This window comes from Gossypium raimondii, chromosome 6 (assembly GCF_025698545.1).
Source record: "Gossypium raimondii isolate GPD5lz chromosome 6, ASM2569854v1, whole genome shotgun sequence".
In the NCBI taxonomy this organism is placed as follows: Eukaryota; Viridiplantae; Streptophyta; class Magnoliopsida; order Malvales; family Malvaceae; genus Gossypium; species Gossypium raimondii.
In genome coordinates this window covers 45032165-45104253 of record NC_068570.1, presented here as the reverse complement: position 1 = coordinate 45104253, position 72089 = coordinate 45032165, and the positions used below count along the sequence as shown (strand labels likewise).

The 72089-nt window shown below is 34.8% G+C and overlaps 1 protein-coding gene and 1 pseudogene across 1 annotated transcript; one reads left to right on the top strand and one right to left on the bottom strand.

The window, feature by feature from the left end:
* The first annotated feature begins 29111 nt into the window (after nucleotides 1-29111).
* On the top strand, nucleotides 29112-38516 carry LOC128041745 (uncharacterized). Its single transcript, XM_052632054.1, has 5 exons — nucleotides 29112-29343; nucleotides 31755-31987; nucleotides 32234-32365; nucleotides 34933-34993; nucleotides 38401-38516. Exons 1-5 carry the CDS (start codon nucleotides 29112-29114, stop codon nucleotides 38514-38516), a joined length of 774 nt encoding a protein of 257 aa, XP_052488014.1.
* A 13018-nt stretch (nucleotides 38517-51534) lies between these two features.
* Nucleotides 51535-52465, bottom strand: LOC105772011 (uncharacterized; annotated as a pseudogene).
* Between the last annotated feature and the right edge of the window lie 19624 nt (nucleotides 52466-72089).

Here is a 72089-nt window from a genome sequence, read left to right as displayed (position 1 = left end):
TTATTTTCTGATCTTATCAACTGGTGGCCTTTCCCTGATAACTATACTTGCAGCTAGAGAAGCTATATGGGGAATCTGTGAATCATGAGGGCGTGGAGGTCTAACAGCCAGATTCGTACGAACGAACTCGACAAACCATTCATTCATAGCTTGGAAGAAGGCTTTTCGAGCCCTTCCTCCTTGACTAACTGTAACGGGCCTTTCACTACCATCTGGTGGCACCGTCTCTTCTGCGGGAGCGGGCGCATTACTTTCTACATCATCTGTACCAGCTCTTTCGGGATCAATAACTATAAACAAAAAATATTTTAAAATCGTCAGGAGTTGTCACACTATCAAAATACAAGTATGGCATGTATAGCTAGACTCTTTTTCATACTGAATATTTCGAGAACCGACTAAACCTGCTCTGATACAAAAAATGTAACACTCCTTACCCGAGACCGTTTCCGGAGTCGAGCATGAGGCGTTACTTGACTTAACTTAAAAGTTCGGGCCATAAAAATTTACTTTTAAAAGTTATTTCAGTGTTTATAATAAGGCTGCCCACCTGCACAACAATTACTTAATTAATTATAACTCGAGCTAAGAAACTTAAAATTTAGATCCGTAAATTTTACCTGAAACTAAACTAATATATCTTTTTACCATAAAATTTTCAGAATTTTTGGTTTAGCCAATTAGTACATTTTATTAGTTAAAGTCTCCCCTGTTTCACTGATCAACTGTCCTGACCTCTCAATATTTTTCTATGAAAGTAGACTCGATAAGATTTAATTCTATATATCATTCACTCTCTAATTCATTTTATACTATCCTTGGTGATTTTTCAAAGTCACGTCACTGCTGCTGTCCCAAAACTGTTTCATTGTAAAATTTTACTCTTTCATAATTTCTAGGTATAAACTATCACCTAGACATTCATAATGCCAAACATATTCTTACTTAGCCATTTGAATAGCTAAACATTATCACATGTTTACACAGCATCCTTTATCAATATTATAAGGACATACATTCAAAATGACTAAGTCCCTATACATGCCATAGCTTAAACATTGATCATCATAAAATACCGAGTTGTTGTTGTTGATAGTGTGAGCGTTCTCCGACGTCTTTAAGATCCCCGGATTAGCTTTGCAATACTATAAAAGAAGGAAAATAAAGGAAGTAAGCATAAAACTTAGTAAGTTTACAAGCAAATAAATAACAACATTTAACACAAATAAATATACTCAAGTGTCATGATCTCTAATTTCCTCTTTACTTAATCTCTTACTCGTTCACTTACTTGTTTACTTAGATAACTCATGATTATAACTTACTCTTCTCTTGCTGAAATGTTGGTTCTCAATTGATAACATAATATGTCCTTAACTTTTATAACTCACCTAAATTTTCTATTTATGCTTTTACTTGAACTTTCATGGAACATAATTTGTTTACTAGCCCGTTGAACCACATTGGAATAATAAGGATACTTGGGTCTCTTTTCTGATAATAACATGCCAAAGCCATATCCTAGACATGGTCTTACATGGGATGTTTCTTGTACTGCCAATGCCATATCCCAGGTATGGTCTTACATGGGAGTTCTCATATCGGTGCCGATGCCATGTCCCAGACATGGTCTTACGGGGGACCTCTCATCTCAGTGCCAACGCCATGTCCCAGACATGGTCTTACATGGGACCTCTCATAATCTCAATGATGCCAATGCCATGTCCTAAACATGGTCTTACATGGGATCTCTTTACCCAAATGTCATGACATTTGTATCCGATACATTCCTAATGTTTCAACGAGATTTTATCACTGATTCTCTATCATCTCATACTTAAGTCAACATTAGATATTTTCATGAAATAAATAAATAAATGCTGAAAAATAACAACATTAATGATAATTATCAAAATATTTCATTTATTTACATCAAACTTACCTCAGTACATAAATGTGATCAAATCTAACACTTTAGTCCTCAATCTTTTTCTTTCCCCGGTCTAGCTCCACATTTCGTTCTTCATGATATATAATTGCAAATTTAGCTTATTTAATACCCACATTCATTAAAACAGTCCTCGACTCTAACTTTGACAAAATTATGATTTTGCCCCTAAACTTTTAAATAATTACACTTTGCCCCAAAGCTCAAATACTAAACTTCATCTCTTATTCTTATGTTTTATAACATGCTGAACATTTTTCCCTTCTATGACAACATCAAATTCTTACTCTAAGACTTACTTATGAACATTAGGTATTTTTGCCAATTATGTCAATATACTCGTTTTCACTTAAAATCGACTAGCAAAAGTTGTTTAACATAATTTGTAGCTTCATATTCTACCATAAAAAATCAAAATAAACATATTTCACCTATGGGTATTTTTCCAAATATGAGCCCTAGGTTAAATAATTACTAGAATAAGCTCGATATTCCAAAAATGTAAAGAACATTAAAAACGGGGCTAAAACAGACTTACAATCGAGCGTGGAAGCTTGAAAAACCCAAGCCATGATTTCCCCTTGTGAAATTCAGCCATGGGGTTGAAGATGGACAAAAATTGGCTTTTAATTTTGTTTTTAATTTATTTTAATAACTAAATGACCAAAATACCCTTAATGAAAAACTTTGGAAACATGCCTAACCATGTCCATTTTTGTCTACCACATTAACCAATGGTCTAATTACCATATAAAGACCTCCAATTTAAAATTTGATAACAATTGGACACCTCTAACATGTAGAACTCAACTTTTACACTTTTTACAATTTAGTCCTTTTGACTAAAGTGAGTGCCCAAACATCGAAATTTTCGAACGAAATTTTCACGAAATCATTTTGTGAAATTGTAGACCATAAAAATATAATAAAATAAGTTTTTTCCTCATCGGATTTGTGGTCCCGAAACCACTGTTCCGACTAGACAAAAAATCAGGATGTTACAGTTTTATTTGACTTGGATTTGATTTCGTTTCAGGTTGTGTCAAAATCCAAGTTTCTTTCCGAATGTCTAGAGCCCTAAGTCAAATCTGTGACTTGAACAAACTTTACGATACTCTTTCACAATCACCCGCCTCATTCTTTATCATTTAACACTTAATCTATTCTTGTGAGGAGCTTTACTCTATTAGTGCATTTTGATAGTAAAACCTTTTATGTTGTGGTTTTACTTGTTAAGTTCATAGGGGTGAATTTAGTGATGAGAGTATCAGCCTTCAAGGTGAAAAAGTGAGGAAATTGTCATGTGGGTGTGATAGGTTTAGGATCACTTGTAAGTTTTGAAGATGATTAATGTTTCTCACTGAGCTAGGTTTCGAAAATGTAAGGAAACTGAAATGTGTAAACAAATCTTATGTCCCTTATTTTTGTATTTGTTATCATTGTAACCTCCCTAACCTGACCTAGACGTTATAACTAGATTGAGAAGGCTATATTAGCCACCAAAATGACTAAGCTAACTTACGTTACTTTTGAAGACTTTAAATAAACTCATTTTAGAGAAAAATCGTATTTGCACTTTGAGTTAGTTTAAAAGAGTTCATTTATTAGATAATCTATACTTAAGACTCATTTTATCATTGATAGTATTTTTTAAGAAAAAAATCGTTTGCTTGTCACTCTTCTTTGTAAAAACTTGATGTAAAACTAATGCAGCGAAAAAACCATTTTTCAAGTCATTTTGGAAACGTAGTTGCCTTATCAATTTGTTTTTCAAAATCTGTTCATTTGCAATGCAGCGAAAATTAGGGAAAAATTTCAAATTTTACTTAAGTCCAATATCATGCATTTTTCGGTTATTATGCTGGAGTAATCCATGTATGCAAAATACTCCCAAAGAATAGTTACCAAGCCACAGACTAAAAATAATTATAAATTACAAACCAAAACCGATAAAGACCTAATAATACTTATTAAGAATAGTTCGAGGTCCAAGGTGATTCTCCGAATGTCGAGATTGGTCCAAATTTTGAGGTTTACCTGAAAAGTTAAACACTATAAGAGGTGTGAGCTAATGAAAACTCAGTGTGAGTCGAATAGTTATTTAAACAGACACAAATATCGAATTTAGTTAAACATATTAGCATTAACAGAAGAACACAGAACCATCATTGGAATTTCATATCATTACATAGTCATTATCAAATCGATATCAAACGGTGTAAGAGCATGGGCCATCATTCATTCGAGTAACAATCATTAATTTTGATACTATTAAATATAACATAATACAATACGTAGCATAAAAAAATAACATTCGAGCATGCCTTTGAACATGGTGCAATGCAAAAAGGTTCCTACCTATACCATCCGCTACACACCACAAGCTCCCCAGAACCCGTCTGCCAAACTCCAACAAATATGAGCATAGCTTGATGTGGTAAAACCACCGAATAATCAATAATGTTAAAAATATGTCAGATATCAAATAGTGCGATAAAATCGCCAATAACATATAATATGTGATAAAATCGACAACCCCCTCAATACTCCATGTGTAGTGCACTAACCACATATAAATACAGACTTAATATGCCGTCAGTACTCCTCAAAACTCCTCCATCAACCACAAGATATCCCATCCCAAAACAAATGCAATATGTCAAACAAACTCATACATAATCATATCTCAATACGTTTTACATTTATTTGACATGTTCAACATGCCCTCAATAATCACATACTTTCAGTAAATAGAAACAGTGTTCCAACTTTCAAATTACCATTAAGATGATATCATTCAACATTACACAATTTCACATACTTTTACGATTTTCCAATGTGCATGTATAACAACCTTTCCAATATAACATAGCAAACTATCCATGCAATTATATGATGCATAAACTAATATATCAACAAATCATGCTATATATACAATCAATCTCATACTAAATAACACAATCATGCTTCACAATACCATTCACACAGTCACACTGTCAAACTAGCAACTTTGCTAACATATCAAACTTTTAGGACTTGAAACGTACCTAGTTCGGCCACTTACAAAATTAATTATTTGGATATTAAGCAAATCCAATCAGAAAGATAAATCATCAAATGTATCAAAAAGTTCATCATTTTTAATTAAGTTTTTGAGTTTAGGGTCCACACCTTATTTTTCGCTTTCTCATAGCACACTAGCGAATCTTCCAATTTTCCTTAATAAATCTTAAAACGAACCTAAGTAAAAAATCAGTATAAATTCCATCAATTCATCTCTTAACCATCCCTTAAACACCCACTTATGGGTTCCAACCAATCGTCAAAATTACTACTATTCTATGGATCCAAACTAGTTAGGTTTCTTACACTATTTTGTTGCGAATTGTGCGAGCGAACGTCTTTCAGCTTTACGGTTGATTTGGGGTGTTCCGGTCAGAACCTAACACAATTAAATAATGAAAAATCAGTAGCTAATATTGATTAATATCTCTCATTTAATTAATCCATAACCTTTTCCCAACAACTTTGTCGAAACAACAAACTAGTTTACAATTAATCACACTTACACTTCTCGAATTGTGAGATCCGAATGGCTAATTGATCAAGAAAATCTTTCCCTAATTAACATATGATCAAAGGCTGATTATGAGGGTTAAATAACTCAAATTAATTCTAGAAAAAGATGAGCAAGAACTAAAAAATAAAACAATCCCCTTTCTTGCACATAGGCGTACGTACCACTACCCGCGGTGGCCAAATTCGGGGCTAATTTAAAAATGATTTAAAGATCCATTAAAAATCTGGAAAGATACCTTTAAAATATTTAAAATTCCCCTAAATTTAAGATCTAGAAATTTAAGTTTTTAATTGACAACATTAATCAACAAATTCAAGAAAGAAGAGATCTTACATAAGCTAGTTGAGAGAAATGACAATGACACTTTCTTGGCAATATTCGGGATCGATCTTGGAGTTCAAGATTTTAAATTTGGGGCTGATTTTAATGAGGAAAAATACCAGCAAGATGGTGGAGAAGATGTTAACAAATCTTGAGACAAAAAGAAAAAGAAAGAGATGGTCAAATTAGGTGTAGGCGACAACAATAATCGAGGAAGAAAGAAAAGAAAAGAAAATGAAGATCAATGAGGAGAGGAGAGGGAAGGAACGACTAGGGTGAGTAAAAATAGAATAAAGGCTGATTATTTTGTGTAAAATTAATATTTATACCTAGGGTTACAAGGGTATGGATGGCACACACATTAAAAACAAGGGATTTTGTAAAAAAAAAATAGTTATTTTGTATGAGAAAGGATTTAAACTTGAGACCTCAATTTAATTTTCATACTTTTAAAAATATCAATTAAACGCTAAGCTATTTCCTTATTTTTGAAATGATTTTGCAATATTTATTCTAAAAATAAGGCGTGTCACATATTACGGTTTGAGACAAAATCAGTAAAATAATAAAAATAGTGAGAGAGAAGGGATTTGAACTTGTGTTTCAAGGAACATTTTACTAACACTTATCCAACAAACCAATACCTCATTTATTCCTAAAAACACATAGATAATGTCAAAAATTAGGGCATGACCACTCTCTCTAGATTCGCAAACCTGATTCTACTAGCCCCCGATTTTTGGGATGTTACAATCATAGTGCTTAAAGGAGTGCCCACTCCCTTAGCCACTCATTCCAAGCACATAGCTTGTATCTCAGCAACTACTTTGAATAAGCATTTGATAGTAGAGCCTACCACTTAAGGTAGCTAGTGTAGATCCCTAGTGTTGCTAGTTTCAAGCTATGGAAGATTCATCTACTTTTCGTCCTCCCATGCTAGAGGTTGGAAATTATGCATACTATAAAGCACGCATGAAACCGTACATTAAGTCCATTGATGAGAAGGCATGACAAGTTGTGCTAACTGGATGGGAGCCACCTTAAACGAATATTGAAAATTGGGGGGGGGGTTGTTAAGCTAGAGGTTCAGTGGACCATTGAGGAAAAAAATGGCCCATGCATGTTGGAAAATCTGGTTTATGAAACAGTTTTCAATTACAACAAAAGTTTAAAATGGTTGACAACCAAGTCGATTTATAATATTTATAGCAATAAAATTTTTCTAGAAAAGTATCCATGCTTTGTGCAAGACGGATTTAAATCATTCACGACTTCCAACCCAACGTCTTTCTCGACTATCCTCGTACCCCAAATTGCATTGAGTATCGGCTCGAGCAACACGAACCAAACACAAAGCAAGAAATGATTTAATTACTTTCAGTAGGAAAGTAATTCTCTGGTATAGAAATCAGTAGAGATTGTAATTCCTAAAAAATAGAATTTATTCCTAAAAAGTAAATCTCATTATTTTCTAGCAGAATAACAATATATGAAATTTGTATGTAAATAGCTTTACCAGTGACATTTATTTATAGGAAGAGATAGGTGAACCTTGGTTGAATAAGAATAATGCAACCTCCCCAACACGACCTAGACGGTAAACCCGAGCTACTTTCAGTAGGAAAGTAATTCTCTGGTATAGAAATCAGTAGAAATTGTAATTCCTAAAAATAGAATTTATTCCTAAAAAGTAAATCTCATTATTTTCTAGCAGAATAACAATATATGAAATTTGTATGTAAATAGCTTTACCAGTGACATTTATTTATAGGAAGAGATAGGTGAACCTTGGTTGAATAAGAATAATGCAACCTCCCCAACACGATCTAGACGGTAGACTCGAGCTAGAGAGATTAAATTCACCATGAGGTGGCTTGATCTTTTTACAAATCAATTTTCAATACTAAACATGTTTTATACAAGTGATTACTTCGATTTTATAAATTTAAAACTAACATTAATTTCGGCTGTAGAAAATATATCAATTAATCTTTTGTATAATAAATTAACCCATTTAAAACACTTAATAATTAAACAACACTATAAAATCACCGCATTAACAAATATTAAGTACAAACTATTGCATCTATATAAATTTTCTATTCATAATAATTAATGAAATGCATCCTAAATGATGTAATTAAAATATTATCACATACCACAGTTTACAATAAGATTAATAGAATAATAATAACTAATAACAATCCATTTGTGAGAACAAGCCGAGACCCTCAACATGTCAAGTCTATGTCATAGTCCGTTGGGTTAACTGAAAAGAAGGAAACTAAAGGGAGCTTAGTGTGAGTCCCTTTACAATAAACCAATTCAATATTTGAATATGTAAAACAACATCAAACAATTTCTCATATCAATCAATTCAGTAAAATGACAAATAGTTTCACATATCAATCAATTTAACATGATAACAAACAGTCTCGCATATCAACCATTTCAATACGATAAAATGGGTTTGCTACTTCAAGCAAACAACCATTAATGATAAATCATAATCAGTCAGACATATTCAATTATCAAATAAATATGTTTTTCACAATTGACATATGCACTTATAACAGTTCAGTCGATTTGTTATGCACCTTTCATGAGTATGCATAATATGTCATGCAACTATCAATTCGTTTATCAGTCAATAGTCCCACCCCAATCGCTACACACCATTATAGGGGTTCCTTAGAACTCCCTTCTCCAATCATATCTGGTTGTGGACTTAATACCACCAATAATTTGCAGTTTTCATTGCCACTAGTTGTGGACACATAACAAACGGACATAGTTGGGATCTGCTTTAGCTGTGGGTACATAGTGTACAAATAGAATATAGATAAAACCTACCAATGGTCGAGGAAGCATAACATACTCGCAAATAAAAACTATCAGAAGGTTGTGCTTGCACGGTAAAACAGACGCAGTTGAAATCTGCTTTTGCTGTGGATACACAACGCACAATTAAATGTAGTCATATTGCCATATACTTCCTCATTTCAAATCGCCCCCATGGAAATGCAAATGCAATGCCATCAATCATAATGCAATCAATCAATATAATTATCAACATTCTATCCCATTACAAGAATAGGCAATTCATAAATCAATCATTAAAACATGTGAGACACTTATTCGACATGTATAACATTACTAAATATATATAATCATTCAAGAATTTGAACAAACAATCATAAGCAATTTATCATAACTATAACTATAAAATCATTCACAAATTTATGCCATCAATCGTAAGCAATTAAATCATAAATTCACTCATTCTATTCCGAATTCGGGACTTAATTGTATAAACTAGTTCCCTAGATGCCATTAAAAATCTATTCAGGGACTGAATAATGGAAAAAATATAAAATCTGGAAAACCAATGGTAAAATTGTAAAATCTAGAAAATAGTGGCAGAACTGTAAAATTTAAAAATACAGTGGCAAAATTGTAAAATCTTTAAAATGGTGGTGCATGGTCATGGGGGCCTAAACTTAGACACGATTTGACTTAGTTTTTCATAAAAGAACACACACCTAATTTTTTCGAGGTCTCGGGTGATTACCCTTTGTTCAAGCTCGATCCAATCACCTACAAGGGTTGATCTTTGATAAAAACTCAAAGATCTACTAACTTGGAATTCAATAATGAGGAGAAAAATAATTGATGAGGACTTGATTGAATTTTCAAAAACTTAAAGAATATTTTTAAGCAAAATTTAAGGATTAAAAGTTTTGAAATAGAGAATTTTGAGAGAAAACTAGGATATATATAGAGAGAGAGTTTAGGGTTTTAATCTAATAAAATTACAAATGGGGAATAATAAATAATAATTAGAAATAAGAAAGATAAATTCTATTAGGATTTGAAAAGGAGTAATTTGAATTTGAAATAAAGATAAGTAGTTAAAAGATAATGGAATTTTAATTCTATTTGAATTTTGAAAAAAAGAAGATAAGATATTATTTCAAATTAGGATAAGAAGATAAGAAGATAAAAGATATAGACTTTTAATTTTATAAAATGGTTTGAATAAAAGATAATATTTGAATTTTGTTAGGATATTAAAAATCCTAACCCTTAACTTTTGAGATGATACGATAACACAAATAATATTTGTTTGATAGAAAACACTAATCACTTATTTGTACAAGGAACTAAAAAGAAGTAAAAACATGACAAGAACATATAAATTGTTTGAAAACAAGCTCTTTAAGCATACTAAGGAGCCTAATTTGACATATCAAATTACAATAAATCAAAAGACAACTTATGTTTGTAGATGAACCTAAACATATCCTTAGTCTAATCTGAAATGAGCAAACCGATTGCTAATATGCCATCTACCAAGTCCAATTGGAGAAATACTTTGTCTTGGGCATCGCAATGGATGCCTCCTAGAAGATAAAGACATAGATGTGATTGATTGAACTGATAGTACATCAGACAAGACTCAAGAAGAATAGATCTTGAATCCGTTTATGGATTTATTCATTTTTGATGTTCATAGTGTGACATACTTAAATCCTGAGTGGATGATGGACTATGTATGTGTGACTCATACACTTTGATGTAAGTAAAAGCCTGAGTTCGAATAGGTAAGGAACATAAAGTTGGTGTGTTAGGTGTACGACTTCTGCAATTTGTTGTGTCATTCACAATAGTGGAATTCATAGCTTGAGACATGGGTAAATGATATCCTCTCATTGACATTACATGGTTGATGAAAAGTAAACGTGGCCACGCTTCTTTTGTCTTTGTGATGGATGGCTTGATCACTATTCAATAGTGTTTGACGTTTCAAGAAAGAAGATGCAATGATTACCATGAGATAAAATAGGATCATATTGGGAGAGCGAATATTATCCCAAAGATATTAAGGATATCCTATAAGAGTAACACACTTATGATAAGGTAATTAGATGAGCACTAATCAAGTTGCTTTCGTAATGGTACGCCATTGAGGAGAGCTCGGTCACACTACTATAGTGGAATAACTTCGTGACTAAATGAATTTATAATTAATAGACGAAAAGTTGGAACTTAATTATAAATCATTTGAGCCTCAATTGCATATGTCCAATTGATCCCCCCTCTAGCTCGTTGAAATAAAAAATGAATTGCATGTTTAATCAAATGAGTACAAATGAATAGAAGTGATGAAATGGATAAATAGAAAATATTGGAAAATGATCAAAGTTTTCTCCAAAATGAAAATGATAATAGAGAAATAAAATCATTTGGAAATGAATGTGGTTTTTTTCCAAAATGAAACAAAAAAATGAATATTAAAAATGAATTTATGCTTTTCAAATAAATGAAGTTCGAAAATTGAAATAAATCATTTGGTCTGTAATGCCCCAAAATTTTAATTTTGGGTATTTTGAATGTGTGACACAAAATATCTGTCTGCTTTAGTGGTTATGTGTTCTGGGTGTGATTGGGAGGTCCCAAGTTCAAGCCATGACTTGGGCAAATTTTGGTATTTTTATGAATAAGCCCTATCTTTGGTCAGTAGTCTTTTAAGTATAAGTTGGCAAATAATTAACAGAATGAGCCTGTTGGTTTGGTGGATAAGGGAAGTGTTGGTGTGAAGGAGGTCTTGTGTTCAAATCTTAGCGTGCGCATTATTTTTGCTCATACGTCTAGGAGAGTTGGAGATGGACTAAAAATTTGAGTAGTGGATTTAGTGGGGAGTTTGATGGAGAGAAATAAGAGATTGGGGTGGTTATCAAATATTCTATTCATCTTTTTTTTCCTTTTTTATTTTGCCCAAAATCCCTCCACCCTATTGTCGTTTTTCTCTTCATTGCTGTCGAATTTCTGCTCGCTTTCACCCTTCATCTTCTTGATTTTTCTTTTCCCACTCTGCCTCGGGTTGCTCCACGTTTGTCTGCGATCGTTTGGTAAGTTTTACATAAGTGATTTGTCTCTATTTGTTAACTTTCTTCTGAAGTGTTTTGTTTATGCCAATTAGGGGAGGATTCAAGGGCTTGTAATCACCAATCGGAGTCTTAGTTTGTGTGGGAATTATTGTTCATCGGTTGAAGGTAAGGTTTAGTCGTTTATGGGTTAAAACCTCGATACGAGTTCGATTTGGGATCACGTTATGTGAGATTAAATTAGTGTTATTTGTTAAATTATATGCTTTGGAGTGTTCGGGGACTGTGTTAGCATCAAACAAAACCAGGTGTGTAAACGAAACACAAAAAATGGGATTCGACGAAAAATCGAAATTACTTGTTGTTTGGACAGCAATAGTAGGATAACTTTGAAAAATCACCATTAGTTGTGGAAATCGAATTAGTGGATGAATAAAATATGGAATTAAAGCTTATTGAGTCTAGTTTCTCATAGAAGAAACGGTGTAAGTAATGGAATTATAAATCTGAAATATAATAAGTTTTGTGAGACAAGGGCAGAATGAATTCGGTTCCCCTATTCTAACTTTGGAAAATCATAAAAAAATTGGAGAAAAATAATTAGGGGTTAAAATTTACATGTTTAAATTATTAATGAGTATATTTTCAATAGAAACAAATGGTAACATCATCCAAATTTTGTACTAAGAGACAAATGGAAAAATAGGGGTAAGATTGAAGATTTTACTGAACTTATTGGCTGAACCGAAAATCCTGAAAATTTTATGGTAGAAAGGTATTTGAGCCTAGTTTCAAAGACATCAAGCAGGCCTTAATTTGGAATTCTGTAGCTCAAGATATAAATAATTTAGTAACAGTGACTCTAGTAGACAGCTTTGAAGGAACACATATAAGTAAATAGTGAAAACATATATGAATATTTAGCTAGCATATGTTACATTAAAAATGGACCATGAGGCCAAGGTCAGTTTGGGCCGAGTGGGCCACACGGGCAGACCACATGGGCGTGTGAGCCCATTTTCACTAAATTGATTGCTAAGGTTGCACGGGTCTCCCAAGTCAACTGTGAACCTACTGTAGGGTCGGTAAGCATCTCTTAGACCTCTAATTGTACGAACTGACTGTTTGATTTATATATGTATTGAGCATGATGATAGTATGCCTGTATACTAAATTGGTTATATGCACTGATGTCCTGATATAGCATGTCATGACTTGTATGTTGCATTGCATGGGGTTGGGTTAATTATATTTGGAGGAAGTGTACTGAATGACTCTTAAGCCTAACATACTGGCAGCTCAGCTGCAAATTACTATTTTGTGCTGCATTCGGTACTACTTGGAGTGTAGGGATGGGTGGGTTGATTTGATCCCCACATGGAGTGTAAGGTTGGACGGAGATGGAGTGTAGAGGCTGGTTGGGTAGGACTTTGTTACTAAATACTACGTGACTGCTACTGATACTTTGATGGCTAAGGCCCTACTACATATTTGATAATGTACTGAGATGGGCTAAGGCCCAAACTGTTACTGATACTGGAAAAGGGCTTAAGCCCAGGTCTGCTTTAACTATGCACTGTGATTTGCTATTGGTTGTTTTCTGTGGGATTACACATTGAGTTTTCGTAAACTCACCCCTTTTGTTTAATTGTGCATAGGTAATCCCCAGATCTAGACGAATTGATGTGGCAGAGGACTCAGCGGTGACCACGATTTTGGACTTTCATGGTTTTTAACCCATATTTACGATAATTGGTTTTATTTCTATTCTATTTTTACTGGCTAAGTTTTTGGGCTGTAATTGACTTTTGGACTTTGGTTTTGGGTTTTAATTATCTTTACCTTATGGATTACAAATGCTAGTAGTAGGAAACCTCGGTTTTCAAAAGTACCAAATGTTTTTCCTAAACGCACGATTGTTTAATCTGTTTTAAAAGCTTCCGCAAACGAATAACATTTTGATATTAAGATAATAATTCAATGGAAATGGTTTTAACGTGTCGACACGAATTTCAAACACCCTATCATGTGACATCACTTGGTCCGACCATAACGTCTAGGCCGGGTTTAGGGTGTTACATAGTCATAGTGAACCGTTGAATGCATAAATATTAAAATATTTTTTCATAGATTCTTTTACGATAAAGTTGTCATTATTTTAACAAAATTAAATTTAGGTTGAGAAAATGTAAGACCCGTTACCCGATTCGGTCACCGAACCTGAGCAATAGTGAGTTATGAACAAATACAACATAATTACGACCAATTTATAATCCAAATCACAATTAATTATTAAGTGATAACATACGTTCATGCATAATTACATTATTTAAATCCATTTTAGGTAAATATTGACTATACGAAAGCTTAACAATAACTTGGGACTGAACAGGGTTAAATTTGAATTAAAAACAAAAAGTTGTGAAAATTTTGAAACAGGGGTCACACAGTCGTGTCGCCAGGCCGCGTGACAGCCTGCTGCCATGTGGAAAAACCTGCACTAAAAAATCAATAAGACATACGACCGTGTGAGGAGGTCATGTAAAGTACACGACTGTGTGACAGCCCGAGCCCAGGCCGTGTGCACCTAAAATGGCTTTTTAAACAAGGCAAATATTGATACATTTCTTGAGTACCAAGCCAAACCAAAATCAACCATATACAAAGCTTAAAAAAAACTCATTCTAACAATTCAAATTGTAACACCCCAAACCCGACCTAGAAGTTTAAGCCGAATATGGACGAGTTACACCAACGTATTAAAAAATGATTTTAGCAATTATCCTCAAAACATTCAAAACTTTACTTGATTCATTGTAGAAAATATTTTCGGAGTTTAATGTTGGAAACTGAAATTTGTTTTGTCGACTTGAGAGGTTTTATAGTTTCGCGTTAGAAATTATCAACTACTGATAAATTTAACAAAAGTCAAGATGAGCTTAGAAACATACTACAAACCTATAAGATGAAAAGCACTTTTCCATTTTTACAAAACAATCCGAGCTCTAACACATCGCCTGATCCTAAGTTAGAGACTTACTTGAACACACAAAGATAAAACCAAAAGGTGAGCTATAAGGCCTAGTGTATAACCAACATCAATTACATTAACAAAACATAAGATATAAATCAGAGTAACACAGAGAACTTAATAACGAGTATAAAACCAAAACGGAATAGACCAAAGTATCACAGTGGTTGCCATCATGCTAATATAATAGAACAACACAAATGCACCAGAATAGGAAAGAGTAGAACGGAGCAGAGCAAAACTGAATAGAATAGAACAGAGTAGAGCAGAGTGGAACAGAGCTACGCAGAGGATGTATGTTTATGCAAATACGGTATTTTTCAAAACCAGTCAGATTACAAATTTATCAGAAAACATCCTACCCAACTCTACTACACTCCAAAATAGAGTTCCCCTAGAACTCGTCTAGCCAAATCACACCAACAAATAACTGTGGAGTGTGCCACTAGAATTTTGTAGTTAAAATTGGCAGATAAGATAAATTATGTCAAGCCACTATATTGCAGCTAAGCTGCCTGTACAGAAACGTGGATAAACCACTAGATAATGTGAATAATCAAATTGCTAGAAACTTTCTCCTTTCACATCATCCCAGGTCCCATGCAATGTGTCATGGCATGCATATACAGAAGCAGAGTGATAAGCGTGTAAGTCATGCTATCGTACAATAATAGAGTCAGTAGGCATGAGAGTCTATTCATTATAAAGTAGATTTATTAAAACCTAGCAAAATAATATCAGATTTTCCATGAAGTCGCATGTATGGTTATAAATCAGAACTAGTACCAATCAATTCAACATATTCAAATATCACATGTTCTTAAGCAATAGAGTCACGTAAAGGCGTACTAACAAACTTAACAAAATACATATCGTATCTGGATAATTCACACACATTAGACAACATCACATTATGTTCTGGTAGATTCTACTTACTTAGGTTCAAACATAGCAGACATACGTATAGATCACAAGTTGTTCATCATCAGATCATCAGATATCAAGTTATATAGCCTAATTCATATCTTATGGACCCTACAGAAGGTCTGCATTAGTTTTGAACAACGCTTGTAGCCTGAGGGAAATGTTCCAATTATTGCTTCACATGCTCGTGTGGTTTCTCATGGCCTAGATAATTGGCCCATGTGACTCCACACGATTTGGTACACGCCCGTGTGCTTCCCACGTGTCCCATACGGTCTAGCACACATTTGTGTCACTTGCTCGTGTGGTCCTAACTCGCAAACAGTGAGTTACACAACCTGGATACGTGTTTCCAATTTTTGTGAACAGTAAGTTGCATGGCCTGCCACATGGCCTAGAACCCAGCTATGTGGCTCACACGGCCTGGTACATGGCTATGTGGTGTTGACAGTCCCATTTTTTTACGACTAAAATTTGAAGAATAAGGGGTTTTCGAGACCCACTTGATACAAATTTGATGTAGGAGCAAAAAAGGATGAATTCTCATCCCTAAACGACAAAAAATTGCCCAACATCCGATCAATTCACAGTGAAATCGCTAAAAACCAACATTCCAGAATCAAAGTTACGTTGAAGAACTTTCGACACCAAAACTTTAAATCCACTTACCGGTCAATGAATTGAACTAGAAAGGAGAAGTTAGACCCCGTACAAAATCTGTTCGGCATAACATAGCAAAAAGAAATATAGTTTGAAGAGAAGAATCAAACGAAGAAAAATAAAGAAAGAATGAATGAATGGTAGAAACAAAAATGGAAAGTAAAGCGAAAGTAAAGGAAATCATCAACTCAGGAGGTTTTTGGGAAGTTTACTTAAACACCTGAAACTAATTACCACACAAAGAATTTAAAAAATAAAATATTCCCTATTTCTTCCCTAGAGATTCGAACACTAGACCGAAGAGTACGCGGAAGCTTAACCATTGAACCAGCATGCTCATTCTTTGTCATCAATTAGATGAATTTAACTTATAACTCACATGTCTAAAGATAGGGATTTAATCAAAAGTAGAAAAATTTCAAGAAATAGGATTCGAACCTAGAACCTCACACATATAATCAGAACACTTAACCACTAAACCAGATCAAATAACTTGTAAAAAATTTCCAAAATCTAAACTCAAAATCGAGGGATGACCACTTTTGGTTTCAAAACCCAATTTCTTCTAACCCAATTTTTGGGATGTTACACAAATTCAAATATAGATTCATATCAGCAAGTCCAATATGCCTTCCAAGCACCTCAAAGCAATTAACATAGTAACCTCTTTTGACCATTCAACCTAGCAATTACATATCATTTTCTTACCAAATCATTTCAAGCATATTACCTTATTAATTTATAAGCAAAACACCAACCAAATCCAACAAGATAACATTTCCATCATTTATATATATAAGCATATAAATAAAGTTCTCAAAATACCAACAAGATCAAAGTTAAGCATTGTTAAATCAATGACACCTTAGGTACACGCCATGACCCAAATTAGACTATCACAGACTCTTAAGTTTGGGATTGTCGTTGGATGCTGAGTCGATGATTGAGATGTAAAGTACCTAACTTGTGCACGAAAAAAAATCGTACGCTGTATAATTTAGTGGTATTACAATAATCCAAAGAACTTGACATAAGACATTTTAGCAACACAAGTTAAAAATGCATGATGTTATGCAATTTAATGTCATCTAACCATTTCTCATATTCTTGAATCAAAACAAATATAAATTAGCAAAATCTAAACATTATTAATAACTTCACTTATCATTTGACATTTAAATTTATAAGATGACACATTTCATCTCATTTTCCAATTACTAACCATATGCCATATCAATATCAATTTCATATCTCTTGTAGCTCATTCAATCAGTTGAACTTTAAGGACTAATCCAACATCATGTAAATTTCTTATTTATATAAATATACACATAAATAAATTCAAATCAATCCAGTTCATCTCAAAATCATAAAGTGTCTCACCTTGTGTTCTTACCATGCACAAACAATTCAATATGCAACAATTATGAGTATTTCGGGTTATAGAAACACAAACAATATACTTTGAGCTATTCGTCGACGACTTTATCTTTCCCTTACTTGCATAAAAATACACTATATTCCATTCTATACTATTCAGTCCTCCATCATGAGAATCAACATTTCACCAAAAACTTAATTCCATCAATTAAAATATATATAGTTACTTCATCCCATTAATCAATTTCTACCTAGTCAATATCTATTTCACATATAGATATCTCATATTTTTCAATTTGATCTTTTTTTATGTCAAAACATTATGTAATAACAATTCAATTATGAAACATAACATTATAACACAAATACACCATCAATTAATAAAGTAAGTCTCATATGAACTTACATGAAAAATGACAACCACAGAGTATCAAGGACTAATCTGTAATTTCTCCTATTTTTCGATTAACTTCCAATTGATTCAATTCCAAATTTTAATAATTCATTACATTTTATCAATTCAAAAACCTTATAACACTTTATTATATGCATATAAAAACTTAATTTCATTTTACATAATTTCCTAAAGTTTTGCATTTTATTTAATTAAGTCCTTTAAGCTTTACATTATTGTATCTTTGAAAATGAAGCTTTGATTTTCAATCCCATTACAATTTCATCACTATACAGCCCTTTAAAACATAATTTTCAGAAATTTCATGACAAATTTTACATTATTGCAATTTAGTCCTTATAAACAAAATTAATAAAATGTACTTAACAAATTAGTCTATTTCATTTCTAAGGTTCAAAATATACCATAAACATTCAAAAACTTCAACTATTTAACAATGGAGACATCTTAAATTTTGAACAATACTAAAAAATACTATATGGGTTAGCTAGCTTGTATTACCGGGACTCTGAAAACATAAAAATTACAAAAAGGGACTAAATTGACTAACTAATTAAAACTTGAAACCCCTAAAATTGTAACGCCCTAAAAATCTCTTATATATTTATTTTTGTATGTTTGTGACACAAATATCTGTTAGCTTTAGTGGTTATGTGTTCTGGGAGTGTTTGAGATGTCCCAAGTTCAAGCCTTAGCTTGGGGAAATTTTTGTTTTTAAATGAATAAACTCCTATCTCTAATTAGTAGGCTTATAAATAAATGTTGGTAAATTATGTCAGAAAGAGCCTGTTGGTCTGGTGGTTAAGTGGAGTGTGAATAAGCTGGAGGTCTGGATTTTGAGTATCTACGCAAACAAAGTACTTATTTTATTGCTTGTGCCGTGTAGGTATTTTGCTCCAGCCGAAATACTGAAAAGGTTGACTGAGTGTTGGTTTTAGTTGTTGAGAGGATTATGGTGGGTTAGTAGTGAGGTTTTTAAGGAGAGATTCTAGGGATATGATGAGAGAGTTAGTGTTGAATTGAATTTCTTTTGTTTCTCAAACTTCGGCTGGGGATTGGTTTTTTTCTTTTAATTTTATTTTTGTCGACTGTTTTCCACTCTTGAGGGCCGAATATTGCTGAGGGTTCCTACTAGTTTTTTTCTCATCTCTTTTCTCTTTCGACTTTGTTCTTTGCTTCGGCGAAGTGCTCTCCCCCAAACTATTGCTGCCATCTACTTTCTTTTTTTCTCCCTTACTGTTTTCCTTGCCAAATTTTGGGCTCTGTATGCTTTTATTCTAAAGTCGATTTACCACATTTATACCGAAATATTATTGTTTTCTCTCATTGATTTTTTTTGGTTCATCCTTGCTACCGAAAGTGTGGTTGCCTTTTTTTTTTGGTTTCGTTTGTTATCATTTGCTACACGTTCTTTGACACTCTTTCAGTAAGTATTTGTTTCTTCACCGCTCCGTTACTTGACGTTAGTTTGTTAAAGAGTTGTGTATTGTTTTGATGAAGAGTCGACCAAGGGACTGGGGACTATCGTTGACGCATTAGGGGAGTGGAATTTTTCTGTTATTGGATTGACGGTATGGATTGTCCCACTGGAAGTTGGATAACTTGTTTTGGTTTAAGATTTAATTGACTATGTAGTGAATAATTGAATGGTATTTTGATCAAATATTAGGTGATTCGAGTGTTGCGTGGGGTTAGGCGACAAAAAACAAGCCAGGTGTGCAAACACAACACTGAAAATCGGTAATCGGTGAAAAGACAAAAAGTGGGACTGTCGACGCCACACGGGCGTATGGTCGCTCGTGTGGTAGGCCGTGTGACTAAACACGGGCGTGTGATTAATGAGACTGGTAGTGTGCGATACACAGGTCAGACCAAATTAGGTCGTGTGGGCCACACGAGCCTGTGGGCCTACATGAGTGAACCACACGGGCGTGTGGGATTATTGGGCCAGGCTGTGTGATCCATACAGCCAAGGTCATTTTTAGGCTATGTGGGCTACACATGCATGTAAGCTTACAAAGGCAAATGTCATGGGCTTGTGGGCCCATTTTCATTGTTTGATGGCTAAGGTTGCATGGGTCGCCCGAGTCGATTGTGGACCTACTAAAGGGTCGGTAAGCTTACATAGACCCCTAATTGACCGATATGACTGTATACTGATACAATTATGCATGTTAATAAGCATGATGATGTTTCACTGATTGATACTGTATGCCATGATTTTATGCATGATATTATGTTTTAGCATCTCCTATATGTATATTGTATTGCACTTGGGTCGGGGTTTATAATGTTCGGAGGAAGTGCACTGAAAGACCTTGAGCCTAATTTATTGTGTAGCACTCCAAACCCAGGCTAGGAGTTATGGCCGAATCATGCGGTGTCACATTGAGGTGTTTAGTGAAAATTGAACTCGTTGGTAAAAAATTGTTTCTAGGTTTAAAAACCTCTTTATTATTATTTAACAATCATCTAGTTAAAAAGTTTGCCTTCTTATCTGCTACTGTTATAATAGTTGTTTTTACAACGCGGAAGCATTCGAAAACTCCAATCGTTCAAACTTCGTGACTTTGAAAACAGTTATTATTTTGAAAATTCGTCTTCCCTAAACTAGCAATTTAAATTAAATAAGCAAAACCCCAATTAAAAACTTAAACCAACTTAAAAAGCCCTTATTACATGAACAAACCTAACACAAATTTTAAATTTAAATAAAACTAGTAATAAACAGCTGCAGTAGTGTGGCCACCTCCGAGTACAGCACCAAATTACCTATGGCTGAGGATTTCCTGTAAGTAAATAAAAGTAATGGTGAGTTTACGAAAACTCAGTGCATAATCCCCAACCAAACAGTTAGCATACAACATGCAGTAACAGTCTAGGCCTGAGCCCTATTCAGTAACAGTACAGTGTGGGCCTTAGCCCGATACAGTAACAGTGTAGGCCTTAGCCCAATACATAAACAGTGTGGGCCCTAGCCCAAAATAGTAACAGTACAATGAAGTAATGAAACCCATCTCAATCCAGCCAACAGACCACTCCGTACCACCAACATACCATGTGGGGAAAAAACCGACCCACCCGTCCAACACACTAATATCGCAACAAAGTTTCCAGTAATAGTAATGCAGCAAAGCTACCAGTAACAGTATATGTGGCAAAGCCACCAGTACAGTATACTTCCTCTATATCAGAATCCCAACCCCATGCAGTATGTCATGTCATAAATCATACATGTATGCAATATGTCATACTCGGTATCAGTCATATATAAATCATAGAGCAAATCGATCATACATACATTTCAACTCTTTGGGGTATAACAATCATTTTACCCTTAAAGAGTAATTCAGTCATTTTACCCTTCGGGGTAATTTGGTCATTTTAACCTTTGGGGGTAATTCAGTCATTTTACCTTTCGAGGGTAATTCGGTCATTTTACCCTTTCGGGGGTAATTCGGTTATTTTTTGACCTCTCGGAAGGTTTGCAGTCGGCTCGAGCTGATTAGGTAATCTAAATGGTTATAACAGTGTAAATGGGCCCAAGTGGGCCCACACACTTGTGCAGTCCATAAGCCCATTGAGCCCACACGGCCCATTTCGGCCCAACGTGGCCCATTACGGCCTGAAACCCATGGAAATGCTCATGAAGGCCTCTACAGTTTATCGCCCATGATTTGCAGGTTTGGCTTTCCACACGAGCGATCGCACACTTGTGTGGTCTCAATGTCGTATTTCAGCTTTTTGACTTTTTCCGTTCTATAGTTACACTGGGGTCGTTACACACCTAATACAATTTGCAAATTCCCTTTGTTTCGAACATTTTTTGTTCCAAAAATCAATGATCATCGCACCCTTGGTTCCCAGGCAATGTGCTAATCAACCTCGACCACCACCAGTTAGGAATGGAAGCAATGCAGGTTGGAGAAAGCAACGAAAACCTTGAAAACCTCGCCAATCTCCCATCGAGAGTAAGGAACAAATGAGATGGATATATATAACTCTCCACAACAACAGCCTCCCCAAATCCCAATATTCTCTCCTCAAATCTCTCCAAATATCCCTCTTCAATTCTTTCTATGACCAGTTCAAACTCCATTTAGCAGTATTTTAATCCAACTCCACTACCTACACAGCTCAAGCAGCAAAATAAATACTCCATTGCGCAACCCAGGACTTGAACCTCAGACCTCACAGTTACACAACACGCCACCTTGCCACTAGACCACAAGATATTTTTGAGTCATATTTAGCCACAATAATTTAAGAACCTACTATCTAGATCCAAGGATTTTATTCACTTCAAATAAAAATTTTGCATAAGCCAATGCGACTTCTTGGACACTTCCAAACACTCCGAAATCACTTAACCACTGAAGCAGACATTCATTTATGTCACTCCTTGCACAATAAATATTTATGTGCAGTCTCCTAACAGTTCCCTTGTTCAAAACCTATTTCTTCTATGCCTAAAATTCGGGGTGTGACAATTTACCCCTCATTAAGGAAATTTCGTTCTCGAAATTTCCAATTATCAGATCAGTCGCAAAACACAGACTCCACCACTACGCTTCCGCTGCGCACTCTAGTTACAAATTAGGTATATGGCCAAACGACGAGGACCCAACCCGAACACCTCTACGGCCTCAACCATGGCCTCTTGTACCTTGTCCGTGTGTACCTCTTGTGCTCATATCAAATAATGTATTATTAGTTTAAAAAGTTCTATGCATTAGTTTGTAATTCTAGTAATTATTAACAAATGTCTTATAAAAAGCAGTAATCAGAGTTTTGTTTTCACAAATCAAGGTCTCCTTACAATTTCTAGTTTCCTACGGTCTCAGTTTATTTTAACTAATGAGTTTCAGTACAATCCTACTATCTATAGTAGTCTCTTAGTGTATTTTAGTTCAAGCTATCTATAGTATAAAGAAAACTTACAGATTCGGCGCTGGAGACTCGGTGTGCACACTTGTAAACCTTCCAAAACCCTTCAAGAACAGTTTTCCAGAAATTCCAAATATTTTCAAAACCTATTCCACAGTCGAGTTTTGTAACTTTGCTCTGATACCACTAAATATAGCACCCTAAACGCGGCCTAAGAGTTATGGCTAAATCTGGCAGTGTCACATTGAGGTGTTTAGCGAAAATTGAACTCGTTGGTAAAAATTCGTTTCCAAATTTAAAAACCTCTTTGAAAGTGTTTAACAATCATCTTGATAAAACGTTTGCCTTATTAGCTGCTACTGTTATAATAGTTTTTTTTAAAACGCAGAAGCATTTGAAAACTCCAATAATTTAAACTTCATGACTTTGAAAACAATTATTAAATTGAAAATTCATCTTCCCTAAACTAGAAATTTAAAGTAAATAAGCAAAAGCCCAATTAAATACTTAAACAAACTTAAAAGGCCCTTATTACATGAATAAACCCAGCACAAACTTTAAATTTAAATAAAAACTAGTAATAAACAGCTGCAGTAGTGTGGCCACCTCCAAGTACAGCACCAAATCGCCTATGGCCGAGGATTTCTTGTAAGTAAATAAAAGAAATGGTGAGTTTACGAAAACTCAGTGTAATCCCCTATCAAATAGTTAGCATACAACATGCAGTAACAACCTGGGCCTGAGCCCTATTCAGTAACAGTACAATGTGGGCCTTAGCCCGATACAGTAACAGTGTGGGCCTTAGCCCAATACATAAACAGTGTGGGCCCTAGCCCAAAACAGTAATAGTACAATGTCGTAATGCAACCCGTCCCAATCCAGCCAACACACCACTCCGTACCACCAACACACCATGTGGGGATAAAATCGACCCACCCAGGCAACACACCAATATTGCAACAAAGCTGCCAGTAATAGTAATGCAGCAAAGTTGTAAGTAACAGTAAATATTTACGAGTCTAATTTACGAAAACGAGGTCTCGATACCTTAATTTCCAACACCATTGACTTTAAAACTGATACACTTGTACCTTGTCTAACTTTCCAAATAACCAAAATTATTAGACCAAACTTTAATATAATACTGTAATACCCTCGTAAATAATATTTATTGACTTTTTCATCGAAAAACAAAATTTTGAAACCACCGTTTCCGACATCACTGACTTTCAGGTCGTTATAGAAAATTATTTAATTTGGAATATATTGTGTTTTATTTGTGGGAAATAGAAAACTAAATATTGAGTTGAATCAAATTATAAAGTATTGGGTTAAAAGTTAAAAAAGTACTTGTAACTGAACCTGATATGAAAGATGCCCAAAAGACTTTTATGTAATATGGGGCGACAAGCACTACTATAATTAACTAGGGTTGCCGCTTCCTACATCCTAATTGAACTAGAATTTTGTTTTTCTAGTTGAAATAAACTGCACTAATTTAACAAGGGTTCTACCTTCTCTCCCTATAAATAGATGGCACTAATAGGCTATACACACAACTTTCAAATATCGTTATTCTCCCCGAAAATAGAAAGACTTTTATTCTCTAGGAATTAAATATATTTTCTGGAATAGCGAATTTGCTGGTTTCTATTCAAGAACTGAATTTTTGTTTTCACCCCAAAGAAAAGAAAACTATTTCTAGTTCTGTGTTTGATTCGAATCGTTCAAGCCCACACTTTAAGTAATCCATGGTATGAGAATAGCGGAGAAGATCATTTGGTTGAAAGCCGAGAATGGAAAGGATCTATTTATCTGAAAACACATGTATGATTTAAGTCTGGGTTTATTGCTATAAGTATCACAAACCAGGTCAGTTTTGAAAATTTTTATTTTCCGTTGTGTAGAAAAATAATTTTCAAACCACTTTTTCCAACAATAACCAAGAAATTTAATGAAATAAGGGAATAATGGATCAAAGTAATAGTAATTTATTCCCTACAATTGAGTTTATTGGTAGTATCATAATGAAGAACCAAAATAAAGTAGTAGAAGCAAATTAATACATTCACCACAACTAGAATTAAAAAAGGGTTCCAATATAACTAGTTACCAAAAATAATAAACTCCCCTTCAGTTGTAGGTTCCTCATATATTTACTTTCTCCCCCTTTTTTGATAAAAAAATGCCAAACTAATCATCATAAAGAATGGAAAGAAGATCTGCTTGCAATGCCTTTTGCTTGTTGATTATCTTCTTTAGAACTTTGGCTTCAGCTCGCAGCTGATCACAAGGTAACAACCTGTTTTTCAATGGTGACAGAATAATGGTTTTGGGACCACAAATTTCAGTCGTGTCGGCTCATTAATGTTATTTATAGAATACTTATAAGGCCATTAGAGTCGTATTAACATTTGGTTAAGAAATTTTATTGTTTAGATAACTAATTAAAGAAAAAGAACTAAATTGTAAAAGGTTCAAAACTTAGTAGTTATTGCATTTAAGTGATTAAATAGTTTAGTTACTAAATGAGGAAGAACCTATGTAGCAATTAGCCCCTAGTCATTAAGTTTGGAGGGCATAAAGAATGAAAAATGATAAAAATAATGTTTCATTAATGGAAAATTATCAATAAAGTAAAATTAAGTAAAAACCAATTGAAAAGTGAGATTTTCTTCTACATTTCTTCGTCTTTGTGCCAAAAAGCATGATTGAAGACCTAGGAGAGCTTCGGTCATCTCTTTGCCTTGCATGGTATGGAAATTGACCTGTTTTCTTGTAATTTTATGTTTTTGAGATCATTGCACTAGGTATAGCTAGCCCGAACCTTCCTTTTTGAATCTATTAAAATTTTTGGAAGTTACCATTGATGAATCTTTGTTTTTTTTGTGATGATAATTATATATTTGAAGCTTTTATTGAGATATTTAGTTGTTTGTGAAGTGATTTTTGTTAGATTTTGATGTAAGGATCAAAAATTCAAGGTTTGATGGTGAATTTGATGTCTAAGAGGGACTATTAAAGGGCCTAGAATAATTAGGTATAATTTGATTCTTAGAAAATGGTCAATTTGATAATATTCGAGTTCGAGGACTAAGTTGTAAAAGCTATAAATTTTTAGAGAAAATGTGTAATTAGGAAAAGTTAAGGGTCATATACATTGAATGGAATGTGGAATGTGTATGAGATTAATATATTATGTTTAGTTATTAAATAGATCAAGATTTGAATCAGAGAGACAAGAACCGAGGAAGAAGGAAATTAATGGAATAGTCCCTGTGTGTTGATTGGAATTGAATAGTAGGTAAGTCCATAGTATTTCAATATGTAAATAAAGTTTTAATTGTATTCTTATATTATTTTTCTTTAATTAAAATGTTTATAAATAATTATTGATGACTGTATATACGTTCCCTTGTTTGTACTTTGGTACCCCTGGTTGCACATACGTGCCCCTATTTGTACTTCGGTACCCTTGATTGCACATACATGCTCCTGTTTGTACTTCAGTACCTTTGAATGCAGTTACGTGCCCTTGTTTATACTCTGTAACCCTGAATCAAATAGTATGTGAATTGTGTCTAGTTGTATTTAGATTAAATGTTATATTATGTCCTTACTAAGTTATGTAAGCTTACTGGTTCTTGTGGATTGTTTTGTAGATAATTGTTGCTAATAGTTTAGAAGGATCAATCAACCAGTTCACACTATCCATCTATGTTGGTAGTTTTTTTTTCTCCTAGGGTATTTGCATGTATGTATAGATGAATATGTGGTTGAATTGTATAGGATGTTTTGTAATGGTGTCTTGGTATGTTTATGCTTTGAAGGTTATGTTTGGGTTGGTGTACTTTAATGTTTCACCAAGTATTGTCAGTTTGGGTGCTCTCAAGTGCTTGTGTATAAGGTTCCTTTTTTTCATTTTATGATGACTTCGAAATAGTTATTTGAGATAAGTTTTTGCAAGTGTTTGAACTAGGTTATATGCATGACCTAAAGTATTGTTGGCTTGTTTCGATATGTAATGTTTTGATATTTGTGGTGCCTTTAAATGAAATATTTGTTAGGTGAATTAAGTTGTTTGAAATGACATGATTATGTGTATTTGAATGATGCCTAGGTCCCTTGAAAGTGTGCATAATTGAATGGGTTAGTTATGTATGAATTGGTTATGAAATGGCTTAATTGTAGGTATAATTAGGTCCACGCAGCCTGGGACACAGGCTGTCACACGACCATGTGAGAAACATGGCCTGGAGACACGACCGTGTGTCATATGAGAATTTCTTAGTGATTCAAGTTAGTGAGTTACAAGACTTAGCACACGGCCTGACACACGAGTGTGTGTGACAATTTAGAGAGTTACACGGCCTAGCACACAGCTTGGCAAAATGGGGTGTGGGGATACTCAGTGAGTTACACGGGCGGGGACACGGCCATGTGTGTCGCTTGTTCGAAAGTTAGATGGCTTTGGGTGATTTCATACGGCCTGGCCACACGGTCATGTGACCCCTATTTTGCAATTTTTATAACTTTTTGTTAAAACTTCTGTTTTGTTTGAAACTGAATTGCCCCAAAGCTATTTTTAGGGCATTGAAGTCTCGATTTATGGATGAAATGCCTATATTTGATATATTTTGAATGTCATGTATTTATTTTAATGTTGTATAGATAAATGATTGAAGATTGTTTGGTAATGCTCCGTAACCCTAATACGACGACGGAGACGGGCTAGGGGTGTTACATTTAGTGGTATTAGAGCTACAGTTTAGATGGTTCTAGGGCTAACGAAGTAGAGTATAGTTTAGTGTGATAGTGTGATGCTTTTGATCCGCCCTAATATTGTATTTTCTTATAAATTCAAGTTGTCATCTGAGTCGAATCGGGTTATAGTTAACGAAGTTGAAAGTAATGTTAAAGCTTCGAACCCTGAAGCAAGTAATAGTGCATCGATTCCATAGTCCTTTGGTGATGAAATGAAAAATGTGTTTCTCAAAATGATGAACCAGTGGTTCATTGAATTCAAGCAAGCAAATCTTGCAACACTGCCACCTCTACCCTCGACTGTGCCTCCTCCAGCACCCTTGGGTCCTCAAAATCCTGTACCTATGATAGTTACTCGAGTATTCGTAGATAAAATTTAGAAATGTGGAGCGGAAGCGTTTAGAGGAAAGGTTGATGATGTTTCTAAAACAACTGAGTACTTATTAATGAATACGGAGAGAGTCTTCACAGAATTGATGTGCACTCCTGAAGATTGTTTGAGATGTGTTGTATCATTGTTAAAAGATGCAGTGTACTTATAGTGGGATACTTTGAGCACGATGACATCCAATGATCACAATAATTAGGACTTATTTTAGATGGAATTCAAGAAGTATGTAATTCGGTTGTTTATTGACAAGAAAAAGAAAGAATTTCTTGAATTAAAATAGGGGAATCAGTTTCTAGTTGAGTATGAACAAGAATTTGTATAGTTAAACAAGTGTGCCCGTAATATAGTGCCAAATGAAGAAGAAATGTGTATTAGATTTGAAGATGGGTTGAATGATGATATTCGTATGTCTATGGTAGTATTCAAGTTACGGGAATTTGTAGAACTTTCAGAACAAGCCCAGAAAATTGAAGAAATTTACAAAAGTAAACGATAATCAGATTCAAACTTTCGAGATTTTAACAAAAAAGGGTTGTTCAAGCTTGCTCAAATGTCTCCTTTGGAGAAATTTAGAAATGACATAAGTCGATCGGCTGCCTTTTCAGAGTTCACTAGTAGAGAGAAATCGAGGCAAAGCAATTTCAAGTCTATTAATTCTCTAGCGGTTAGTGTTGGAAGTGTAATAAATGTGGAAAGAACCATTCCTGTTTGTGATGATTGCAAAAAAATACATTTTGGTGAGTGCCGGTCAAATTCAGGTGCTTGTTTTCGTTGTGGATATACTAACCACTTCCTTCGTGATTGTCCAAAAAGGCAGAATGATTTTGGGAAGTAAACAAACAAGCCTGAAGCAACCTCACAGAGAGGTAAACATTCTGGAAATGATAGAAACACAACTTCTAGTAGAGGAAAGAATAGAGAGATGAATGAACGATCTGAAGCAAGAACACCAGCTAGAGCTTATGCAATCAGAGCTCGTGAGAAAGCTATTGCCCTAGACATTATTACGGGTACTTTTTCTCTCTTTGATATTAATGTATATGAATTGATTGATCCTGGACCAACTCACTCGTATATAGGCACTGCATTAGTAGACAAAAAGAATTTACCTGTTGAGTTCACTGAATATACCGTCAAAGTTATGAATCCACTAGGTCAGTGTGTTTTAGTTAATCAGTTATGTAAATCGTGTCCACTAAAAGTTAGGGGTTACGATTTTCCTGCTAGTTTGATGTTGTTACCATTTGATGATTTTAATATAATTTTGGGAATGGATTGGTTGTTTGAGCATGATGCAATAGTGAGTTGTCGAAAGAATCAAGTTAGTTTAAAGCGTTTGAATGGTGAATTTATATGTTGTTTGTATTTCAAATGTTGTTTCAGCACTGTCAGCTCTAAAATTGATTAAAAATGGATGTGCAGCTTATTTAGCCTATGTTTTTCAAAAGTGGCTGAATAAAAAATTGAGTAAGTGCTGATAGTCAAAGAGTATGTTGATGTTTTAATTTGAGAACTTCTTGGGTTGACACCAACTTGATAAGTAGAATTTGTGATTGAATTTGTGACTGGAACAACTCCAATTTCAGTAACATCGTGTGTCTCACATGGCTGAGTCACACGCTCATGTCTTAGACGGTGTGGACCCAAATTTTCCTAAAATCAAGACATTTTTGAAACAAATTTATGCATAAACATTTAGATCCTTTGTGAACATCTTCAAGGCACCAAAACCCTATCAAAACATACATATAATTGCCATTTCATGAATCCTAATTCAACTAACCAATATGCCATTCAAAGGCAACTAAAATGCATTCATCAACATTTACCTAAACATGTCAATTTTACCAAATTTCAAACATCAAATTCTAGTTCAATACTTTTCAAAACTTGCAATAACTTGAACATAATCATATCAATTCATAACATACCATAGGAGCCATTCAAAACATGTATCATAAGACAACCCAAAATGCCACAATCTAGCAAAGCATCAAATGGTACCAACAAAGTTAACTTACACAACTTATACAAGCCAATTCACTAACTAAACTTTCAACATAATGCCATTACAATTCACCCTATACATTCCCATTTCATAACCGTAACCTTTCCTTTACATCATTACTCACTAGCTGTGAAATGGGCCCGCTCACACGAGTTGTGAGTCAAAATGTAAGCTACACGATACTGCTCACACGAGCTGTGGAGTACCCACAACAAATGTAGGACCTCAGCCATCGGTAGAACATTTAAGACCAGCACCCGAAACATGAATCCCTAATGGCTTGTCATTTGTATTCTACGAATTCCTAAGGTTCAACTAGGACTCGGTAACCGTTATAGCATTGATTTTCTTATACATTGTTTAATTAACATTATAAGTACATACTGACATACCATTTAAATAGAATTAATATGATAACCGTTCATACGAACTTACCTCGAAGACTAAAGGCATGAAGGTTAAATCGAGCCAATCTGAAGCTTTTGCTTTGCCTCGATATAGGTCCGTATGTGGTTTATCTTGATCTAAATAAATAATTTCAATTCATTTAATACTAATTGTATTCAATTTAATCCATATTTCATATTTATGAAAAATTACCATTTTACCCCCAACATTTTACTTTTCATAATTTAGTCTTTAAGCTCATAAATTGAAATCTAATCATTTTAATCATCCGTTCAAGCTAACTAAATTTATTAGGGACTTATATCAACCCAAATAAACCATCATTTCATAAATTTAACATGAATTTTTACCATTTTACAAATCAATCCCTAAATGTAAATTTCATCAAAAATCACTTTACAAAACTTGTTTATTTTTTAAAAAAGATTCATAATCTACCATTTAACATAAAAAATTATTAAATAAAATTAATGGAAAGTCCCTTAACCATTAACAATTTTACAAATTGACCCCCGGGATAGCTAGATTAAGCTAAAATGATCTCAAAAACATAAAAATATTAAAAACAAGGCTCGAAAACACTTACATGCAAGAGGGAAGGCTAACCAAATGCTCAAACCCTAAAAATGGCCATTCTTTTCTTCAATTTCGGTGGTGATGAGAGAATGAAGAAGATGACACCATTTGTTTTAAGTTTTTTTAACTTTAATTTCTAATTTACCGTTTTATCCTTTAAAAATCATTAAATTTTCAATAAAACCTAACCTATATAAATCCACTAACTATTCAAATGGTCTAATTACCAATTAATTCCTTTAGTTTAAGATTCCATAGCCATTTGACCCTTTTAACTAATAGAACTGAACTTTTACCCTTTTTATGATTTAGTCCTTTTATTTAATTAACTATGTAAACTTCAAAATTTCTTAACAAAATTTTAATACGATCGTAATATAATCCCATAGACATTATAATAAAATAATAATTTACTTTTGAAATTTGTGGTGTCAAAACCACTATTCTGATATCACTAAAAACAACCCGTTACAATTTATACGACGAGAAATGTCACATGTATACTGATAAGAAAAAACTTAAAATATTTAATGACTTAGAAGGAACTGAATTTGAGACAATAGTGTTGGTTAGAGCTACTGAAATATTATGGTTTGGTTATTGATTATCATTCGGGAAAGGCTAATGTGGTTTCGGATGCACTCAACAGAAAGTCATCATTGTTTGCACTTCGTGTGTTGAACACTCACTTGGCTTTGAATGTCGATGGTTCTATATTGGTGAAATTGAGGACTCAACTATTGTTTCTACAACAAATTCGGGAGTTGCAAAATGATGATCCGAAGTTGATAATGAAACGAAACTTGGTTTGGGATAATTTGACTACTGAATAAAGTATTAGTGATGATGGTACATTGCATTACTATGGTAGAGTTTGTGTTCTGAATAATTTAAATTTGAAACGTGATATTCTGTCAGCAGCTCACAATAGTACCTATTCTAATCATCTAGGTAGCACAAAGATGTATTATTATTTGAAAAAGATGTACTGGTGGTAGGATATGAAACGTGAAATTTGTGAGTTCGTAACCTAATGTTTGATTTGTCAACAGGTAAAAGCAGAGCATCAGGTGCCGTTAGGATTATCACAGCCTGTTATGATTCTTGAGTGGAAGTGGGAGCGAGTAACAGTGGATTTCATATCTGGTTTTCCTGAAACTCCGAAAAAGAAATATTCGATCTGGGTGATTATTGATAGATTGGCTCAGTTGGACCATTTTATTCAAATTAGAACAATTACTCACTTGGGAGGCTAGCGAAATTATATGTGTCAGAGATTGTGAGATTGCACGGAGTTCTGAAATCTATTACTTTTTATTGTGATCCGTAGTTTACATAGAGATTTTAGAGTAAACTTCATGAGGCTTTGGGCAATAAACTTAATTTTAGTACAGCATTTCATCTTTAGACGGACGGGTAATCAGAGAGAGTAATTTAGATTTTAGAAGACATGCTACGATGTTGTATTTTCGAGTTCGAAGGTAGTTGGAAAAAATATCTATCGTTAGCTGAGTCCGCTTATAATAACAATTATCAATCCAGATTAAAATGGCACCGAAGGTTTATACGGAAGAAAATGTATAATGCCATTGTATTGGTCCAAGCTGAGCGAATCCAAAATGGTAGGGATTGATTTGAATTTAGAAATTGAATATAAAGTTTGAATAATTCGAGAATGTTTGAAAGTTGTATTTAATCGTCAGAAGTCACACGCGGATTTGAAAAGAAAAAGATATAGAATTTACTTTTAGCGATCGAGTATTTTTAAAAGTTTCTCCAACGAAGAAAGTGCTACGATTCGGAAAGAAAGGAAAGTTGAGTTCAAGATTTATCAGGCCGTACGAGATTATCGAAAGAATCAGTCCTGTAGCTTTTAGATTAGCTTTACCTTCTGAACTAGAGAAAATTCATAATGTGTTCTACGTTTCAATGCTAAGATGATACAGATCTGATCCTTCACACGTGATTCTTCATAGTGAAATAAAATTACGGTCAGATTTGACGTATTCTGAAGAACCAGTAAAAATTTTACCTCGAGAAGTCAAAGAACTTCAAAATAAACGAACATCATTGATGAAAATCTTGTGGCATCGGCATGCTACTAAGGAGGCTACTTGGGAAATCTAGGAATCGATGAAATTACAATATTTGAATCTATTCTCAGGTAACAATTTTGAGGACAAAATTTCCTAAAGGGGTGAGTTGGAACAACACATTTTTTAGTGGTGATTGAACAGTGGTTTTAGGACCATGAATTTTCATTGTGTTGGCTCGTAAATGTTATTTATAGAATATTTATGTGGCTATTAGAGTCATATTAACTTTTGGTTAAGAAAATTTATTGTTTAGATAGCTAATTAAAGAAAAAGATTAAATTGTAAAGGTTCAAAACTTAGTTGTTATTGCATTTAAGTGATTAAATAGTTTAATTACTGAATAAAGAAGGACCTATTTAGAAATTAGCATCTTGTCATTAAGTTTGGACGACATTAAGAATAAAAAATGATAAAAATAATGTTTAATTAATGGCAAAATTATCAATAAAGTAAAATTAAGTAAAAACAAATTTAAAAGTGAAATTTTCTTCTTCATTTCTTCATCTTTGTGCCAAAAAAACACGATTGAAGACCTAGAAGAGCTTCAGTCATCTCTTTGCCGTGCCTGGTATGGAAATTTACCCGTTTTCTTGTAATTTTTATGTTTTTCAGATTGTTGTAACTAGGTACAGCTTGCCCGTACCTTCGTTTTTAAACCTGTTAAAAATTTTAGAAGTTATCATTGATGAATCTTGGTTTTTTGTGATGATAGTTATATATTTGAAGCTTTGATTGTCATATTTAGTTGTTTTGTGAAGTGATTTGTGTTAGATTTTGATGTAAGGATTAAATTGTTAAAATGTCAAAATTTCAAGGTTTGATGGTGAATTTGATGTGTAATTAGGACTGTTAAAGGGCCTAGAATAATCAGCAGTAATTTGATTATTAAAAAATGGTCAATTTGATGAATTTCGGGTTAGGGGACTAAATTGCAAAAGCTATAAAAGTTTAGGGAAAATGTGTAATTAATGAAAATTTAAGGTTCATATACATATAATGGAATGTGGAATGTGTATGAGATTAATATATTCTGTTTAATTATTATATAGATAAAGATTTGAATTAGAGAGACAATAACCGAGGAAAAGGAAAAATAACGGAATAGTCCTTGTGTGTTGGTCGAAATTGAATAGTCTGTAAGTCCATATTATTTCAATATGTAAATAAAGTTTTACTTGTATTCTTATATTGTTGTTCTTAAATTAAAATTTTTATAAATAATTATTGATGATTGCACATACGTGCCCCTATTTTTACTTTGGTACCCTTGATTGCACATATGTGCCCTTGTTTGTACTTCAGTACCTCTGGTTGTGCAGGCATACCCTTATTTATACTATGGTATGCTTGATTGCACATACGTGCCCCTGTTTGTACGTTGATACCCTTGATTGCACATACGTACCCTTATTTGTACTATGGTATGCCTAATTGCACATATGTGCCCCTGTTTGTACGTCGGTACCCTTGATTGCACATACATGCCCCTATTTGTACTTCGATCCCCCTGAATGCAGTAACGTGCCCTTGTTTAGACTCTGGTAACCCTGAATCATATATTATGTGAATTGTGTCTAGTTGTATTTAGATTAAATTTTATACTATGTCCTTACTAAGTTTTGTAAGCTTACTGTTTCTTGTGGATTGTTTTGTAGATAATCGTTGCTGACATTTTGGAAGGATCAATCAACCGACTCACACTATCCATCTACGTTGGTAGTTTTTTTTTAATCTCCTAGGGTACTGGCATGTATGTATAGATGAATATGTGGTTTAATTGTATAAGATGTTTTGTAATGGTGTCATGGTATGTTTATGCTTTGAAGGTTATGTTTGGGTTGGTGTACTTTAATGCTTCACCAAGTATTGTCATTTTTGGCACTTTCAAGTGCTTGTGGATAAAGTTCTTTTTTGGTATTTTATGATGACTTGAAAATAGTTATTTGAGATAAGTTTTGGTAAGTGTTTGAACTAGATTATATGCATGAACTAAATTATAGTTGGATTGTTTTGGTATGTAATGTTTTGATATTTGTGGTGCCTTTGAATGTCATATTGGTTAGCTAAATTAAATTGTTTGAAATGTCATGATTGTGTATTTGAATGATGTTTAGGTCCCTTGAAAGTGTGTATAAATGAATGGGTAAGTTATGCATGAATTGATTATGAAATGGCTTGATTTTAGGTACAATTTTAGGTCCACAAGGCTTGGGACACGAGCTTTCACACGGGCATGTGAGACACATGACCTAGATACACGGCTGTATGAGACACACGTCCTGCATATACGACCGTGTGAGACCATGGCTTGGAGACACACCCATGTTTCATATATGAATTTTTTAGTGATTCAAGTCAGAGAGTTACACGGCCTAGCACACGGCCTGGCATACGAACGTGTGGGGCTACTCAGTGAGTTACATGGGTGGGGACACGGACTAGGACACGGCTATCTATGTCCCTTAGTCGAAAGTTACATAGCTTGGGGTGACTTCGCATGGCCTAGCCACACGGCCGTGTGACTCATATTTTTTAATTTTTACAACTATTTCTTAAAACTTTTATTTTGTTTCAAATTAGTCCCGAATTACCCCAAAGCTATTTTTAAGGCTTGGAAAGCTCAATTTAGGGATGAAATTCCTATAGTTGATATGTTTTAAATTTCATGTATTTATTTTAATGTTATATAGATAAATGATTGAAGATTGTTTAGTAATGCTCTGTAACCCTAATCTAGCGACGGAGGCGGGTTAGGGGTGTTACACACGATGCCTCTGATTAAGCACAATAGATAATGGAAGTTCAACAGTTGTTCTTTGTCTAATGCCTTTTGAAATTGATGTAGTGCCTGCGATAGTGTGCACTTCCTAGAAGGGATCATCTTCCTTATTTACCTATTTTGAGTGTGGGTCGGAAACTTCTTCTGTAGGTTCATTCACTACATGCTTATCCTTAAGCCACTTATGAGAGAATTTTAGTTTAGGCACTGGATTTTTTTTTGTGGCACGAATAATTTCAATATTTTGAGTGTAGAGAACATGAAAGATGAGAGAGGGATAATGCATTAGGAACCAATGATAAATTTTCTCTGCACAGTTAACAATCTCATAAAAAAGTAAATTGGCCAAGATCAAATTCAACCAATTTTATAACCTTCCTTAACAGAACAACAATTCTCTTACTAACTAAATCACATTAGCTGTTACAAAGCCAATTTCAAATGGCTATGCCAAAAAGTGCATCATAAATAGTGAAAAGTGATGGGGCATGTGTGAAATTGTATCACCCCAAACCTGACCTAGACGTTATGACCAGATTTTCGAGGTCACATTGACCACCGAAATGGCCAAGTAGAAACAATCAAACCTTCAAAAATTTATTTTAAAGTGTTTGCTTATTTTTAAAAAAACCCTAATGGATTTTATTTTATAAAAATGCTAATGTTACTGAGTTTAAAATAAGATCTAATTAAACAAAAGTTCTTATAATTTTGGAAACATATTTTACTTATAATTTACTTGTCAGAAATTCAAGTACGAATTTTGCAACGAAAAAATACGATGAAATTAATCTAAGTTGAGTAAGATACATTGTCTGGTATCAAAATAAGTATCTAAATCCAATCAATAAGATGAGTATGCATACATAAAAACCCCAAAACAAAGAGAAAAACCCAAAACACAGACCAAATAACTTTACAGTCCAAAAACTAAATAAATTTTGAAAAACGTAAGCAAAATAATTTATAAGTCCGAAGTCCATCATATGTCCACATGCCATGTTCGATCCTAATGTCAAGCATTACTTGAGATGGTTTAAACTATGGGGTGAGCTAACTCACTCAATGTGAGTCTAAACAATAAGAACATTCAAATATCATTCACCATTAGTAACATTGTAACACAAACGTAGCATAAACATTACCATTCGAATGTGTCATGGACATCACATAATGCATAGTGAATTCCTGGCCCAACCATCTGCTACACACCACGAGTTCCCCAAAACTCATCTGCCAAACTCCATACTTTGCGAGCTGAGCTCAATATGGTTAAACCACCGTTATATGTAATGTAGATATACTATCATTCACAATAAATGCAATATAATTGTTGTTCTCCTTATTACTCCCGGTGCAATGCACTGAAAACATATATGTGGACTTAATATGCCGCCATTACTCCACGAAACTCCTCCATCATCCACATAATCCCACCCTATGCATACACAATATGTCATACAAATTTGAATAAAAATCATGTCTCCATTACATTCCAATTTCAATAGCATGTTTTACATGCTCTCATAAGAGCATTCACTTCTGTTTGGTAATAACACTTATCAGTCATTTAGTTTCACCATCAATATTGTGACATTTCAACATGCCATAGTTTCATTATCATTCAAAAGCAGTTTTTCAATGCATGTGTATCAGTCTTTCATTCAGTATATTTCACAACATTTTACCTAAACATACATTTCATTTTCATTTAATTACATGTTACTCATACAACTAGCATACAATATATCACAAAAATTTTATATTAATTCATACCAATACCAAACATTCAAACATTCAATCACTCATGCAAGTACTTTTCTGTTATTCTCTACACTTGTTTATACTTTAATAGACCCTGGTTCCTCTCATTTGTATGTTAATACTATTCTAGTCAAATATGGGAAAATGAAATCTGATATGTCTAAATTAGTTATGTCAGTATCAAGTCCGTTGGGTCACACAATGTTAGTTAATCAAGTCTGTAAATGATGTCCACTCAGAATTCAAAATTTAACATTTCCAGTGGATTTATTAATCATGCCTTTTGGTTATTTTGATGTAATTCTTGGTATGGAGTGGTTAACTTAGCATGAGGTAGTTCTAGACTGTCGGAAAAAAAGGTTTTCAGTCCAAGATTAAAAAAATGAGATTATAGAAGTTAGTGGCATTAAAATGGGTGGTTCAACTCAAATTGTTTCGTCAATTCAAGCTAATAAGTTATTGAAGCAAGGTTACGAAGCTTTTCTAGCTAATGTTATCAATTCAAAGATTGGGGATAATGAAATCTATAATATTTGAACTGTTTGTGAATTCCCCGGTGTGTTTGCTGATGAATTGACAGGATTACCACCTGATCGAGAAGTTGAATTGGCAATCGAAGTGTTCCCTGGTACAACTCTGGTGTCCATATCTCCTTACCGTATGGCTCCGAAAGAGTTAAAGGAACTGAAAGTTTAGTTACAAGACTTCCTGGAACGTGGTTTTATACACCCTAGTATATCACCCTGGGGAGCTCCAGTTTTATTCGTTAAAAAGAATGATGGTTTGATGTGACTTTGTATTGACTATCGACAACTAAATAAGATGACAATTAAGAATCAGTACCTACTTCCTCATATCGATGACTTGGTTGATCAACTGAAGGGAGCTTCAGTCTTTCCCAAGATTGATTTAAGATCGGAATACTATTAGTTGAAAGTAAGAGTTCTTGACTTACCGAAAACTACATTCCGTACACGTTATGGCCACTACGAATTTTTATTGATGCCCTTTGGATTGACGAATGCTCATGCGACATTTATGGATCTCATGAACACATCTTTATGCCCTACTTGGATCAATTCATGGTAGTTTTTATTGACGATGTTTTGATTTATTCAAAATCGGAAGCTGAAAATGAACAATATTTGTATTTTTTTTACAAGTTTTGTGGGAAAAAGAACTCTACGAGAAACTTAGTAAATGCAAAAGTTGCCTACGTGAAGTAGTATTTCTGTGGCATGTCATTCCTATGGATGGGATACGCGGGGTGTAACACCCCAAACCCAGCCTAGGAGTTATGGCCAAATTTGGCGGTGTCACAATGAGGTGTTTAGCGTAAAACTTGTTGTTGAAATCTTTAAAATCAATTCATCATTTTGTTATTAAACGGTGATTCGAAAACGAGTTTTTCAATTCCAAGCGTGCATTATTAAAAACTAATCACTTTTCAAACGTTATAAATTTTTCAAAATCTCATTTATTGCGAAAACGTGGTGTCTTTGAAAATGGTTACCTTTTGAAAACCTGTCTTATTCTACAACTATCAGTTTATATCAAACTAAATAAATAAAAATCCCAATTTAAAGTTTATAACTTTAAAGAGTCCTTTTTATATAAAAATACACAAATTCAGTTACTTATAAATCAAAAGCTAAAAAAGAAAGCTGATGTGGTTGTGTGGCCACCTTCGCACCGAATGAACTATGGCTGAGGATTACCTCCACAGTTAAGAGGAGAGGGTGAGTTTACGAAAACTCAGTGTGTAATCCCTTATCAAACAGTCGGCGTACAGAACAAAATCAGTTTAGGCGAGAGCCCTTTAACAGTAATAGTACAGTGTGGGCCTTAGCCCAATACAGAAACAGTGTGAGCCTAAGCCCGATACAGTATCAGTATGGTGCAAGTCTGCAAACCCATCCCAATCCAGCCAACACACCACCTGTACCAACCCAACACACCATGTGGGGACAGAGTCGACCTACCCAACCTTCACACCAATATCGCAGCATAGCTGCCAGTAGTAATAATGCAGTAGAGCTGCCAGTAGTCAGAATGGCTAAGAGCCGTAAACAGGATAGCTATAAGGTATAAACAGAATGGCTACAAGCCATAAGTACAGTAATGTGATTGGCACAAAGCCATCAGTAGCAGTGATATGATTGGGACACAACCATCAGTAACGGTAACATGATCGGTACAAAGCCATCAGTAGTAGTGATATGATCGACACACAGCCATCAGTAATAGTGAAATATGATCGGCACAAAACCATCAGTAACGGTACTATGATCGGCACAAAGCCATTAGTAACTGTACTATGATCGGTACAAAACCATCAATAACAGTACTATGATCGGTACAAAGCCATCAGTAGCATCGCAGCAAAGCTGCCAGCAATAGTATCGTAGCAAAGCTGCCAGTAATAGTATATGTAGCCAAGCCACTGGTAATAGTGATTGTGGCAGAGCCACCAGTACAGTACTTCCTCCATAACAGTATCCCAACCCTATGTAGTATGTCGTGTATGTAGAATGACATGCTCAGATTGAGTCATTCAAACTACAGACAAATCAGTCATACCAAACAAACACAAATCAGCCATTTAACCAAAGACAAAATAATCATTTAACCTCGAGGGGCAAAAATAGTCATTAACCCACCAGGGCATTACGATCATTTTACCCTACAGGGGTATTATGGTTATTTTACCCTATGAGGGGATTTCAGTATTCTACCCTATGGGGGTATTTCGGTCATTTTACCTTATCGAGGGTATTTTCGTCATTAACCCTTCGAGGGTATTTCGGTCATTTTACCCATCGAGGGTATTTCGATCATTTTACTCTTCGGGGGTATTTCAATTATTTTAGCCATCGAGGGTATTTCGGTCATTTTACCCATCGAGGGTATTTCGATCATTTTATCCATCGAGGGTATGTCGGTCATTTTACCCATTAGGGGTATTTCGGTCATTTTACCCTTCGAGAGTATTTTGGTCATTTTACCCATCGGGGGTATTTCGGTCATTTTACCCTTCGGGGGTATTTCGGTCCAAATATCGACCTCTCGAAAGGTCCGCAGTTGCCTCGAGCGACTCTTGTAACCTAATTGGTCACAATAGTGTAAATGGGCCCAAGGCCCATTACTCTACCCAAGTGAGCCCACTCGCTCGTATGGCCTGTTCAGCCCAGATTTCACCACGGCTATGAGAACTATATAGCCCAGTCTAGTATTTGCCACAAATAGTGGTTTCATTCGTAAGGGGCCCACAAGCCTATTGAGCCCACATGGCCCAACGTGGCCCATTACGGCCTAAGCCCATGAAAATACTCATGGAGGCCTCTATAGTTTATCGCCCATGATTCGTAGATTCGGCTTTCCACACGAACGATCGCACACTGGTGTGGTCTCAAACGTCGTATTTCAGCTTTTCAGCCTTTGCCGTTCTACAGTTACAGTGGGGAGTTTACACACCTGATGCAATTTGCAGATTCCCTTCGATATGAACACTCTTATTCCGCAAATCAATGATCATCGCACCTTTGGTTCCGAGGCAATGTGCCAATCAACCTCGACCACCACTAGTTAGGAATGGAAGCAATGCAGGTTGGAGAAAGCGATGAATACCTTGAAAGCTTCACCGATCTCCCCCATTCAGAATAAGGAACAAATGAGATGGATGATATATAGCTTAGCTCTCCACAACAACAACCTCTCCAAATCCCCATATTCTCTCCTCAAATCTCTCCAAATATCCCTCCTCAATTCAAACTCCTCCTTAGCTATGTTTTAGTCCAACTCCACCACCTACCCAGCTCAAGCAGCAAAATAAATATTTTATTGCGCACCCCAAGACTTGAACCTCAGACCTTACAGTTACACAACACGCCACCTTACCACTTGACCATAAGCTCTTTTTGTGATATAAAATAAACACTATTACTTATAAGGCCTATATGCTAGTGTCTAGATTCATTTAAGAGAAAAACTAAAAATTCTACAAAAGCGAAGACTTGAACCCAGGCTTCTCAAACACTCCCATACACACCCAAATCACTTAGCCATTAAAGCAAACAAGCAATTTGTGTAACTTCATTGCACAACTAAATATTTATGTGCAGTCTCCTAACTGTGCCATTGTTCAAAACCTATTTCTTCTAGGCCCAAAATTTGGACGTTACACGTGGATCTGAAATCCATTGTTTCCTTGGTTTACCTAGATACTACCGAAGATTCGTTAACAGATTTTCAAAGATAGCTTTGCCGAAGGTCAAGCTCCTCATCGAAGGTCAAGTCTGGCCTAACCTCAATCTCCTCAACAAAAACAACATACATGGGATCAGAGCGGTAGTGCATCAACATCGAGATGTGAAAAACATCACGAGTGCGGTCCAACTCCAGAGTAACTCCAACTGATAAGCGACAAGTCCCACGCATTTCAGAATGTGGTAAGGTTTAAGAAACCGAGGGCTCAGCTTGCCCTTGCGACCTAACCTCAAAACCTTTTTCCATGGTGAGACCCTGAGAAAAACTATGTCCCCCACAGAATACTCGATCTCACACCTCTTCAAATCCATATACAATTTCTACCTATCAGAAGCTACTTTTAAACGATCACGAATCAATCTAACATTATCCTCTAATTCAGAGACCAACTTGGACCCAGAACACGTTGCTCACCCAACTTAGTCCAACATAAAGGAGTGCAACACTTACGACTGTACTCCGCTAATGGCAAGTCTCCTCCCAACTGCCTCAAAAATCAATAACACAGCTCCTCAACATGTCTTACAATATTTGAATCACCCTCTCCGACTAACCATCTGTCTCAGGATGGAAAGCAGTACTGAAGTCTAATCTTGAACCCAGAATCTCATGAAGCTTTTTCCAGAACCGAAACATGAAACAAGGATCTTGATCGAAAATGATGGAGATAGGTACCCCGTGCAGTCTCACTATTTCTGATATGTAGAGCTTGGCTAATTTCTGAAGAGAAAAGTCTATCCTTACCGGGATGAAGTGAGTAGACTTGGTCAATCGATCCACGATGACCTAGACATAATCCTTTTTAGTGGGTGTTAGAGGCAACCCACTAACGAAGTCCATCGTTACTCGCTCTCATTTCCATAGCGGTATCTTAACTGGCTGCAGCAGACCCGAAGGTAACTGATGCTCAGCCTTAACCTGCTGACAAGTCAAATAGCGAGCAACGAAGTTGGTAACCTCACGCTTCAACACTGGCCACCAATATAACTCACGGAGGTCTCGGTACATCTTATTTCCACCAGGATGCATAGCGTAAGGGATACTATGTGCCTTTCTCAATATGGCCTGTCTCAAATCAGTATCATTCAAAACATAGATTCTCCCAAAGAAACAAAGTACCCCATCACTGTTCAGTCCAAAATTCGTAGTACTACCACCCTCAATCTGTCAGAATCGAAGACCCGACGACTCATCCTCCAATTGCTTACCCTTAATCTGCTCAATCCATGACGGCTTAACTTGAAGCTCAGCTAATAAACTATCATCATCAAATAAACTTAGGTGAGCAAATATCGCCCTCAAATCAATTATAGTCCTACGGCTTAGTGCATCAGCCACTACATTGGCCTTACCAGAGTGGTACTCAATGGTGCAGTCATAGTCTTTAAGCAGCTCAATCCATCTGCGCTGCCTAAGATTAAGTTCCTTCTGAGTGAGGAGATACTTGAGGCTCTTATGATCAGTGTAGATAATACACTTCTCACTATACAAATAATGCATCTCGATTTTCAGTTCGAATACCACAGTGGCCAACTCCAAGTCATGCGTCGGATAATTCACCTCATGGGGCTTAAGCTGACAAGACACATAGGCTACCAACTTACCATCGTGCATCAACACACATTGCTAACCAACATGTGATGCATCACTATAAATAGCGAACTCCTTTCCAGGCTCCGGTTGTATCAGAATAGGGGTCTCAGTTAGTAAAGTCTTAAGCTTCTCATATCTATCTTATTGCGCATTAGTCCAGTTAAGTGGCACACCCTTACGTAGCAGTTTAGTCAAGGGTTCTGCAATCAATGAAAAACCATCTACAAATCGTTGATAATATCCCGCCAGTCCTAGAAAACTGCGGATCTCAGACATGTTCTCATAGGCTGCTTCTACTCCAATACAGCCTCAATCTTTCTAGGATGAAATTGAATCCCCTCAGTCGAAACTACATGACCAAGAAATGTCTCCTCACACAGCCAGAACTCGTACTTACTAAACTTAGCATAAAGCTGTTTCCCCCTCAAAGTTTGAAAAACGACTCAAAGGTGCTCATCATGCTCATCCTTGGTCCTCGAGTAAACCAGTATACCTTCGATGAATACCACCACAAACCGATCCAGATAAGGCTAGAAAACTCGATTCATTAAATCCATGAAAGCTGCTAGTGCATTAGTCAATTTGGACGGCACCACTAGGAACTCGTAGTGACCATAACGAGTCCTAAACGCTGTCTTATGAACATCAGCCTCCTTAACCCTTAATTGATGATATCCAGATCGGAGGTCAATCTTGGAGAAAACTAAAGCTCCTCAAAACTGGTCAAACAGATCATCAATCCATGGTAGAGAGTACTTGTTCTTAATGGTTATCTTGTTCAGTTCCTGGTACTCAATGCACATCCGCATCGATCCATCCTTCTTCTTTACAAAAGTACCGGTGCTCCCGATAGAAACATACTGGGGTGGATGAACCCACAATCCAATAACTCCTAAATCTGAGCCTTAAGCTCCGTAAGCTCTTTTGATGTCATTCGATAAAGGGGCTATAGACACCGGAGCTGTACCAGAAATGAGCTCTATCCCAAACTCCACTTCACGATTCAGAGGTAAACCTGGTACCTCCTCAGGCAAGACGTCTGGAACATCCTTTACCGTTCTGATATCCTTAACTATAGAGTCCCTAGAATCCGAAACACTTACATGACCAAGAATGAACCACATCCCTTATGAACCAACTTCTCCCCCACCAGCGCAAAGATCACATTAGATAAGTAGTTCCGACGTTCTCCAATCATGACTACCTCCATATCCTCCTCGGCGATTTTTGCCTTCTTGACCAAGGCAGAAAGATCTCACTCCCTCTACGGGGCTATCAGGACTCTAAAATTATCTCTGAGGCTATCCTCAAAGCAGACACATTGCTCATACTCAAATGCCAGCATACCTCGCGCATAGCGGCTCAGTCTCAGAAACTCGGCCTCATGTTCAGCCACTGATCGATCCCCCGATGTCAGATTCAAAAACTCCCTTCTATGTACATCCATATTACTAGCTCCGACATATTTCCCCTAGAAGGCGATCTTAAAGCACTCACAGGTCAGACGTTAGGGCTGAGTGCCCTCCTTAACAGTCAGCCACCACTGATTAGCCTCGTCCCGCAGTAGCGAGACTGCACCCTTTAATTTCAGCTCCATTGAACCGAAGTCATTTCGTAACTGACCATCGGCCCCCAAATCCAGTATTGGGCCCAATGACCCTTTCCAAAATCTTTAGCATAGCCTAGGACAATGCATCGTCCCCAACCATGCAATCTTGAGACACAGTCTCAGTAGCAAGTGACACAGTCTCGTATCCAAATTTGGCAGGCAGCCCGATGACAAGGTCTTAGCTCGAGCCCCTCCATGGCCTTTACCTTAGCCTCTAGTACCCCATCCGCGGATACCTTATGCACTCATCGTAGAATTCGTAGCTTTTCTGCGTTAACAGTTTTATGAATCAGTTACAGTTTTGATATCTATTAGTAGATATTTTATGCAAAATAGTATCAGAAGTTTAGAGTTTGTTATCACGAATCGTACTCTTACTACAGTGTTTAGTTTCGCTACTGTTTTCAGTATACACTATCTACAGTGTTGTCAGTACAGTGTACTACCTATAGTAGTTTCAGAATATACTACTCATATTTTCAAAAACTTATTAGAGTTTTTAGAACACTTACAGAATCGGTGCCGAAGACTCAGTGTACCACATACTTAGTCAAAAATATTTCAAACCATTTAAAAATCATCTCTTTAAAACCAAGTTTTAAAACCCAAATTCACAGCCGAGTTTTGTAACTTGGCTCTGATACCACTAAATGTAACACCCCAAACTCGGCCTAAATGTTATGGCCGAATCTGACAATCTCACATGGAAAGGGATTTGAAGACAAGATTGTCAAGTTTAAAAATTGTTACAGTAAGTTAGCTTTTATTTAATTCCAAAAAAGCAAAAATATAGTTGATTTGCTTTAAAACTTGTCTTTTAACGGAAGCTTTTGTAACCAATTAATTTGGGAAAAATCATTTCTATTTATGAAAAACCTTAGTTTTTAGAAAAAAAATCGTGTTTTGTGGAGTTGCAGTTTTAAAAAAATCCATAAAAACAGTATAAGGTCCCAAATTTAAAGCCAACTAGTCCATAGTCCAGAAGACACATAAAAAACCACAAATAAGTAATAAATTCTAGGCATTAAAGGAAAACAGTCAAAAATTTATGTGTGGCTATCGCCAAGTCCTCCGCTGCACCGACCAGTCAAGTCTGGGGATTACCTGTATAGATTAAAGAGAGAAAGGGTGAGTTTCACAAACTCAGTGTGTAATCCCCATAGTATACATCCATACAGATAATCAACAGAATTTAGTCCGATACAGTCTGGGGCCCGTGCCCATCACAGAATCAGTTTGGGCCTTAGCCCATTCAGATACAGTCTCACAAATACATTAGGGCCTTAGCCCATATCAGATACAGAATGCAAATACAGTAAATCAGAATCCTACCCACTAGCCTCTACACACCATCTTCGTCCAACTGTACACACCATGTGGGGATTAAATCAACCCACCCATCTCTAAACACCACCCACCCATCTCTAAGTAAAGCTTATCGACCCTAGAAGAGGTCCACAGTCGACTTGGGCGACCCGTGCAACCTTACAGAACTTTTAAGAAAAATGGGCTCACATGCCCATGTGGCCTACTCGGTCCAAATTGGCCTTGGCCACATGATCCATTTTTAATGTAACACGTGCTAGTTAATTAGTCATATATGTTTTCACTATTCACTTATATATTCCGTCAAAGTTGTCTATTTGAGTTACTATTACTAAATTATTTATATCTTGAGCTATAGAATTCTGAATTAAGATCTGTATGATGTCTTTAAAACTAGACTCAAATACCTTTCTACCATCAAATTTTTAGAATTTTTGGTTTTGCCAATAAGTACAGTAAAATCTTCAAACTTACCCCTGTTCTGCTATCTAACAGCTTCGTTACTTCTTTGCTAAAAATTAATTATCTCTTACTACAAAATTTGGACGATGTTTCCATTTATTTCTATTGAAAATAGACTCATTAATAATTTAAACATGTACATTTTAACCCCTAATTATTTTTCTCCGATTTTTGATGATTTTCCAAACTCAGAATAGGGGAACCCGAATTCAATCTGACCTTATCTCACAAAGTTTATTATACCTCACGATTTACAATTTCCTTACTTACATTGTTTCTTCTATGAGAAACTAGACTCAATAAGATTTAATTCCATATTTTGTTCATTCTCTATTTCAAATTCCACAATTTATAGTGATTTTTCAAATTTAGTGTACTGTTGTTGTCCAAACAAGAAACAATTTTGGCTTTTCGCTGAATCCCTTTTTTTTTTTTTTACATTTCTGGTACACACCTTATTTTGTTTGATGCTAAAATAGTCTCTGAGCACTCCAAAGCCAATAATCAAGACACTCAACATCAATTTAATGGATTTACAAGTGAATTGACAACCAAGAACGAACTGAAACCCAACTTACCACCAACGATAACCCTCCGTTTAACTGTTGTTAAGATGAGAACACTGAATTTACCAGTCCGAGCATCCCCCTATGCCCAAATCGCAGAAAAAAATATTACCACTTCAGTCATTAAAAGATTCATGATAGAAACAATGAGAAACACTTACCGAAACTAAACGAGCAGTAACCGCATGCAAAAACAAAGGAAAATAAATGGATTAGGGAAAAATCAAGAAGAAGAGAAAGAAGAGAAATATGGAAAACTTGGAGAATTTCGGCAAGAGGAGAGGGAGAAGAATAGACGGTAGAATATTCTTTTGGAAAAGAGAGTCAAAATTCAGTGATGGGAAAAAATAAAATAAAATCCAGATAACCTTCAAAATCCCTTAATCTTCTCCTTTAATTCCCAATACACATCCACTACTTAGAATCCCCCTATTACCCAACTCTATCCACTGCATAGGGATTCGAACACAAGACCTCTACCATAATAACACACCATTTAACCACCAGACTAGCAGGCCCATTCTGATGTAATTTACCCAACAATCAAATAAAAGCCTACTAAACAAGAGTAAGACCTAATTCTTTCAAAATACCAAAATTTGCCGAAACGAAGGCTTGAACTTGGGACCTCCCAAGCACTCATCTAGAACACAGAACCACTAAAGCTAACAGATATTTGTGTCATATTTTCACAATAACGAGATTAGAAATTTTGGGGTATTACAAGAAAAATTGACTTAAAGCAAAAAAATAAGTGAAAAAGTGGTATTTATACCTAGGTTAAAAGTGACAGAAAAATAGGGAGAAGGAGAAAAATTAGCAAAATTAAGCTATTTTGCAAGGGAAAGGAATCGAACTTGACTTTCTAAGTGAATTGCATTGTCTCCTTATTTTCTTTTAACCACTAGTCCAATTACTCATTATTGAAATAATTTTACCAAATTTAAACCAAAAATTTGGGATGTTACATGTTTGAAGAAAAATTTGCTAAAAAATAAATATGGTGCAAGGGAAGGAATATGAACTTGGGTTTCAAGGACAAATTCAATAACACTTAACCAACAGACCAGTAACTCATTTTTTTCCCTAAAAATGTAAAAATAGTCTAAAAAAATTAGGGCGTGATCTCTCTATCTTGGTTCACAAATCTAATTCTACTAACCACCAATTTTTGGGGTGTGATAGAAATTGTAATTCCCAGAAAATAAAATGATACGAGTCTCGAGACCGAATTCCAGGCCCATGCATATGATGGGCTTACACTACCTCAAGGCTCAACTACAAGCTCAAAGGTCAAGCAAATCAAACCAAGATTTGATCAAAGCCAGTATGTGAGGATGAATATTTTTGAGTAAACGATGAATGATACATGCACGGAATGGGTGAAATGTATTAGTCAATTCAACCAAGCTGTTAATTTTCAACCTGTTAATTTTCAACCTGAAAAGAATAGTCAACTTTCAACAAATTTTTGGATGGGGTCCAAACATTTTTGGATTAATACGTCTGCACAGTGCTTGAAGATCTATCTCTTAGTTTCTAAATGCACTTTGAATTACTTGATTTCAAGTTTCGTAACTCAAGTTATGACTATTTTAATGAATATTGCGCAAGTAGAATTTCTAGACGGGATTATTACAAAAGTTACAAGTTTCAAGCTTTTAATTTGAGTTTAAATCATATTGGGTTCGATTTTTAGACTTAATTTTTAATATATATAAGCCCGATATTATATTTTTCAGCTCTTATGATTTTATTATTTTTATTTCGAATTTTTTATAATTATTAAGTATTTTAAGTTATTTAGGAGTTTTATGTCAATAAGAAAGTTTAGTTTAAAACTACTTCTTGTTTAGGTTAATTAGAGTTCTAGTATATTTAAGAGTTTGATTTGGATTTATTTAACTAGCCTATATAAAGGCATTCACATTGTATACAAGAAAGAATTGATTATTATTCAACTTCTTTTTGAGTTAATAAATTCACTTTGAGTTAAGAAATTTTCATTCAAATAAATCGATCATATGATGCCCACAAGCTTGATCATCTTCATTTGTAGAGTTCTCAACAAAAGAGAAGAAAATCTATAATAAAATTTTATTTTAAATAAAAGAGGAAAAAACTAATTTACAAATAATATGTAAAGTAGGTTATGGTCTACCCTAATCTACCACTTATTAAAAAAGACTCATAAAGCGATATTTGTAGTGTTTGCTAAATTAACCGACAAAAGACAAGTATGCCCTCAATAAAAATCTAATTTGAAGCTTGTTTGAATGCAAATTACTCCTGAGCAAGGGGTCAAGGTCGTGACATCCTCAACAAAGTATGCATTTTGCACTCTTGGTCTCTCAGTGTTGCGATAAAGGCCTTTGGTGTCACAACGTTATCCCTAAAAGACTTGACATCTTCATCTACAAGGGTTGTGGTCAGTGTTGCACCATAAATGGCTTAATGTGGTAACCAAGAGTACTAGTGTTGCAACATCAACTCCTTGGTGTCACAACATTAGAGAAAGTTCCCTCAATTGTGCAATTTGGTGAAGTACACTCGATTGATAGAAAGACCTTGGTTCTAGTTTAGGCTCTTCTTCTCATTTTTTCATCCAACCAAGTTCTTGAAACAAGCTCAGCTTAAAGGTTAAGTTCCTAATGGCATAAACTTCCCATTTTATTCCAAAAAGCATAAAAATGCAATAAAAACTAAGATTAAACATAAAATCTAATCATTGTAGAAAAGTAATATAAAAAGACAAAATACTCTAGAACAAACTCTTTAAGTGTTTGAAGAGCTTAATTTGATGTATATAAATATATTAGATCAAATTGCTACACTTAAGTCTTTACTTGTCCTCAAACAAACACACCAAAGACACATAAGATGTCCCATGAAATATATTGACAACAAGACACATGGCAATTTAATATTGAATATGCATAGACATATCTAACATACAACTTAGGATTGATGTTTAACTAACTTAAGTACTTCAAAAATAAATCTACCTAGTTCACTAAGTTAAAGAGTTAACATACCTCGAGGCAATTAAAGTATATACATACTCAATCATGTTAATCCATCAAAATAAAGTATATAGATGTAGAGTATACACAAAATGTGAATAAAAAATTCATTAAGCTAACTTTAAACAACCCAAGAAGATCATGTAAAAGAAATGTCTAGATCCCACAAGATTTTAGGCTTGTAACGTACTGAGGCTTAGGATGGTTTGAATTCAAAGTAAAGGATATCTCAAAATAGTTCAAACACTAGAAACGATGAATCACATGACATTGTGCCCTTTTCTTCCCCATATTGACCATTTTTCTTACCTTCTTATCTCTTCTTCTCTCATATCCCTTTTATCACTAAATTATGGAGGATACCATTCAATATTAGTAGGTACAAAAGCTAGAAAGTTTAAGGGTCCATTTGTTTGACTGAAAATGGTTTCTAGAAAATAAATTCTGGAAAAGTTAATATTTCCTTGTCTTTGAATGGGTCTATGTAAAATATTTTCTGTCATTTGCAGATATCTTGAAAATATTTCATAAAAGCTGTTTGAAATTAAACAAACATACATTTGAGAATTTATTATTTTTCATTGTTTAAATTAGTTGATTCTTATCTATTAAATTTATATTTTGTTTTTACATATATTGCAATGATTTATTTATAAATAAATACATTAAATTAAATATATTAACAATCATAAATTGAAAACAACCAACGTAAATAGATGATTCCTAATTGTGTTATAAAAAAACAAATATTTAATAATAATAAATTAACTTCCGAACCACAATTAATAGTACAAATTTTGATACCGAAAATAATATATAAAGAATGAAAGAATTAACAAGTTTTTGGAATAAATTCCAATTTTTTTATTAAGAGCTTTATATCTCCATTTCTCTTTCTCTAAAAAATCAACATCCGAGAACCTTGAAACAAATACCCAAAGCCTATAAATGTGTTCAAAACTAGAAAGGAACCCAATTGCAACTATAACAACATCTAACCCAGGCTAAAACTTATCTTTTTTCCTTCATTTCTTCATGTTTAACACTGAACCATATGTGTTATAATCACCCAATGCATAATGAAATATTGTTCTTATTAGTCAGTTTTTGCACTAATACAGGATCAATCCTTCCCCTTTCCAATCAAATACATTTAAAGCCACTGCTGGACCTTGGTCAAACATTACTTTTGGACCATAGATTTTGACAACAAGGATTCCGATTTTTGAATGTGGATGTTGGAGACTCATCAATGCATTGACCAACCAGTTAATCAAGCTCTTTGCTCTGCTACTTATAAGTACAAGACCTAATGAATATGCATGGTCCAAGGCATTGCATTGTAAGGTGTTGCTGATTCTTGAATCTATTATTTCCACAATTTCATGCAATGGTGCCTTTCCTTTCAGTGATCCAAGCTTCAATGGTGGAACAAGGCTCACGATCCCAACATTAGTGGTTGAACCTTTCAAAGCAGATGAACTAATGGATTTCTTGATAAACAAGTAGCAAAACCCCAGTGGGTTTTGACAAAAAAACTCTAAAAAATGAACAAATAAGGAAATCAGGATCAAACAGTGAAAGCCCTAAAGTCTCCATTTCTTTCGCACCTAATGCAGTTGCATCAAGCAATACTTGCCATCCATTTTCTTGAGCTAAACTCATCCATGTATATGAATATCTAGACCCAGTAACATTTGATTGAAGTGGAGTGACAAATAACCCTCCCTTTTTCATTATCTTCTTCCTTAACTTCTCTGTTTGAATTTACAGATTAGGCCATACAAAACAAGCTGACATATCTGGCATGAAATTTATTCCAAACACATATGAACAATAGGAGTGATTACCTAGGACACAAAATTAAACACTATCATTCAATTAAATCAAAATACATCTACAGACTAATAGACAAACTTAAACTTATGCTAAAATCAATGATTAAATTCCTTTTTTTTCTTAACAACCCCTTTTCCTTATTTTCTATACATTTCCTTTTATCGACTTATCTCTCCTTTATAAATAATCATTAACCCAAACCCAAATCTTTCTCCATATCTCTCACTCTCACTTTTTCTCATATCAATTTTCTATAATAGTCGAATTCAAGACATGGTGCTAAAGGGCATTACTTTGCCCATTATTACATTGTTCCTAGCTTTGGGAATCTAGGCTGGGCTTTTACATCATGTTAGTAAAGCCAATTTCCCAGAAGGCTTCATTTTTGGGATTTCCTCTTCTACTTTCCAGGTTGTTTGTTTGTTCTTGTTTTTCCAGTAAACTATCCATGAAAGTTTTAGTCTTTCTAACCTTCGAGAGAGGAAGATGAACGCAGTCGTCGACTGGTGCAGTGTAGGTTTTGACAATGAAAGGCGAAAAAGCGTAAACCAAATACCCACGCTGGTGACTGGTGCTGAGAACTGTTGTTGGCTGGCTACAAGCATTAGATCAAGGTGGCAAGGAAGGGGGAAGGGGAAGAGGAAGAGGCTTCATTTGCTTGTGAAGAGAAAAACTTTAGAAAATGTCTTACCAAAATGAAAAGGGTAAGATGTTTTCCTAAAATAAGCGTTTCTTTTCACATTTTTTGGAGGTGATTTTATGGTGGGAGTTCATTTTCCACCAAACAAAAAGTGGAAACCAATGAAAATGTTTCTGTAAAAGATTTTACAGGTAAACAAACACAACCTAAGTGTAACAACATATTTTCAGTGGTGTCAAAAATAGTAGTTTTAGGACCACAGTTTTGACAAAAGAGTCAGAAAATATTATTAATTTAATATTTACGAGTATTTATTAAAGTCATAATAAATTTTATTTAAGAAATTATAATGTTTAAATAGTTAATTAAGTAAAAATGATTAAATCGTAAAAGTTACAAAAGTTAAATTTTATTTGTTAAATGTGTTAAATGACTATAAATTCTTGATTTGTTGGGTTTAATTGATAATTACACCATTTCTATAGCTAATGGACGATTTTTTCTAGTATTCTGTTAAATTGTAAGTTAGAATGTTAATGAAAAAATGGTAATTAGCTTAATAAATTGAAATAATTAAACAAAGAAAAGAACAACCGTCTTCTCCATTCCTTCTTTTGACCAAATACACCATGGAAGGAGAAGCTTAGAGGTTCGGCTAGAGTTCTTAATGCATGTTTTTGTGATCGTTTTAGCTTAATCTAGCTAACTTAAGGGTCAATTCATAAAACTTTTAAAAGTTTAGGGATTTACCATGAATGAATTGGGTATGTTTGTGAACTTCGTTGATGGATTAATAAGATTGGTAGTTAAACATAAATGTTTGGTTGAGTGATTTTTGATAATTTTAATGTTTAGGGACCCATTGAAACAACTTTAACCCATACACGTCGCCAGATTAGGGTTATGGAGCATTACTGTACAAAAGGAACATTTGAACATAATTTCATTCACTATCATAAACATGTCATTTGAGCCATTCAAAACATGCATCATAAGACAACCAAAATGACACAATCTAGCAAGGTATCAAATGGTACAAACCAAGCTAACTTCACAAATTAAACATACCAAATCATCAACTAAACATTCAATTAAATACAATTACAAGTCCACCTATACATGTCATTATAACGTTGGCCAAAATATTCAAAAACTACTGGTATTTATGTTGGATAGTGTGATAGATCTTTGACGAGCTTCCAATAATCTATAAAACATAAGAAAGAAACTACGTAAGCAAATAATGCTTAGTAAGCTCATGTAACATAAACACAAATTACCATTTCATTTGCGTAATGTAAATAGCATAATTATAACACCAACTAAAACCATAAGCTTGCCACAATGCTCATACAACATCATCAAATCCACAAGTTAATGCATTTGTACATGGTTCAAATGAATTCATCCATAACAAGTAATTTACACATGTATTCACATCATTTAGATCACCATTCCTTTTCATAGGTTCATGATACATTTAATTTGAACATTTACCATTTCATTTCCTTTTCATACTTGTTGAATCATCTAGAATTTCATCGAATACTCGGGAAAGCTCACACGAAGTGTGCCTTTACATAACCGTAACCTTTCCTTTACATCATTGCTCACACGAGCTGTGAAATGGGCCTACTCACACGAGCTGCGGGTCAGAATGTAAGGTACACGATATTGCTCACATGAGTTGTGGAGTATCCGCAACAAATACAGGACCTCAACCATCGGCAGGACATTCAAGACCAGCACTCGAAACATGAAATTCCTAATAACATGTCATTTGTATCCTACAAATTCCTAAGGTTCAGCCAGGACTCGATAACCGTCATAACATTGATTTATTCATTCATCGATTAAGTTACATTATAATAATATAGTAACATACGATTTGAAAAAACATTAATACGATAACCATTTATACGAACTTACCTCGACAACTAGAGGCGAGAAGGTTAAATCGAGCAAGTTCGAAGCTTTAGCTTTTCCTCGATCTAGGTTCGTATGTGGTTTATCTTGATCTAAATAGATAGATATATTCAATTAAGTACTTTAATTAACCTTAAACATTCAATTCAATCCACATTTCACATTTATGCAAAATTGCCATTTCGCCCCTAACATTTTAACTTTTTCACAAACTAGTCCTTAAGCTTCTAAATTGTAATATAATCATTTTAATCCTCCATTCAAGCTAACCAAATTTATTAGGAGTTAGATCAATCCAAATAAACCATCATGTCATAAATTTAACATGAATTTTTACCATTTTACTAATCAATCCCTAAATGTAAATTTCATCAAAAATCAATTTACAAAACTTGTTTATTTATCAATAAAGATTCATAATCTAGCATTTAACATCAAGAACCATTCAAAAACATTCATGGAATAACCCTCAACCTTTAATGATTTTCCAAATTGATCATTGGGCTAGCTAGATTAAGCTAAAACGACCTTAAAAGCATAAAAATTATTAAAAACGAGGCTCGAAATCACTTACATGCACACACCAAAGCTAGTCGAACCACAAAGTCCTAACAATGGCTATTTTTCCCTTCAAATTTTGTGGAGATAAAGACTAAAGATGATACCATCTTTTAATTCCTTTTTGTTATTAGCTTATTTACCTAATTACCAAATTATACTTTAAAAACTTTAATAATTTCATTGAAACCATGTCCATAAACATCCACTATCACCTCAATTGCTTTATTTACCATCCAAGTCTTTTATTTAAAGGTTTCGTAGCCATTTGACCCTTTTAACTAATGAAACTCTACTTTTACACTATTTACGTTTTAGTTCTTTTCACTTAATTAATCATGCAAACATCAAAATTTTTAAAAAAAATTTTAATGCAACCCTAAATAATCTAGTAAAAATTGAAATAATAAAATAATAATAATTTAGTCATTGGATTTGTGGTCCTGAAACTACTATTCCGATTTCACTAAAAACGGGTTGTTACAACTTCCTCCTTAAAGGAATTTTTTTCCTAAAAAATCTTACCAGAAAATAGGTTCGGGTATTGCACTTTTATAGTTTCTTCCGGTTCCTAGGTAGCATCTTCTCTTCCATGTCATTGCCAGAGAACTGTAACTAAAGCTGTACTTTTATTTCTCAATTCTTTAACTTCTCGAGCTAGAATTCTGATTGGTTCTTCACTATATGTCATATTTGGCTGAATCTCAACATCTACAAGTGAAACCACATGTGAAGGATCTGATCGATACCGTCATAACATCGATACATGAAATACACTATGAATCTTTTCTAACTCTGACGGTAAGGCCAATCGGTAAGCTACTGGTCCAATCCTCTCCATGATCTCGTATAGTCTAATAAACCGTGGACTACGCTTTCCTCTTCGGCCAAATTGAAGAACTTTCTTCCAAGGTGGTACTTTTAGAAACACCTTGTCGTCGACTTGAAGCTCTGTATCTTATTTTTTCAAATCTGCGTAAGATTTCTGACGATTAGAAGCCACTTTCAAACTGTTACATATCACTTTGACCTTTTCTTTAGTTTCTCGAATAAAATCAACACTGAATAATTTTTCTCACTTAGCTTAGTCCAGTATAATGGAGTTTGATATTTTCAACCATATAAGGCTTTGTACGATGTCATTTTCATGCTCTCCTGATAACTATTATTGTATGCAAATTACCTTCAAACTCTAAAACTCTAAAACTCATTTTCATGCTCGCCTGATATTTTCAACTATATAAAGCTTTGTATGGTAGAAATCTCTCCCAATTACCTTCAAACTCTAAAACTCTAAAACTCATTTTCATGCTCGCCTGATATTTTCAACCATATAAGGCTTTGTATGGTAGAAATCTCTCCCAATTACCTTCAAAATCTAAAACACAACATCAAATCATATCTTTGAGTATTTGAATTACTAGCTCAGACTGACCATCGGTCTACGGATCAAACGCTGTGCTAAAATTCAGTTGAGTACCCAGAGCTTCATGTAACTTGCTCCAGAATTGAGACGTAAATTGCGGATCCTTGTCAGAGATTATAGAAATTGGCACACCATGTAGTCTAACAATCTCGGAAACATACAATTCTACTAGCTTCTCAAGTGAAAAATCTATATGCACAGGAATGAAATGTGTGGATTTTGTTAGGTGATCAACAATAACCCATTCAACATCTTTCTTTCTCGGAGATAGAGACAATCCTAATAAAAAATCGATCATGACACGTTCCTATTTCCATGTTGGAATCATCACAGGTTGTAATAAATTAGATGGTACCTGATGTTCAGCTTTAACTTTTTGACAGATCAAACATCTTCATACGAACTCTAAAATCTCTCGTTTCATACCTAGGCACCAGTACATCTGTTTCCAATCACCACACATTTTATTGCTACCAGGATGTATCGATAAGGTACTACTATGAGCTTCCCGTAAAATCTTCTGAATGAGATTAGAGTTTCTCGGAACACAAATTCTATTTTTCAAGTACAAACTATCGTCTGAACCAACATGAAAATCTGAATCAAATGACGACTCAATCTATTTTCATTTAGTGATCAATTTAGCACCACTTTTTTGAGGTTCACAAATCTATTGCAAAAATGTCAATCCAGCTTTTAATTCAGCTAAAATTGAACTATCATCAATCAACGTCAACTACGTGTTCAAATCTCGTAAAGTTAACAGGGATTTTCTGCTCAAAGCATCAACAACAACACTAGCCTTTCCCGGATAATAATCAATGATCAAATCATAATCTTTTAGTAACTCAAACCATCTACGCTGCCTCAAATTCAAATCTTTCTGTGACATCAAATACTTTTGGCTTTTGTGATCTGTGAAAATATTACAGTTTTCCCCGTATAAATGGTGTCGCCAAATCTTTAAAGAAAACACAATAGCTGCAAACTCTAAATCGTGAGTCAAATAATTCTTTTTCTACAGTTTCAATTATCGCTAAGCATACACTATCACTTTGCTTTCTTGCATCAAAACACATCCTAATCCATTTAATTAAGCATCACTATAAATTTTAAAATCTTTATCGGATTCTCTCTGAACCAAGACAGGTGCCTCGATGAACAAAGCATTCAACTGATTAAAACTTTGCTGACACTTCTCAGACCATTCGAACTTAACATCTTTTTGCAGCAATTTCGTCAACGGTGTAGAAATCATCGAAAATCTCTTAACAAATATTCTATAATATCCGGTTAAACCCAAAAAACTTATGACTTCTGACACATTTTTCGGAGGTTTCCAATTCACTACAACTGAGATTTTACTCGGATCAACTCTGATACCGTCTGCCAATACCACGTGTCCTAAAAATCCAACTTCTTGGAGCCAGAACTCACATTTGCTAAACTTGACGAACAGTTGTTTTTCATATAAAGTCTGTAAAACAATTCTCAAATGATGGGCATGCTCTATCTCATCTTGGGAATAGATCAAAATGTCTCCAATGAATACAACAACAAATGTATCTAATTACGGTTTGAAAATTCTATTCATCAAGTCTATAAACACAACAAGTGCATTGGTTAAACCAAATGGCATAACAAGAAATACGTAATGTCCGTAACTTGTTCTAAAAGAAGTTTTCGACACATTCGAGTCTTTAACCCTTAACTGATAATATCCAGAATAAAGGTCGATCTTTGAAGACACTGTTGCACCTTTCAGTTGGAAAAACAAATCATTAATACATGGCAATAGATTCTTGTTCTTAATTGTCACTTTGTTGAGTTCTCGGTAGTTGATACACAACCCTATTGACCCGTCCTTTTTCTTGACAAACACCATAGGAACACCCTAAGGAGAAAAGCTGTAACACCCCTAACCCATATCCATTGCCGAATTAGGGCTACGGAGCATTACTATACAAACAGAACAATTAAACATAATTTCATTCACTGTCATAAACATATCATTTGAGCCATTCAAAACATGTAACATAAGAAAACCAAAATGACACAATCTAGCTAGGTATCAATTTGTACCAACCAAGCTAACTTCCACAACTTATACATACCAAATCATCAACTAAACGTTCAACTAAATACCATTACAAGTCCACCTATACATGCCATTATAACCTTGGCCAAAACATTCAAAAACTACCAATATTTATGCTGGATAGTGTGATAGATCTTTAACGAGCTTCCAAACCCATCGAGCTTCTAATAATCTATAAAACATAAGAAAGAAACAACGTAACCAAATAATGCTGAGTAAGCTTGTATAACATAAACACAACTTACCATTTCATTTGCATAATGTAAAATAGCATAATTATAACACCAACTAAAACCATAAGCTTGCCACAATGCATATACAACATCATCAAATCCACAAGTTAGTGCATTTGTACATAGTTCAAATGAATTCTCATAACAAGTAATTTACACATGTATTCACATCATTTAAATCACCATTCCTTTTCATAGGTTTATGATACATTTCATTTGAACACTTACCATTTCGTTTCCTTTTCATACCCGTCAAACCATCTAAAATGTCATCGGATACTCAGGAAAGCTCACAGGAAGTGTGCCTTTACATAACCGTAACCTTTCCTTTACATCATTGCTCACACGAGCTATGAAATGGGCCTACTCACACGAGCTGTGGGTCGGAATGTAAGCTCCACGATATTGCTCATACGAACTGTGGAGTATTCGTAAAAAATGCAGGACCTCAACCATCGGTAGGACATTCAAGACCAGCACCCGAAACATGAAATCCCTAATAATATGTCATTTGTATCCTACAAATTCCTAAGGTTCAACCGGGACTCGATAACCGTCATAACGTTGATTTATTAATTCATCGATCAACTCACTTTATAATAACATAGTAACATACGGTTTGAAATAATATTAATATGGTAACCATTTATATGAACTTACCTCTACAACTAAGGGTATGAATGTTAAATCGAGCTATTCCAAAGCTTTAGCTTTTCCTCGATCTAGGTCCATACGCTGTTTATCTTGATCTAAATATATAATTATATTAAATTAAGTACTTCAATTAACCTTAATCATTCAATTCAATCCAATCCACATTTCACATTTCACATTTATGCTAAATTACCATTTTTCCCCTAGCATTTTAACATTTTCACAAACTAGTCCTTAAGCTTATAAATTGTAATCTAATCATTTTAATACCTCATTCAAGCTAACCAAATTTATTAGGAGTAATATCAATCCAAATAAACCATCATTTCATAAATTTAACATGAATTTTTATCATTTTTACAAACCAATCCCTAAATGCAAATTTCATCAAAAATCACTTTTCAAAACTTCTTTATTTATCAATAAAGATTCATAATCTAACATTTAACATCAATAACCATTCAAAAAAATTCATGGCATAACCCTCAACCTTTAACAGTTTTACAAATCGGTCTCTGGGTTAGCTAGATTAAGCTAAAACGACCTCAAAAACATAAAAATCATTAAAAATAGGGCTCAGAATCACTTACATGCACACACCAAAGCTAGTCGAATCTTAATTCCCTAAAAATGGCTATCCTTCCCTTCAAATTCAGTGGAGAAGAAGACTAAAGATGATACCATCTTTTAATTCCTTTTTGTTTTTAGTTTACTTACCTAATTACCAAAGTAACCTTTAAAAACTTTAATAATTTCATTAAAACCATATCCATAAACATCCACTATCACCTCAATTGGTCTATTTACCATCCAAGTCCTTTATTTTAAGGTTTTATAGCCATTTGACCATTTTAACTATGGAACTCTACTTTTACACTTTTTATAATTAAGTCCTTTCCACTTAATTACTCTTGTAAACATCAAAATTTCTTAACAAAATTTTAATACGACCCTAATTTAATCTCGTAAACATTAAAATAATAATAAAATAATAAGTTACACCCATTTTTGAAAATAGTAGAACTTTATGTAAATTTTGTGAAATGATGAAGAATATGGGTTAATTAGAAGCTATTAGAAATTCTACTAGCATAGTTGGTGGCTAAAAATGGTAAAAATTACAAATTTTGAGTGTAAGGATTGAATTGCATAAAATGTAAAATATAGGGGTAATTTTGTAAAATGATGATGGAAGGGCTTAATTGTATAAAATTTTTTATTCAAGTGCTAGAATGGTATTAATTGAATGAAATTAGTAGTTAGATCAAGAAACATACCAATCAGATTTAAATCGAGGAAAAACTAAAGTTTTGAATTAGTTACCGACTCTGCTTTTGCAACCATTTTCATCGAGGTAAGTTCGTATAGGGATTAAATTTATAATTTGATGTTTTGAGTGTAATGAAAATAAGTATTATGCTATGTATAGTTTAGGCTGATAGTTGTATGATATTTTGGTATTATAGATCAAATTGTGATGTTAATTAAATTAAATGTAATGTTTGAAAAATGTGCATTTCATGGAAGCATGTTGAAATGGTTTAAAAATGAAATTAAAATATATGGATATGTACAATGGTTCCGATTGAACCTCATGAATACTTAGGAAACAAATGACATGTCGTTAGGGGTTATTATAGTTTCAGATGCTGGTCTCGAATGCCCTACCGACGGCTGAGGTCCTTCATTTGTTGCAGATTCTCTACAGCTTGTGTGAGCATCATCGTGTAGCTTAACCTCCCGACCCATAGCTCGTGTGAGCATATACAGTTACATGTTACAGTTACAACTTGTGTGAGCATTTCCTGAGTATCCGATTGTATCTCATTTCGTTCAATGGGTGATTAAAGCTTAAATTGAATATGTATGTTTATGAAACGATCTATAATATTGAAAAGAAAAGAAATAAAAAATGTTTATATGTATACTTGAAGTGAAAAGGGTGTTATTTGAATATATGATGGATGAAATATATATTGAAATGCTTATTATGATATGTTCCATGTTTCGGTTGAATTTATATGTTCATTGGTATACCAACTAACCTTGTGAAGTGGTGTCTGTAGGAAAGAAAATTATGATTTTGACCTAATGAAATTATGCTTGATTAGTTTAGACATAAATGTTGGTAAGTTTAAGTTTTCATTATACGAGCTTACTAAGCTAAATGCTTATTTTAGTTGTTTCTTTCTATTTTCTGTAAATCATCGGAAAGATCGATCGGTTGGAATCTCGTCGAAGCACATTCACACTATCCATCCCACATTTTGGTAGATTTTGGTAGATTTTACTTATCTATATGCTTTGATTTTGGCTTCTAAATGTATATGTAATTATGTGTTTTGGTCACTTGTGAATGCCTTGTGAATATAGATGACTTATGGTTTAATGAAATGTGAATGAAGTGGCTTAATGGCGTGCTTGATGTATGTTTAAGGTATGGATTTGTGGTATTAAGTTGAATTGTTTTGATGTGTGGATTGTGGTGCGAATTGAAGGCATATTGGTTAAGCACATAGGATGAATGATTTGACATTTTGTGTGTGTGTTTGAATGTGTTTTAACCATATGAATTTGTGTGGAAATGGTTTGGTTTGGTGCACAAGTAATTGGGGCTGAAATGGCTTGCATTAGGGGTAAATTTAGAAGTACACGGCCTAGGACACGGGCAGGTACATGGTCGTCTGCCACACTCAGCCACACCACACGAACGTGCGTCATTTTAATTTTAAGTGCAGGATGAACCACAAAGAGTTACATGGCCTGGAGATATGGTTGTGTGACCCTATTTCGAATACCAACAAGGCCAGACACACGGGCTGGGACACGGCTGTGTGTCCCATATTTCAGATTGTACACGGTTGGCCACATGACCTGGGCTATGTCTCACAGCCTGGCCACACAGCCGTGAACAGGATAGCTATAAGCTATAAACGGAATGGCTACAAGCCATAAGTACAGTAATGTGATTGGCACAAATCCATTAGTAGCAGTGATATGATCAGCACACAGCCATCAGTAACGGTAACATGATTAGCACAAAGCCATCAGTAGCAGTGATATGATCGACACACAGCCATCAGTAACAGTGAAATATGATCGGTACAAAGCCATCAATAACGGTACTATGATCGGCACAAAGCTATCAGTAACAGTACTATGATCGGCACAAAGCCATCAGTAGCATCTCAGCAAAGCTGCCAGCAACAGTATCGCAACAAAATTGCCTGTAATAGTATATGTGGCCAAGCCACCAGTAACAGTGATTGTGGCAGTGCCACCAGTACAGTACTTCCTCCACAACAGTATCCCAACCCCATATAATATGTCATGTATGCAGAATGCCATGCTCAGAATCAGTCATTCAAATCATAGATAAATCAGTCATACCAAACACAGACAAATCAGTCATTTAACCACAGACAAAACAATCATTTGACATCGAGGGGCAAAACTAGTCATTTACCCATCAGGGCATTAATGTCATTTTACCCTATAGGGGTATTACGATCATTTTACCCTACAAGGGCATTACGGTCATTTTACCCTACAGGGGTGGTACGATCATTTTACCCTACAAGGGCATTATGGTTATTTTACCCTACAAGGGCATTACGGTTATTTTATCCTATAGGGGTATTACGGTCATTTTACCCTATAGGGCATTACAGTTATTTTACCCTACAGGGGTATTACAGTCATTTTACCCTATGGGATATTAAGGTCATTTTACCCTATAGGGGCATTATGGTCATTTTACCCTACAGGGGTATTACGGTCATTTTGCCCTACAGGGGTATTACGATGATTTTACCCTATGGGGCTGTTTCGGTATTCTACCCTACGGGGGTATTTCGGTCATTTTATCCTATTGGGGCTTTTCAGTTATTTTACGCATCGAGGGTATTTTGGTCATTTTACCCATCGAGGATATTTCGGTCATTTTACCCTTTGGGGGTATTTCGGTCCAGATATCGACCTCTCGAATGGTCTGCAGTCGCCTCGAGCGACTCAGGTAACCTAATTGGTCACAACAGTGTAAATGGGCCCAGGGCCCATTACTCGGCCCAAATGGGCCCACACGCTCATGTGGGCTATTAAGCCCAGATTTCACCACGGCTATGAGATCTACATAGCCTAGTCTAGTGTTTGTCGCAAATAGTGGGTTTCATCCGTGTGAGGCCCACAAGCCCATTGAGCCCACACGGCCCAACGTGGCCCACTACGGCCTAAGCCCATGAAAATGCTCATGGAGGCCTCCACAGTTTATCTCCCATGACTCGTAGGTTCGGCTTTCCTCACGAACGATCGCACGCTCGTGTGGTCTCAAACGCCGTATTTCAACTTTTCGGCTTTTGTTGTTCTACAGTTACAGTAGGGAGTTTACACACCTGATGCGATTTGGAGATTCCCTTTGATTCGAACACTCTTATTCCGCAAATGAATGATCATCGCACCCTTGGTTCCCAGGCAATGTGCCAATCAACCTCGACCACCAGTAGTTAGGAATGGAAGCAATGCAGGTTGAAGAAAGCGACGAATACCTTGAAAGCCTCGCTGATCTCGCCCATTCAGAACAAGGAACAAATGAGATGATATATAGCTCTCCACAACAACAACCTCCCCAAATCCCAATATTCTCTCCTCCAATCTCTCCAAATATCCCTCCTTGATTTCCTCCATAACAAACCTCCAAGACCCATTCAAACTCTCACCCAATAGAGTTCAAAACCACCTTAAACTCCTGCCGCCTCATGATAGCAAAATAAATATCCTTTTTGCTTGCAATGGGATTCAAACTCAAGGCCCCCTCAATAGCTCAACATGCCACTTGCCTCCTTGTCACAAACTCTTTTGTGTCACATTTTGTCTTCAATTAACTAAAAGGTCTAAAGGCCAAAGTCCAGGTTCCTTTAAAAGAAAACCCAAAATAAATTGCAAAAGCCAAGACTTAAGCCTAGGCTCCCTTGCAACCTTAATGATGCCACAACCACTAGACCACATGCTTCCTTATGACATTTTTTAACACAATAATTTAAAAGGCCTACATCCAAGCATCCAGGGTTTTATCCACTTAAAACCAAATTTTTTGCTAAAGCCCAGGTTTGAACCTAGAACTTTTCCAACTCCTATCAGGACCCTTAACCACTAAAGCAAACATACTTTTGTACACAGTTTTCAAACCGTTCCCTTGCTCAAGACCCAATACTTTTAGGCCCAAATTTCGAGGCGTTACAAACTTTCTCTATTTTCTTCTTTTAAAAAATCACTACTTTTCATAAAGATCAAAACTTTTATTTCGACATAGTTGAAAAAATTAAAACTTTATTTAAAATTTTAAACTTTCATTCAAAATGACTAAAAACATATTTACATTTTTAAAAATCTAAACTTCTCTTTTAAAAAAAATCACTACTTTTCATAAAGATCAAAAATTTTATTTCAAATAGTTGAAAAACTCAAAACTTTATTTTAAAATTTTAATCTTTCCTTTAAAATGACTAAAAAATAGATTTTTATTTTAAAAATCAAAACTCTCCTTTTAAAAAAAAACAAAAGTTTTTCCAAGATCAAGCCCTTTGTTATTTAAAAAAAAACCTTTATTTTAGAAAATGGAGTGAAAAGAAAATGGAATTTTTAGGGCTCCTAGGGGCGGAGGACCGACGGTCCGGTGACGTCCCCTTTATCATAGCCCAAAAATCGACCCTTCATGACATGTCTATGGCAAAAAGAAATGAAAAATAAATAGTATGCTTGTTGGTTTTTTTTTTTTTACCTTTCAAAAAGAAAGAATATGAAAAGCCTCATTTTTTTTCATTTCATTTCATGTGTATATATTATTTTTCAATCTTTTTATTTATAAAAAATATAATAATATTTAATAATAATAGTAGTAGTAATGATTATAATAATTTGGGCCCTTGATAGTCCCAAAAAGAAAAAGAAAAAGAAAAGAAAAAAATCGGGTGGACTTTGAATGGGCCCAAGAGAGAAGAAAAAATTTAAAGGGAACAAATGGGCCTCCAATTGAGCTTAGACAAAAAAGGGTGTCTATAGCTACCCCTCTTTGTTCGTGGCTTGAGTAGCAAGGAACGTATAAAGACGTAGACACCTAAACACTATCAAATCCCACTCAACATCGTAGTAAAATGAATAACAGATTTTGCAATTACCAAAACCGAAATAGATCAAAACATGTTATGTTATCCAAAACATGAAAAGTAGATACCAAACCATCAAAACATGAAGAGTAAAACAAGATAAATTAAGACCTCACAACCAAATCTTTGAAATGAGAATGCAGAAGAAATGTAAATAGACCTTTACACCTAGGCCTCTAAATGCAATGAATGCTTTCCTTTCTTCCTTTCTTGATTTTTTCATAAAAGGTCATCATTTTAAGAATCATGGTTTTAGGTTGAAAAAGATCAAATCCCCATCCACAAACAACAGATCATGAAAATCAAATTCCATAAAATATCCCCTTAACAAATTTTGAAATGATTTTATGACTCGTAAATTAAATTCTCAGATGATAATTCACTTAACAAACTTGGTACTACGGATTTCATAAATCCACCCTTGGAACATAAATTTCTTGCATCAAGAGTCAACTCGTTCATTCTTGTGAAGCTGAATTTCCTTTTCTTGACTTTGGATTGTTTTGACCATTAACCCTGTACCATGCTCTTTTGCAAAATTGCGTCTTAAAGTAGATATTCTTCAATATAGTTCCTTTCTCTTGCTCTCTCTCTCTATTTCTTTTGGTTTCTTTTTTTATTTTGTTGTTTTGTTGTTTTTTTTATTTTTTTCTTAATTTAAGAAAAAACTTCTTTCTATAGACTCTTACATTCTCCAAGTAGATTAATTCCCTAATTTAAACCAGAGATGGACTTGTTCCAAGTTTATTGTGTCGGCTCGAGTTCGGGTGCTAAAGAAAGAGCTAAAATAGGCTCAAATAGATGACTTTAGGGATCGTACCAAAGGATCAATTTCTTCTAAAAATATTTATTATCCTCTAGGGCATCTCATATCTTTTTTAGGAATCTCTCTAGATTGGTCATTTCTGAGTTTTCACCCTAGAGTTCATCTCCCTCTTCTATACTCTTGAAAACGTCAAAATCTCCCAAGGATTAACTTCCTTATTTGAACAAACATATTTGATCAAAATGGTCTTTTAAGGGTTGTAACGTGGTCTAATGGTTAAGGGTCAATCAAAGAAAGGTTTTTCAGGCTAATATATATTATGTGAAAGAGTATAAAAACCATGATGAGTTATTTTGAATTTTTGATTGCTCCTTCCATCTTTCGATCACTTTTCTTCATGCTTACTCATTCCTATTTCCTTTCTTTTTTTTGTTTCTTATTTGCTTTCCCTATTTCTTCTTTTTTCTTTTTTTGGAATGAGATCAAGAATTTAGAATTTTTCTTTCATTCTTCATGATCTTTATTGTCAACTCATGATGTTTGATGAATGACTTTAATTATGGTTCAGAAAGAAGATACATTAGGCTCAAAATGTGGTAGCAAGGGATATAATTTTCTCCAAGTGATAGGGAGAACAAAAGAATGCCATTTATCATTTCAAAATATGGTTAATCTCATCACAGAGGTCATTCTTGGGAATGCGCCCATATTTTCAATTTGAATTCTGCATAATCTCATGTTTGCCTCACAATGTTGTAAAATCATCGATCCACGCCCAAAACCTCACAAATTGTCCTTCAGCGTGAAAGGTGATCCTTTGGCAAGGGTCAATTTTGAAAAAAGAATGTGGCCCAAAGTGGTTAATAGAGGATGAAATTTTCTTCAAGTGAAGGATATTTCAAAAATGTCATTCGTCACTTTGAACATGACCAACTTATTAAGTAATTAACCTTAAGGAGAATGCAAGATTTCAAAGCAAAACGTAACCTCAAACATGATGCACAAAGAAAAGAAAATTAGAAAAAGCCAATATTACTTAATGTGAATAACTCTTTAAGAACAATCAAGCTTAGTTTTTAAGCAAAGTATTTTTTTCATTGCGTCAGAATTTACAGGGTTCGACATCTTCTCTTTGTCTATTTCAGCTAGAATCCATGCTCTACCGAAGAAAGCTTGACATTCTTGGAATTTATAGGGTATGTGTGGAGAGAAAAATGGAGTTTCTCATGCCAATCCCTATACATTTTTGTTTTCTTGGAAATGATCTTCTTAATATTCTTGTTTGTGGTCTCGATTGCCCCATTCATTTTTGGATGATATGGTGTGAAATTGTGATGCTTGATCTTAAATTGTGTTCAAACCTCTTCTATTACGGCATTGTTCTAGTTCTTGGCATTGTCTGAGATGATTATTGTTGGAAAACCATAATGACATATAACCTCTTTTTTTTAGAACTTTCTAGATCACTGATCGAGTTACACTGGCATATGAAGTTGCTTCGACCCACGTGGTGATAAAATCAATCACTACAAAGATGAAGCGATGCCTGTTTGATGCTTTCGGTGTGATGGGGCCAATAACATCCATGCCCCATATTGACAACGACGAAGGAGGTACCAAGACATGAAGATTGCTATGAGAAGCGTTAATACTATCTGCATAAATCTGGCATTTTTTATTTCCAGGCATAATTTAAACAATCTCGTTCCAACGTCAACTAGAAATATCCAGCCCTCATGATTTGCGTTGCCATCATATGTCCGTTAATATGTGCTCCACATACTCCATCATGGATTTCCTTCATTATCTAATTCGCCTATTCTTTGTCGACATATCTCAATAGGGTTTGGTCATGTCCTCTTTTGTACAAAAACTCAATGATCAAGAAGAAACCCATAGCCAACCTCCTACTTATTCATTTATCATTTTCTAGGTGCAATCTGGGTATTACTGGTATTGCAAATAACACTTAATATAAACACACCATGGTTTCCCATCCATTCTCGATTTTACTCCTGCGAAGTGGGTTGATGAGTCCTTGACCCTTAGCTATATAGGTTGTACTTCTGTTTTGGATCCTACTTTGAACATGGTGGCTAAAGTAGCTAATACATATGCTAATTGGTTTTCTTCTCTTGACAAATGAAAAAATTGGACATCAACAAACTCTTTGAATAGTCCATGCCCATATGTTTAATAGTGAATCAGTTTGGAATCCCTTGTTTCTCATTCTCCTCTTAATTGGTAAACAACTAACGTTGAGTCACCAAAAACTTTTAAAACCCTGATCTTTTTCTCAACGGCAATCTAAAGTGTCAAAATGCATGCCTTGTATTTAGCTACATTATTCGTATAGGTGAACATTAATTTAGTTGTGGCGGGAAAATACAAGCCACTTAGGGAGATTAGTACTGCCCCAACCCCATACCCAATCATGTTGGATGCTCCATCGAAATACACCCTCTAAATTTCTTTTTAACGCTTCGAAATTGACATGATCTTTTTGTCTGGGAAATCAAAACTCATGGGCTCGTATTCCTTTTTCGTGAGATCCACCAGAAATTTTGCAATTATACTTCCTTTTATAGCCTTTTGGAACATGTAGACGATGTCACACTCGAACAATACCACTTGCCAATGAGTAACTCTTCATGAAAATGACAGCTTCTGAAAAATGTACGTCAAAGGTTCCAAATTTGTGATAAAGAAGGTAGTCTGATACATGTATTGCCTTAGTCAACGTGCGGTCCATGCTAAAGCGCAACACATCTTTTCCAAATGGGAATACTTGGCTTCATATTCTGTGAACTTATTATTTAGATAATAAATTGTGTGTTCTTTCTTGTTTGAACTATCTAGTTGCCCCAGAACATGACCTATAGAATAATCTAGCACTATCAAATACAAAATCAAAAGTCTTCCTAGCACTGGGGAAATCAAAATTGGTGGCTTAGCCAAATACTCTTTTACTTTCTGGAATGCTTTTAGACAATCTTCAGTCCATTCACCATCACTATCCTTACGTAAAAGCTTGAAGATGGGATCACATTTATTGGTCAACTGTGAGATAAAACGAGACACGTAATTTAACCGTTCCAAAAAGCCTCTTACCTCCTTTTGAGTTTTAGGGGGTGTCAAATCTTGAATTGTTCGAACCTTATCTGGATCTATTTTAATTCCCCGTTCACTTACTACAAAATCTAATAGCTTCCCCGACTTTACCCTGAAAGTACATTTTGTAGGATTGAATCTCAATTTGTATTTTATCAATCTTTCAAATAGTTTGCAGAGGTTTTCCACACGACTTTCCTCCTTAGAAAACTTTGCTATCATATTGTCAACATAAACTTCAATCTCTTTATGCATCATGTCATGAAATAGTGTCACCATTTCTTGTTGATATGTGGCCCTAGCATTTTTTAGACCAAATGGCATAACCCTATAACAAAAAGTTCCCCAGGTCATGATGAACATGGTCTTTTCCATGTCCTCCATCTCTATTTTTATTTGATTATACCCCAAGAATCCATCTATGAAAGAGAAAACACAATGCTTAGCAGTGTTATCCACCAGTACGTCTATATGAGGTAAGAAAAAATTATCCTTGGGGCTGCATTGATTCAAATCTCTATACTCGATGCACATTCTAACTTTCCCATCCTTTTTAAGCACCGATACAATATTCGTCACCTACTCTGGGTATTTAGCTACTTCCAAAAATCTTGCATCGAATTGTTTATTGACCTCTTCTTTAATCTTCAACAGCATCTCAGGTTCCATCCTTTTCAACTTCCGGTATATGGGCTTACAATCTAATTTCAAAGGTAGCCTGTGTTTCACGATATTGGTGTTCAAACCCGGTATATCTTGGTATGACCATGCGGACACATCTGAGAACTCAATGAGTAGATCCTTCAATAATTAACTTTGCTCTAGCATGAGAGTGGTCCCAATCCTAATTTCCTTTCTTACCTTATCATCACCCAGATTGATTAAATTTATTCCCTCAAAGTGGGGTTTTATAAGATTCTTTTCAAGTTCAACTAGCCTCAAAAACTCCTCTGGTATAATTTCCTCCCCTTCCATCCCATGATCGTTATAATGAACAGAATTATGAGAATTTGATTCAAATATATCATTTTGATCATTTATCAATTCATGATGTATATCCTTGAAATAAGTATGAGCATGTATATATTGTATATGAATGAAAATAATTGAATGAATAAAAGTGATTAGGGACATGATCCAAATCTGTCTTCATTAAAGAGAAAACAATTTTACATGGATTTTTGAAGGAAATTAATTTAACTGAATGATATTAAACTTTGATATAAAAACTGTTAAATTTGATTACATCTCGGAGCACATAAGGATAGCAGGTAATGGTATGAGCTGCCAGTTGTCCAAGGTTGAAGGGTTGTAACAAACCCAGTCTCTTGACACCGGCACCTCATCGCCAATCATGTTTAGGTCCACTGCATCTCCATTAGTCATTAACTTGACCGGGGTCCTTTCCTGGTGCTCGAATCCCATTGAGTAAAAGGTATTAGATAGTGGAAGACAAATCAAAGGTGGTTCCACCACCTTCTTTCCAGCTATGCGGGCCAACCTCTTTGCTTTCCGCTCTTTACACATCCTCTTGACATCCTCCATTGTGGGATTATATCCCAACCCTCTTATATCATTATGAGTGGGAACAAAAATGGGTTCTGAGATACCTTGTAGGTCTTTTCCCAAACCTAAGCGGATTTGCCAACCCTTCCCTACTGTCTGGGCAAATAACATGTACGTTGTTCGTGGCACATGAGGCTTAGGGGCTCGCATTCCCTCTGTCACGTAAGATGCAATGGTCACCTCAAAGTTCTGGAAGGAACTCTCTATTACATCATCATCCACTTCTATGAAAAGAGAATTTTTCAAGCTAGCTACCAATAGGTCCTCTTTGCCTCCACGATGCACAAATTTTGATCGACTACAAATTTCAATCTTCGGTGCAAGGACAATGGTACCACCCTAGTCGAATGAATCTAGGGGAGTTCCAACAATGTATTGTTAGAAGGCGTTATATCCATCACCTAAAAGCAAATAAAGAAATTAACGGCCCCTACCAATAAGAGAAT

Excerpts from the sequence above, each read along its gene's own strand:
- LOC128041745 (XM_052632054.1), top strand. The coding sequence starts at position 29,112 with ATGAATGAACGATCTGAAGCAAGAACACCAGCTAGAGCTTATGCAATC. Across the intron at positions 32,366-34,932 it reads AAAAGAAATATTCGATCTGG|ATAATCGTTGCTGACATTTT; the intron begins GTGATTATTGAT and ends ATTGTTTTGTAG. Across the intron at positions 34,994-38,400 it reads CACACTATCCATCTACGTTG|GATTACCACCTGATCGAGAA; the intron begins GTAGTTTTTTTT and ends ATGAATTGACAG.